Genomic DNA, 72089 nt, shown 5'->3' with positions numbered 1-72089 from the left:
AAGGGGAGTTGATAAACAAAGGCCATATCAATTTTGATGAGGTGATTAATTCCTTCCATCAAGGGAATGAGAGAAAACTTTTTTACAAGTGCACAAGGGCAGTACGAAAGGTATAAATAGAAGCAGCCTGGACGAACCATGGAAAATTGCAGTCCTCTGGCTCATTAATTTTTTCAATTGTGAAGGGTAGTATGGTATAGTATTGGACCCGGGTATGCGACTGTTGATTCACCTGAGGTATGAAAATACCAGACCTTAAGCTCAGGTAAATCTTCCATCTTTTATATTTTTGCAAATTTTTGTTATGGTAGCTAGGGTAAAAGGGAAAGATGGACATATCAAATACCTTGGTTTAATTCATATTATTGTTAAACATCACTTTCTAAAGAAGGGAGCAGGAAAAGAAAAATGGCTTGAATTTCTATCCCCACCTGTAATAGAGCCAAGAAAGGGTCAATGTTAAAAAGTATAAATATAGAAAAAGGGGAGCCCTCCAAGAAAGGGGCAAAAAGGGCATTCAGGAATGTTGAAATTATGGAAGAGGGCCCATCACACAAAAAGGGAAAATTTCAAAGTGAAGAGCCTAAAGTAACTAGAGTTAGTCATAGCTATTCCCAGAAGGTTTCTCAGCCAACAAAAGATAGTGAGCATAGTCCTCCTTTTGACACCTGTAAGTCTCCTAATGACCCCTCTTTAGCAAACCCCGAGGAAGAACAAAGTCCTGTTGCTGTGCATAATGACCCTTCTCTATCAAACCCTCCTACCCAAGATAATGTTGCTAATACAAACCCTGCTATCTCCACTGAACTTGTTCAACCAAGTGTTGATGATTTGCTATTAAAAGAACCAGAAATTGATAAAATTCTTGAACAATTGCCTCCTCAAGTAATTTATCTTGATGATGACTCCTCCGATGATGAACAAGCACAACAGTCTCCTCGTTCTTCTACACCTTCTAGAGTAGATACATAACTTTTAGAAGATCCCAAAGAATTAGAGGTTGCTCAAATTTACTCTTCTCCTCCTCATAATTTTGAACCTCAAATGCCTCTGTCCCCTTCACAATTTGTCAAAAGAGAAGGAAAATAAATTCTGGTAGAGGAAGAAAGTGCATAGACTGTAGATAAAGGGAGGAAGAGGATGCTGAATTGATAAAAGCCATGATGATTTCTTGTCTAGAAATAGAACTCTTTGATGCACAAAAGAAAATAAATTTTATGGAAGAAATTTTGAGACAAAAAAATAAGAAATTAGAAAAGCTATTTTGAACAATGAAACATCACAAAAAGTTGCTCAAGAAAAAGAAGAAAATTGGAAAAAGGCTATGGAACAAACTGAGGAAGCTTTGAACCAAACAACTACACAATTATTACAAAACAATGAGGAAATTAGAAAATTGAAGGAAGAATTGGCAATAAAAGAACTTCAGATAAGGAATAAAAAACTGACAACATCCACCCAAGGGATATTAACTTCCTTTACTCTTCCATGGGAACTTTCTTTCATTATTGATAAATTAAAGCAAGAAAATTATGAACTAACAAAACAATTGGAAGAAGAAAAAGAACAGAAAGGTAAAGCAGTTCAACGAATAGAACAGATTGCAGAACTTTCCTCTGCTCTATTATCTATGAGAAAACCATCTAGTTTCTACTCCTTGTTTCTGTGTGAAAAATTCCTTAAATGGAAAATAAATCAGTTAGTTCTGGATAGAAAAATAGACTATGTTGATGATTATGGGTTCCTTGAAGAATTTTACAAAAGTCATCCCATATACCAGAATCAAATGTGTGAATTTTTCTTGCATGGATTTTTGATGGGCCATTATTATCAATCCTTCCTGAAAATATATGTTGGTGATGTTCAAGTCGGAGCTTTTGTGTCCTTGTTGCAAAATCAAGTAGATTGAGAAAACTAGTTGGATTAGCATAGGGAAGCACAAAATAGACTGGGCCTTCCTATTAGGGATGAAACCCCTAATTCCTTAGCTTTCCAATCCAAATTTGTTTCAATTTCATAGTTACAACTGTTGGCATTTGCATGAAGATTGCATTGATGAAATGTTATGTTGTCATTAATGTCAATTAACCGGTAATGATGTTGTTATAATATTGTTTTGTAACCGGTAGGAAGAGCTAGTGAAGGGAACAGTAACCGGTAGGTGAGTTTGTGGAGTGAACCGGTATTGCTAAGTAATGGAGAGTTGAACCGGTAAACCTTACCTGTTGAGTTGATAAACCCTAACTGATTAAGTTTGGTGAGTTGGTTGTATTGGTTTATGATCTGATGATGAGCGGTAATGATTATGACACATATGCATGTTGTATGAGAAGAGTTTCAAAGCATTTTTGGCGCGTTGAGATAATGGTTGTTATCTTGGGAATGAGCCAGTATATTGCATGTAATGCAAACCCCGTGATGAGTTACCGAGTTTGATGAAGCGGTGATCAAGAAGCGATCGAGGCTATCTTGATTGATGTGCAGAGATTGTTATGTAATCCAACGGTCATACTTGAACCGACTTGTTTGTAATCTCTATGAAAGAATTAAGTTTTTGTTGTGTTACTGACCTATTGATTTGTTTATAAGGTCAATGAGTTGTTTTGTTTCAGAGTTGGCAAAGTTTTAATTTGAGTGTGTGGTTGTCGAACCAGATGATGTAAAGGAAGATAGGAGCATGGAAAAGATCTTAACAAGCAAGTGTAGTGCTATTCAAACAGATCAGGCAACCCCTGTTGTCTTCTAAAAATTAGAACAATAAAATCCCCTAACTGGGTAAGCTCTAACAAGCTTAGTGTTATTCAAATCCCCTAACCAGGTGGTCTATTAGCTTGGATTTCAAATCCTCTACTGAGGTTACTCCTCACAGGGTATTGCTTATAATAGGGAATTATAGTCAATCCCTTAACTGGGTGGTCCCTAACAGGATCTGTTCTTAACATGACTTTTTGTAAAAGCTTTAACAGGCTTGGCTCCTAACACGGTGAACTTCAGAAGAGTTCAGATAGTTAACCTTGATATTGCATTTATAGTTCAGTGGTTTAACTTGTCAGTTTATAATTTTCTTTGAGAGGTTGATTATGAGATTTGTGAAAGTTTATATCAGTTTTTCTATCTACTGATTCACCCTCCCTCTCTTAGTGGTAGACCGGATCCTTATTCTTTCATCATACCATCAACAACAAGTGCAACCCACATATTCCATAAATATACAATGCAGTATCAGGGCATTTAGGAATGTTCAAAACCAACTACCTTATAAAGCATTGCAAGCATCAAGAACCAGGTATAACACTATTCCACTTTAATTGAGGAGAAGAGAACCTATTTCTCCCACAAACATAGCCTGGAGTCTGAACAGGGTAAGGTATGTTATAAGAATAATGGAAGAATAAGAAATAGAATCAACTACCATTTATGCCAGTACCATAGCCTAATGCACCAGACAACTTTGCAAGAATAGCCTTAAGAGAATGGACAAACGAGGTTGAACGATGAAAAGGTTATATGCCTCCCAAAAAATATGATAAATATAATTTAAATGTGTTAGATTTGACCTTGTGGATTGAGAGGCAAAATAGGGACTTACCAGATCAACCATGAGGACATGGTTGGAATTAAGAAGGGGAGAAATGATGAGGGGCTCATGTTTGCACTATTAAATCATATTTTATGGTTTAAACCTTTTAATTATCTGTGAACAATATGCCTGGTGACATCCTTATAACTTGCATGTTTATTCATTTTTGCTACTATATTCTGCTTATTGGAAGTAATATTAGGAATGATATCTTATGTTTAAATGTTTTACTTTTTGATTAATTTGCAAGTATGAATGTTGTTATAACTAGAAATATGTTGCTTTGTTCTGTTTGATTTTCATAAATGTATTTTTTAATATATTTTAATGAGAACAAACGAATTTAGATAGTCAACTCTAGTTCAGTGGCCACCTGTATGATGAAAGATCCTAAAGTATTCTAGATTGAATATCCTCTTGATCTTCTCTGTGTCTATTTCATCGACTATCTTGGAACTTTAACTTGCCTTCCAAAGCTTATTAGTTTGATATTAAGTTTTCTCCAGTTCGGTTGTAGTCGTTACTCTGCTTTAAGAGGGTAGATATAGTTTGAATTTGAATAAAGATGGAAACAAACTCTTAAAGCGAGATGTTTCATGTCTAAAACCAGACACAACATTGTATATGTATAAGTGGGGTTATACATCACTGAAACTAGAGAAAACAAACTCTTACATAGGATGTCCTAAAAAATAGGCATGTATGTGTCTCGATTGGGGTTACACATTCTCAAAACCAGAGCAAACAAACTCTTAAAGGGAGATGTTCCTAAAGCTAGACATTCATCCCTTGGAATTTACATTTAGATTAGATGTCTTAAACAGGTTGATTCACACTCGAAACCAATGGAAAAAAACTCTTATACAAGGTGTTATATACTTGAACCAAACATCACACATGCATGAGGATGAGTGGAACTAGTGGAACATGGCTAGACTATTCATATTCTCCTCCCCAATGTGGATCACCTAGAAAAACACATCTAGGAGAAAGTATCCATGTCCTTTCTCATCATTCTTCTCATGGATCATCTAGAAAAACACATCTAGTGTGTATCCATTCTCTCTCTTTCCTCCTTCTCATGAGCTCATATCCTAGCTATTTGTAGTTCATGGATGATGCCTGATTTTCTCTTTTATGTGATCACTTGTTTTCTTGAGATGAAATTTTTCAAGAATTATATTAGTGGTAGACATTTTGATATCGAGGTCTCTTCGGCTAGTTGACTTGAGGTCTTATTTTTTGGTTTTTATCTTTTGTGTCTTGTGTGTCTTTTGTCATTGTTTATCTTTTTTTTTGCCTTTTTGTTTTTGTTCCCTTGCATATTTTTGAGTAAGTCAAGATCCTAAGATTGGGGGCTTGGTTCCTTGAAATTAGTGATCTCTTATACTCCTTGTGATTTTTCTCTTTATTGTTCCTCTTCTTTATCTCTCTTTCGTCTACTTTATCATGAGTATTTAATACATAGGCTCATACTCTCGCTAAAGTGGGGGTTAAATGTAGCGTCCTAAATTGTAATCCCTTAAAATGTGGTCCACTGGGGCCCTCACCTTAGTGTTTGTACCCCAATGCTTAATTAAGACCTAATTATGCTTGCATCATGCAAATATGGCCTTATTTTCACTTCATACACCACATGGCCCCTTAGTTCTGACCCTAAAATGGGGTAGGACAAGGGCATGACACCTTGGTCCTCATTGGGACCATGGCACAATGCCTTGGTCCTCCCTATTTGGGACCCTCTTTGAACCCCTTTGGCATTTCCAAATTTGAGCAAGAAACCTAGCCCTGTGTTGGGCTATGTTGGAAAATTAACATGTTTTTCGACAGGCAAGTATATAAGGAGGCTTTCCCCTCTCATTTTGAGATACAAGGATAACAAGAGGATAATAGGAGAATCATAAGGCGCTCATTCAAACAATGTTTCATTCAAGATTTGAAGCATTCATCATCAAGCATTTCTAGAGATCTTCAAGGTTTCATATTCTTCCTTCATCAATTGTGGAGCAACATTACATCATTCATATGCAAGCATGTGTGTGTGATTAGGGTTTTGTCATGTACATACCACTTCATACAACATATATGATTACATTCAAGAAGCAAATTATTGTTATCAATCATTGTGGATCTGAGGTATATCCTTCCATTATTTATTTCAGTATTTGCAATATTTCAATCAAGGTTAATTCCTAAAGTGGGGTTTGACTTAGGCAAACCCCTATTCCCAACCTATTTCCCCTTCTTTTTGTGTTTAGGAAATAGGTACGAAGTTGCAACCTTTAGGATAAGCATTATTAATAGTGACAAATCGATGCCCCTTTGGTGTGTGAAAAGTGTGGAGGACCAGGGTGACGTGCACCACAGTCTTAATATTTGAGGAGCTCCTTCGGGGATCATATTTGAGTTTGCTTATATTTCTCAAATCTAGGTGCGTGGCTCAATCCGATGACTGCAACTCACTGTTTTTGTGTTTTCATTCTCATTTTTAGCATTTTGCCCTAATTTTAGTAATTTAGTTTACAAAAGAGGTTAAAAAAATTCATACCTTGAATCCAATTAGTATTTTCAGTCCTTATCCTTGTTGTTTTGTGAAAGAATCAATTGGACTCTAGCCCTCTTTTGAATGTAATTTGTCCCTAAGCAAAAATTAGAGGTTTTCATCCTTCTTGTGGTGGAAACCCTAATTTTTCACCCCATTACACTAATCTCCCATGCAAATTAGTTGATCTAGTAATACACATATATCCACATATCTAATCACACAAACAAGCAAAGTAAAAAAATTAGAAATCTAAATATTTGATACCAATACAATATGTAATTGGCACAGTGATACCACTTTTAAATTCACAAAAATTATTCCACACTTCCTTAATGTAAATAAAATATTGCATAAATTTTTCTTCCATGTGGAAAAATATGGACAAAAGATTTGTACAAATGTATTCTAGATTTGTGGAAAGTAGAGAACAAAGTAATGGGCCATGATGTATCTACAAGAAAAGAGTTAAGAATGAAATATGATATCAACATGACATTCAAAAACCCAAAAAAGGGAGGGACTATGAAAGAACAAGGTGTTGTTCCTCCTCGAGTCACTATTCCTCAAGCTATTACAATGGTTTCTTAGCTACAATAAAGATTCAAATGAATTTTCTTTCCGACAACATAATAACTTGTACTATACAAGATCTCTAGTGATGACACCCTTCCCCAAACCTTTGCTACAATCATCCCTAAGATTTTCAAGTTGAAGCAACAAAATCCTTTACAAACAAATTTCTATAGGAACACCAAGCCATGAGTATATAATAACCCCTCTTAGAGGTTTTATTAAGAATGAGATATAAGAACAGTTGAAGGGAAAGACCAAGCAACCTTGTAAGTGAAATTAATTATCTTTGGCACATTTCAAAGTTGTCAAACCTTACAAGCCCTATATCTATCGCATTTAACAATATTTTTTGACTACTTTTAAAGCCACTTTGTATATCTAGTTTGGATAAATAGATGTAATTACAATTGAAATAGTGCTCAAGATTGTGCATATTGAAAATTGAAAAATATTGTAATATACCATAAAAGTAACCAAAAACCCAAATCTATTACGATATTCTCAAATGCAAATAATAGAGGAATCAATCAAATTCAAGAAAATCAATAAATCTAATAACCATATGCAAACCAAAATGTTGAACTCATGCAAGTGCCTTCATTGTTCTTCTCCTCCTTGTGTTGTAGATGATGATGGCTTTATGAATCGTAACATCTTTCTTATAGTGTGATGACAAAAGAATTTGAAGACTATGGTTTTTGAGGATAGGAGATTAAGGTTTCTTTTATAGATTCTTGGGATTTCGATTGACAATTCAGATTGAAATTTCAACATAAATATCAATGGTGGAGGATTGTTGAGACAAGTTGATTAAGAGATGATTACTCATATGATTGAAATTGATTGAATTTTCAACTGGATTGATTGATCTATTAGAAAACATGACTAGATTGTTAAGTGAATTATTTGAGAGTAATGTGGATCGATTGACTCAGTCAGAAAAGGTGATTGGGAGTGGAACTTAGAGGCAATGGTAGTTAGAAAGAGAGAAAAAATAGCCATTTTAAACATGTGGTTTAGGAGAATAAATAAAATAAACATTTTTTTTAGATTGCAGGAATCAGATATAGCACCCCCATCGGGTAAACTTTTTAACGTGACTAGTGATCCTGGCACGACACGTCCTCCGATACCACGTGGGTTGGGGGGAGACTAGACCTTGTGATGTCATGCTTCACCACTAGAAGCTCTCACCAATAAAGCTAGGCCCCCAACCCAAATAAAATGAACATTTTATTTATTTTAGAAGTTAATTTTTGAAAAGGGGATGAACAATTAAATAAATAAATAAATTTATTTAATTGTGAAGACATAGTTATATTAAATAATCTGGAATAATTATTTAATTAAAGTGGATAAGAGAAGATTAATTAAATAATGATGAAATCATCTAATTAAGATTAGGGGAAAATTGGCCTATTACTGGGTCAACTTGGGATAATCTAAGTTTTAGTTCGGTAAAGTACGTTGATTGTGTGAAACCTGAGGTTGGATGGGTCAAGGTTAATTTTGATGGAGCTTTGAATGGTAATCTTAGGCCATTAGGTGCAGGGTATGTTGTGAGGGATTCATATGGAAATATTCTTGCAATGGGGGCTAAAAAACTTGATGAAGGAACAAATAATGAGGCCAACTGTCAAGTGACCGTGTTTGGCAGTTAAGATGGCACAAAAACTAGCAGTTGAGCAACTACATTTAGAGGGTGATTGTCTAATCGCTGTGAATGTGATAATTACAGGTGAGGTTGTGGCATGGAGGCTTAATAAATTTATATTTTTAATTCGAAATCTTTTAAAATCTTTTAATTTTTTTTAAAGTTTCACACACCCCTGTTGGCATTTGACTGAACCAACAAAGATTGTTGGTGAAATGCAACTAGTAAATGATTGATTGGTGAATGTGATGAAGAGATTGAGATTCATGTTTGATGACTAAGTCTTGTGTTGTCATTGATGACAACAATGTTTTTGTAGTCATCTAAGTCTTGGAAGCCAATTGATAAGGTATAACCGGTATAGAAGACAGTTTAACAAAGAACCGGTAATTAGGACTTCAACCGGTAAACAAAGACAGAGTTGCATTCATGCAACCGGTACAAGCGATTGATGAAGAGTTGAATGATGCGGTTTTACAGGAGTGATGGAGATAGGTATTTGGAGCTATGTTCATGACCGCATTGGCATATTCAACTGAACAAGCGAGATTTGATGTACAGAGCAGGCATTTTGATGAACACTTAACTGGTAGTGATAACGTCACTTAAATCGGTAAATCGACACATGTTTTTTCTTGTTTTTGATTTGTTATGTTGGTGGCCGACATAAGTTCGACATGCAATGCTAGTTTGTGTAGATTCATTGAACCTAGGAAATTGTTCCAAGGTTGATAGCCGAATAAGAGATGTCTATTAAAAGTGTGCTGAGTTATGAATGCACGTATGAGATCAAAGGCAAATAATGAGATTCAGAATGTGCAACGATTAGTGAAGCTCTGTTTTGATGCGTTGTTGAAGTTTTGAGGATCTGAAGCGGATCTTATCAGACACTAAGGTGTTACATGAAGATCATTTGACAGTTGTTTTCCTAACAGTTTGCAGCAGTAAAATCCCTTAACCGGGTAGGTCCTAACAAGCCTTACATTGTAAATCCCTTAACCGGATAGCTCAACATATGAGTGTTAAATCCTCTTGCGAGGTTGATCCTAATAGGTCAAAGCTCCTAATAGGGATCATCATATTAAATCCCTTAACCAGGTGACTCCTAATCGAGTATTCTCCTAACAGGGCATATTTGTAAGACCTTAACAGGTTAAGATTTGTATTCTACAAATAGTGAATCTTGTGGGTATTAACTCCCACCGTGGTTTTTCCCTTTTGGGTTTCCACGTATAAATCTCTGGTGTTATGTGGAATTTGTTTTATTGGGCATTAGCTTATGTGGTGATATTCCTCTTATGCTTGTTAAGTTTTAAGTTGTTTAAGTTGGTGATCAGATTCATATTATTTTTGCTTGCACTGATTCAACCCCCCCCCCCCCCCCCCCCTCTCAGTGCCTTATAAGTTTATCAACCTGAAGGAGTGGAAAAAACATGGTAGATATGCTATCAAAGCATGCAACTCAAATTAATGATGGGCAAAGGGACAGATGGTGGGAGGATTATTGAGATCTCAATCTTTATCTTTAAGGTGTTCATACGCTGCCATTAGGGATCCATTTATGGCAAGTAAAGCACAATAATGACAGAGGAGTTGACAAGGCTTTAAATTAGTTTTTCTTTGCCATTTCATTTCCTATGCCATATTTTTTAGGTCAGGGGAGGCAAGAGTAGTGACAGGTGGTGCTAAATTCATGGGGATGGAGGCAAATTTCACTCTAATCACGACAAAGCAACAACTAGAATTTTTGGGCCAGGTTACAAAGAAAAGGTTGCTCAATATTTTTAAGTTTGAAGAGCCCTTATTTGTGTAGATTTTGGATATTTTGTTGGGTGAAGAGTTTGTGAGGGTTGAATATTGGTATTGTACCAATGTCGACATTACCTCTCTGGTAATGGCAAGGGGTTTGAAATTAGACAATAAGGAGGAAGTGAGTTGAGTGATGGAGAAATGTGTCAAAGGAGGATTGACACTACGGCATGAAATCTCTAATGGCTATGGCCAAACCCAAGGTCAGTTTTTTGGCTCGTGATGGGGAGTGGTTGAAGGTGGGGGAGCTCAAACCACTGATTTGGCTTTTCATTCGCTTGAGCGCCATATTGAATAAAGAAGTACAGAGAGAAAAAGCTCATATTGGGTGGAGTGCGCTGAAGGAATTTTTGGGTGAGAAAGAGGCGGAGTTGGGTCTTGGGCGGATGGCAACACAAAGTGATAGTAAGCGACATTTGGTCTTTGATCCCAATGACCACTAGGTTAATGACCCTTTGGGCTTGAAGAAAAAGAAGTAATTGTGTTTTAATGCTTCAAATTTTGTAAAGTTTAGTATATGCCCTACATTTTTGTTCTCTACTAAGGGGTAGGGCTTTTTAGGTTGGTTTAAATTTTGTTTTAAACAGTGTATACTTGGGCTTGTATGTCGGATGGGGTTTTTGTGGGGTTGCTTGGATGGGCTGAGAGATGGCTTTGTTTTGTTTAGTCTCTGAGGGTGGCTTAGACTGGCTGTAATATGGCCTTTTTTGTAATACTTTACGATGTTGCTTGGATGCTGGTTCTTGGGTGGTTTGGTGATCGTTTTGTGTAAGTTGCTTATAGTTGGTGGCACAGTTAAGTTTTTTGATATGTAAAGCTTTATTATTATTAATAAAATATGCAAATCTATTATCGATAAAAAAATATTAGAGGAAAATTAGATACTTAATGGGATTAGAGAGAAATTTTAATTTTAAATTGGAATTAGAAGAATGATGTTGAATTAATAAAATAATTAAAATTATTTAATTAATTAAGAAGAAAGTAAGTAAAGTTAGTTAAGTTTTGCATCGTAAGCGTTAGTTCAATTTTAGGTGTTAATAAAAATATGTTCAACTATAGTTGAATCTGCCACATCTACCTCTTTTCCTTGACACATTTAGTCACTTTGATCAATTGTATCCTTTAGTTCATCTCCCTATGTTTTCTTCAAATGTTAGTGTTTGAAACTACTAAGTTAATGTGTCCTTTTTCAAGAATAAAACTTCAAAGTCACTTAGATCAATTGTGTCCTTTAGCTCATCTCACTATATTTTTTTCAAATGTTAGTGTTCGAAACTACTAAGTTAATGTGTCCTTTTTCAAGAATAAAACTTCAAAGTCACTTATGCATAAGAAGTTGGTTTCAATGAAATATTAAGTGACCAAGTTATCCAATATGACCAACTTAATCGATTCAATTTCAAGTCATCTATTATTTATTATATTTTCTTAAAAATTGTAACATTTCTAATTATTTCTAAAAAAATAAAGGGGTTGTTTGATGAATACTACTTTTTTAGATACTTATTATAATTTTATTACGTCATATCTTGTTTATTGTCTCTAAATGAAATAACAAACAATCATGATATTGTTTCTTTTAGTTAAAATGATAACAAATTTGAATATAATGTATCATAATTATATATTTTTTACATTGGAAATAGAATAAAAGACTTTTAACTTTCAAAGGAAAAACATATGAATAAAAAAATATTCTACATCTTATAACTTTTTTTTTTAACAAATTTTTTTTTATTAAAAGTTTAGATATTTATATATTATAAATATAGAAGAATAATAGTCAATTTCACGTTTTTTAATTTTATTATTATTATATGATGTGATAAATTTTCTATAGATTTTTTAAAAATTGAATTTTAGTTTTCTTAATTATATCTTAAATCTATTATGTAATAGAGATTTTTTTTTTAGTTTTAATATTTATTTTAAATTTTGTGTGGGCAAACATTCATGAAAGTGAGGTCTTAGAGTCTCACATTGAAAGGAACTTGAAAATGTGTTAGGATCTTGTTATTAAAAGAAATTCATTATTACATCATATTTTGTTTAATGTCTCTAAATGATTTAACAAATAATTATGATATTGTTTTTTTAGTTAAAATAATAACAAATCTGAATATAATATATCATAATTATGTCCTCATTTAGATTGGAAAGTGAATAAAAGACTTTAACTTTCAAAGAAAAACATATGAATAAAAAAATATTCTGCATCTATAACTTTTATTTTGAACAAATTTACTTTTATTAAAAGTTTAGATATTTATATATTATAATAATAACAGTGTATACATTTGTTAAAACAATATTTTTTTTCTATTCTTCTTCTAGATTTGACTATGTGTTCTTTTAGGTTTGACTCTATGATCTATTATTAGTTAATGAAAGCATGAGAAGAGAGAAGATAAATAGTTAATTTCATGTTTTAAATTTTTTTGTTACGTGATAGTTTTCTATAAATTAAAAAAAAAAAGAATTTTAATTTTTCTAAATTATATTTTAAATCTATTATGTAATGGAAAAAAAAAAACAAATTTTTGAAGGTTTTAATATAGATTTTAAAAAAAAAAGAATTTTAATTTTTCTAAATTATATTTTAAATCTATTATGTAATGGAAAAAAAAAAACAAATTTTTGAAGGTTTTAATATAGATTTTAAATTTTGGTTGTGCAAATATTCATAAAAGTGAGGTCTTAAGAGTCTCACATTGAAAGGAACTTGAAAATGGGTTAAGACCTTGTTATTAAAATAATTTCATTCATTATTAAATGCTCTTTGCACAGGTAATAAGTTTGATATCTAAATAAAGATGTTAAGGCATGGTCTCATGGGGGTTTAAGCTCTATTTTTAAGGAAGAGGCCGTCCCATGGAGAATTTTTTGGGAGACTTCCATTTTTAGAGGGTGAAAATGGGGTGGGACCACCAGCTTAAAAAAATTCTTAAAAAATCTCTACAACACCCCCTCTATTTTTAGGAAGCCCTTCAGACCCGACCTAAACTATAGGGCCACCTTAAGAATTTGGAAGTACCTATTCTATGGTTAATTGTGCTTAATTTTAAGTAGTCCTCTTAAATGAGGCTTTTAAATGAGATTTTTAATAATATTAAAATTTAAAACTAAAATTTAAGGCAAATAAAAAGGAAAGAAAAAAAATTGGTGAAGTTGAAAGCAAAATTTAAGACAAATAAAAAGGAAAGAAATTTTTTTTGGTGAAGCATGTGTCATTTTTTTTAATTAGCAGCTGCTCTTATTTCTAGCCCCTCCAAATTTTCCTTTCCCTCTCATTAAAAAATTGCATGAGAACACTCCTTAAAAATAAGGAGAAAATAGACTTAAATAGTTGATGTGACTTCCACGTACACGAAATTACATGCAATACTTGCTTAGTTCTCTTTGTACAGCTGTCGGTTTTCCTAAAACGCTTTGAATTTGCTGGTCAACCCTGCCTGTCGAGAAATATTAGTATCTGAACATTCCGGCCATTATTAAAGTTGTCCTACCCGTATAAATATCACAAGGCACGCGTACGGCAAGGTTTTAAACGATCCAAAATGGATAAGACGGACGGCCGTGATGCTCTGCCATGCTCAGCTTCCCCGTTTAGACATGTTGGTGTGAATAATCCGTTTTATCTTTCCTTTTTGAAACTGTGATTTATTTATACTTTGCTTTGCCGCGGGGAAGCCCTCTTTGTTTTGAGCAGATGGAATATTGCTAATTGTTGATTTGGAACAAAGGAGGAGCAGTCCTTGCGCTTTGTGTTGCGTGGATGGAGCATGCGAGTGAATGGCATTGCCTTTTCCAACTGCGGGAATTGCAACGGTTCGAGTCCCACGAAGAGCCACACCCGCAATCCATACCCTTCTGAAGAAGAAATCTAGTTATAACAGGAATATTAGCATCAGGAAGTGTTCCACGAGGCGTGGCGGATGGAGAGGCGTGGGCAGATGCGGGACTAGTGAGTGGAGCGAGGGAAATGCCATGCTGGAGGAGGAGGTGTTTCAGTTTATGGAGGTGTCGGAGAAGCCAAATCATTTTCCCACGAAGCAGGAGCTTCTCGACGCCGGCCGTTCCGATTTGGTTTCCAAGATTTTGACGCAAGGCGGCTGGCTGGCCGCTGGCTGGGACCATCATGATGCCGAAACCCTCCATGCCAGCAGCGATTACGGCGCTGCCGATGAACAGGACGACTATAATGGAGATGCCCTTCCGGCGCTAGATAGCGCTTCTATCATGTAAATATCATTTGAGCTTTCATTTTTTATTTATTTCTTAGTAATGAAGTATTATTATCCCTGAATATCATTTCAGTTTCCATTTCTTAGTAATTAAATGCTATTCTTTTATCTGTTTGGTGACATTCCATTGCGTGAGGTTTACGTTTTGAGGCATTGCATTATTGTGACTTTTCAGGTGTAATCTTATTGCACCTTAAAAAAAAAAATCACGATTGAAGATGTTTTTATATGTAAAAATTGAATATAGAATGGGACGTTTCAATCCAACATAAATTGCTGAAAGGTAATGTTCTATGTAAAATTTTAATAAAAATAGCACATTTCTGTTAAAGAGTAAATCTCTGCCTGCAGAAAATCCACCCTTAAGAAAGAAGCTGCAATGGCTGACATTTAGCTGGCCTTCTTGTACAACTGTAAGAAATAAGTAACCCTATGTTAGGTTTTTAAAATTATTTTACCCCCGTTTTGAAGAATCTTTTGCATATTTTGATAAAGTTTAGCAAAACCACGAACTTTTTGGCCACAAGGGTTTGTATTTAGCTTGGCTGATGTAAAACAGCTATTTTTTAACTCCCTCACCCTTGGAAACATGTATCACAAGATTCACAACTATAAATCAAGTTCCAGTAGAGAAACTGCGAATAAATGTTCTGAATCTAGATTTAGGCACTCTCTTACTCTTGGAACATGTATCACAACTAGAAATTGAGGTTCGGTAGAGACACTAGGATAGAAGGTTCTGAATCGAGAGTTAGGCACCCTCTCACTCTTAGAACATGGATGATGACTTTAAGTTGAGCCCCAGTAGAGAAACTGGGAACTAAGGTTTTGAAATGAGATTACGCATCCTTTCACTCTTGGAGCATGTATGACAACTATAAATTGAGCTCCGGTAGAGAAACTAGGATCAAAGGTTCTGAATTGAGATTCAGGCACCCTCTCACTCTTGGAATATGTATCACGACTATAAATCGAGATCTAGCAGAGAAACTGGGAACAAAGGTTTGAAATGAGATTACACACCCTCTCACTCTTGGAATATGTATCACATTGCCATAACTATGAATTGAGCTCCAGTAGAAAAACTGGACAAAGGTTTTAAATTAAAACTTGTGCACATTCTCACTCTTGCAAACATTTATCACAACTATAAAATGAGCTCCAGTAGAGAAACTGAGAGGAAAGGTTTTGAATTGAGATTGATGCACCCTCTTACTCCTGGAAACATGCATCCCAACTATAAATTTAGCTCCACAAGAGAAACTAGGAACACACATTTTGAGTTTTATGCACCTTCTCACTCTTGGAAACATGTATTCACAACAACAAAAATGAGTTTCAGCAGTTAAATTGTAAACGAAGTTTTTGAATTGAGATTTATGCACCTTCTCACCCTTGAAAACATGTATCCCAACTATAAATTTAGGTCAACTAGAGAAATCAGGAACACCCGTTTTGAATTGAGTTTTAAGCACCTTCTCACTCTTGGAAACATGTAATCACAACAATAAAAATGAGTTTCAGTAGTGAAATTGCAAACAAAGGTTCTGAATTGAGATTTACTCCCCTCTTGCTCTTGTAAGCATGTATCACAAATGTAAATCGAGCTTAACTAGAAAGCTTACATACAAAGGTTTTGATCAAGGTTTGTGGCAAGTTTATGTGGCCCACCATCAGCGGGTCACAAAGAGCTTCCAAAAACATCCATTCAAACTTTTATTGCTCAAATTTCATCTTGAAGCTCAATTAATGGTTAATATGTTGTCGTAGCTTGAAGGCTCTAATATCACAGAAGTAGACATTTGAAATTAATTTTATTGTTTTCATTTTTGAAACATGTAACTGGACATTTCATGTTCAATCTACTTATTTTACCTATTTTTGTATCATAGTGTATCAATATCTTGATACTCTTTTGTGGCCCCACATGCTATTTTAGTTGCTTAGACTCATATGCAGTTCTTCTTCTTCTTTAGGGACCCAATTTTCATATTGAAATCTCACATCTTTTCAATTTGTTTATGTTTACCTGTTATATTTTACTTTCCTGATTGTCTTGCAATATATTTTCAGAGATGTGAGTGCAGAGGATGTGTCTAATAAGCCTGAGAAAAATACAAGTGAGGGAAGTGGCATTGCTGCGATCCTCAATGGGCTGGAGAGGGAAAGAACACTTTTTTACAGCGAAGCATCAGAAGCAAAAAAGGGGAACAGACACCAGCAATTCAGTGAGGACAAAGAATATGGGAATGCTCTCCAGTCGAGGCAGCCTTTGGTGAGTTATGCTTGAAATTTCACCACTTGCTGCAGCTAAAATTCTGTCATGATTGGTACTAATATTGAGTTTGTGTTTAGTCTTCTTCCTATTTACTTTGGACAAACAAACAACTGTAATGAGGTTGTTCTACACCAAGTAATCATTTTGAAACCTATGTTTTAGTTCAAGTCAGAATGGGTACTTTGCAACTTTGGAAATGTGAGTATTGGAAGCAGGGAAGAGCAGGTTAAGAAAGGGCATTGAAAATTGGGAATAGTATATATATAAAGAGCATGGAAGTTCAAGTTTATATATATATTAACATAAACTTGAACTTACATTTGCCCCCAAAAAAAATCCTAAAGAATTTCACGTTATTATTGCAAATTTCTATATCCCATTGTTTGCATTCTCTGAAAATTCATTTGTAAACAACAGATGATTCAGATTTGAGGAGAAGATATTATTTGGTGCTTTTTTGTAATTTTGAAGTTGAACATTCTACATAGAAAGTTTGATAGGGATGAATAGAAGGTAAAATTAATCATTCTGTTCAATGTTTTGGATGAGGTTCATCTTCACATCAAAACAACAATGATAGCTAAAGAGGCTTGGGATTGCTTCAAAACTCTCTATGAATCAAAAAATAAGAATCAGATCATGCATTTGCAGAGTCAACTACGCTCCTTGAAAATTCAAAATGGTGAAAAACCAGGGAGTTTCTTAAAAATAGTTGCAGATTTGAGGGCATTACCACAAATGTTATGAAAAACTGTCAGGTGACTCTCTTGTACCCATTGTCTTGAGAGCAATGGTCTCCACCTTTTGTTTGTTTGTCATATGTCTCAAAGTAGCTAGCAGAAAGCCATATTTTCAAGATTTGGTGAGTTTGCTTCAACAAGAAGAGGTAATTCATGATGAGATATCATTTTCTCTAGACAATCAGGCCCTTACATCTTAGTAGAAGGGAAAGAAACTTGAAAGTTAGAGTGGTTCATTAGGTTCCTCAAAATCCGAATTGGACAATGCATTTGCACAAAAAAAGAGTGTTTGGGGAAGAAGGGACACAATCTCCAAAAATGCTGGTATAATTCCTTTGGGAATAGTGAATCAAGCTAGCGAAAGCCACAACAGTGTTCTTAGGGGGAACAAAAAGAAGAATCCCCATTGGTAGAAAAGCACAAGAAACAGCAAAGGAATGCTATTTCAATAGGTGATTGTAATGAAAAAGATTTTTTGTATGCACAGAGACTTAGGCATTCACTTTTGGAAGTCTTTGGTATGTTGATTCTAGTGCATCTAGACATGTGATAGAAGAACAAGAGTAGTTCCATAACCTCACCCCATCAACTTCATATGGGCAAGTTTCACTTGGTGATGATACATCCTATGAAGTGGAGGCTATTGGATATATTCTTTACCACTCAGAAGTCACAAGTGTTGACTTATGAAGGTTTTGTATGTTCCATGGCTCACATTGAATCTCTTACCAGCATATCAATTTTAGAGCATTTTGTTAAGGTTGTTCGACCTTGATTGTTTCCACTAGAGTAGTGATAAGAGCCTTTGGGGTAGTTTGGTTAGGTTGTTTTGCATTGTTAACATCAACACTTTGAGGGTGGCTTATGTAATCTTTTTGGGGTTGGTCACCTTGGGAAGGATGGATTGCCTTCATTACTAGTCTAGGAGGTTCCTTTGGTTGTAGTCATTGTAAAGAGATTTTGGTAATTTTGATAATTTATGTCAAGAGCACCATGGGCCCTAGCCAAGTCTCATTCCATTCAGTTCACCTTGGGAAGGATGGATTGCCTTCATCACTAGTCTAGGAGGTTCTTTTGGTTGTAGTCATTGTAAAGAGATTTGGTAATTTTGATAATTTATGTCAAGAGCACCATGGGCCCTAGCCAAGTCTCATTCCATTCAGTTTACCCCATCTTTGAGGTGTTAAATTTGGATCAGAATTAAAAATCACAGAGTTACAGAACAATATTTCTGATATTATTGTTCTAATTCAGAATCCTGAATATATAGATTGTGCTGAAGATATCGATTATGATAATCGATATATTTCTTCAAAGTGTTTAAACTGTTTGATTAAGTTTTAATATTGAATATATGTACAGCATATCACATGGATAACATGTGAGTCCACAGCATGTATTACACGAACCACACAGCAGAAGTATCAATCACAGCATATCATTCATTGACCATCGTATGGATATGAACAGAATATATCTCCTCATGGATAATGTGAATGTGCACCGGAATCTCTTCACAGACAATACACGTGTATGTACACAGAATCCTCGACGGATATTACACGCAAATATGCAGTATGATCTTCGACGAACATTCTCCAAGACTCCCGACCAAGGGAACTAAATACCCGAACAAGATGGATGAAGGAACATGACCCTAGATGGGAAATATGACTCATGCAAAGGGTGCGATTAGAACTGACACCATTCTTTAATTATCTGTTAACTAACCATAAGGAATCACTTGTATAAACATTAACAAACAATAGAAAATCGCAGATATAATATAGCAATAAGAGAAATGAATGAAGTAATATTAAAAGGTAAGATAGCAGTCAAGATAACTCCTGCTGCTATAACATCAACATGAGGTTGGTGACTCTTTTCCTATATGGTGTAAGGTCAATGCCTTGGGGGTGGGTTTTTGATTAGACCTTCATATGGAATATTGTGGAGGGGAATGGTTGTGTGCAATAGTAGTTGTTTGCTTCTCTTGATTTTGAGTGTATCCGTACATGGGGTTTTAAAATGTTGTCATATCTCAATTTGTTTTAAAGTCAGCCTGGTTGGATCAGTTGCATTTTGAATCCATGTATTTGTTGTCTTATTTGTTGGAAATAGGGGCAAAGGGATTCATATGAGGGTCTGCCCCTGGCATCTCTCAAATCTAGACATATTCGGGGATCCATAGAGGCAACGGTGAAGAGAAATGAGATGAATGAGTGGATGGTGAAAGACTTATTGCAAGGATTTGTCCTTTATGTTGGGTTCACCAAAATATGTATGATCTGAAATTGGCTCATATAGAATTTTTCCCTTTGATTGCATGATTGGGCAATTCATTATTGCTTACAAAGTTAACTGAGTTGGTTGCTTGGTTAATTGTTTAGATGATTGACCTAATAGATTGACATGTGTTAATGTTTGAATGTTCTCATTGGTTGCTTTGATTTGATTTTATCAACATGAAAAAGCAAAGCATTAATCATTAGCTTTGTTTGATTTTTGATTGAATTGATTAAGTTGAATATTCTTTGTTTCTGATTTGCAAAGTGTCGATCACTTGCAAGTGTTGTGATTTTGTATATGTTGAGTGTATTGAGGTAGTTTTCAAATGCAATAAATGAATCTAAAGGAATTTTTTATTTTAGTGTTTTTATTTTTTTAATGAATTATGCTAATTAATCTAATTAGCCAATAATAATCAAATAGGTAATAAACTAAGTCAAAAGATTGCTTTCTTAATTGGAATAAATCAACTAATCGATTAAGATTAAATTTTGAATGCAATGCTGATTTAATCCAGGTAAATTAAGGCTTTTTGTATTTTGTCGTTTGAATGCAACTTCCTATCAATTGATTTCAATCTAATGTATGAACCTGAAAATATTTTGGAAATCTGAATCTATGCAAGCAATGAACAATTTCCCTTTCAAAACAATGATGCAAGAGCAAAGGTGAAGCTTTTCTTTTTGCAGAGATAACAGAGAAGTAATTGCTAAAATCCCTTTTCAAGCATTCAACAAAGAAGGCAAGAGGATAAAGAGTGATTTAAATAATCTCCATGTTTTTATAATCAGCAATGCCAGAAAGTGCAGAATAATCCTTTTATTTGAATTTCTGTTTGTTTGATTTATATGTTGAATCTTCACAATTTGCATACGTAGATCTGAAATAAGTAAAGTTGAACCTTTTAGTTCAATGTTTTCAAAGAGTTTTGAAGTGAAAAGAGAGAAGCTTCTAACCAGTATTTTGAATAAATGTGCTTTGAAGTAAGAAGAATATAAATCTTTTTTCTAATCTAAAAAACAATAAAATTAGAAAACCCTACAACTAGATTTCCTAAAATCTAAAATTTACTCTAACCTTTCACAAACAGGAAACAATTTGATTAAACCTACTTTAAAATATAACAAATCTAACCTAAAACATTCACATCTAGTATTGGATTTATCCAAGGCACAAAGCAAAGTAAATTGTGGTTAGTAGTCTTTGGGAACCCATCCAAAACTTTATTGTCTCTTCCTCAATTTGTGGAACTCTCCAACGGTGAGAAGGATCAACTTGCTGATCTAAATGCTTGGAGGGACTGTATTGAGGGTGCAAGAAGTAAAAGTAGAGGCTTTGATGTTGTTTGGTCACAAACTTTGGTTGCATGAACAAGGGAATTCCTAAAGGTAACTGAGATAAAATGTTTAAATTTATGGAAAAGCTTGTTCATGCAAGGACTTGTGTGCCAAAGGCAAAAATAGATGTTTTCCCCATTTGGTAGTATTTCATTCCTTAGGGTGAACCAACAACTTAATGGTGAACTTGTTGTGTCTCATACACACACACACTGTCATGTCCCCTCCTTGATCGTTATATATATATATATAAATGAAGCAATTATTATTATTATTTAATATAATAACTATCAACAATTGATTATTTGAAATTTATTTATTTATTAAATATTATTATTTAATTAATATTTATTACTGATAGTGAATGGAATGGTGCGATTTGTATATGGCTTATTATTTCGGTATGTTTCCAATATGCACCTGGTCCGGGTCCTGGTTCATGCCGGGTCCTGGTTCAGCCACCTAGGAAGGACTCGGGTGGAACTCAGGAGGACCCAGGTGAACCTAGGAGGACCTGCATGAACTCAGGCCCGTGGGTTCCCAAAAATGGGGCCCACGGGTCAAAAAAACAATAAAAAAAGATTTTTTAAAATAGTTTTTTAATAATAAAACCCTAATTCACCCCTTTATGACTTTTTAAAAAAGACTTGAAACTTGAATACTATCTTTTTTGCAAATTATAAATATGATATTAGACTTTAGTTATTAGTTTACTGATTACATTTGCGATATATGAATATTTATTGGCATTGGCAATTATGGATTTATCATTTATCATTTATCATTTATCATTTATGTATGGAAAGTCACATTGTATATTTTATTTTTGTATGGATTGTATATATTGAACATATATATATATATATATAATTAAAATATATATATATTTGTACGGACAAACCCGTACCCAAGATTTTTTTTTTTTTTGGCCGAATCCACGAACCCGTACTCGAACCCGAACCCAAACCCAAACTCGAACCCGAACCGGTAACTTAGTTTGAGAGGTTATCTTTCAAAAGGGACATTACATGATCCTTCAGTTCTGAGAAGTCTCTTAAAAAGACAAAGTTGTAAAAGTGAAGTTTGATGAAAACTATCGATACATCTCAATTAACTTAACCATTGTCAGTCATCTTCAATACTCACAAGACAAATTATAGGACCAGCAAATATGGTATTTATACCATTGATCATATTGACACACAATCTTCATCCCTAGCAATACAATTAGCTACGTGGAGATCATATATAAAGAAAGAGTCTATCAAGTGAACGGTGGTTAAACAACGATTCTATATTTGATGGCAATTAAGCGACTACATACAAGAAGGCATAGATAAGCATTTGTCAAGCATCGGTAAAAGCATCGGTAAAATAAGATGATAGCAATTACTTGTAAAGAATAAAATATTGCCGGCTTCGATGAATGTTGACAATCAGGGTAGTGATCCAAAGAGAACACTGATACACAACATTAAGTGGCAATGATTTGAATGAGCAATCATTCATAAACCGTAATTGTTTGATAAAGACCATTATGGATGGTGACAATCATCAATTATAGAAATGCATGAAGATGATCATCGCTAAAGAGGAACAACCACCAAGTATGGCAACTAGACATATTGATTTATAATTGATAAATGGAGAATCAAAAGAATGATACGTTAATGACTAAGTCCTAAAGCAAAGTAATAGCGACTAAGTATAAAAGAAGTTTTATAGATCTACAATAGATCGGCTAAGGCATGAACAGTTAACAATCATATTGATGAGGATTAATTGATATCCTATGAAGAAACACGATGTGTAGATAAGCAAATAGATCAACTAAAGAGAAGACATCAACTAAACATCATAGCAAGTACCGTTCAATGACTTGGGGAAGTATAATAACGTTTATCGAATTGGCTAATCCGATGGTTAGTAGTCACTATTAGATAGTTAGCAATGGATACATAAATTACTGTGCATCGTTGGGTAATATCTATTTATTTAATGAGGAATCGGTATCTATTATTTTGAAAGGATGCATTTTGAAGATGTAAGTGGTGAGATTAGTAGGAAACTATGAAGGGACAAGAGTCATGTCCTTACAACCTGACTTATTATTTCAAATGCAAGATATAAGAAGTTATTCCCAATCATTCACTCAGAAGGAAAGAAAGAGGGTTTTTTTAATCTTATTTCTTATTTCAGTTGGAAGAGCTCGAAGTCAGCAAGGCCGAAGGCCCGTAATCGGGTTCAAATAGGCAACCCTATTGTCATTGCAAGTATTCATTGCCAAGATAAAGGAACATCATATCATATAATTGTTGCAAATGATTAGATCCTAAGAGATTATTGCACTTAGTGCAAATCAAATCAATTCACTTCCAGCATATATAATATTGTATATTTTAGAAATAGCAAGTGATATTGTTCTTATTTTCTATTTCATAGTTTAATTAAAAACATTAGATAGTGTAAGTGTGAGGAATTGAAGTAATTGTCCCGATATTCCAAGATATCCTAAAAGGGGAGATTACACACACCCCATTTTTGCTTCAACAAAGTGGGAACAACCCCTTTTTTCCTCTGATTCTTATGCTTTGCCTGTTTGTTTTCATTTTAGCCCCTTTGTGTTTTGTCCTTAGTTTTTTGTGGAATTTTGCTTTTATCAGATTTGTGGAGTTGATCATTCTGGCATGACAATAGAAGAAACTCCAAAACTCCGACATCCTTCTTGTGGATTAGATTTATATGTGCGATACACTATGTTTTTGAACTTTCGGGGTTTTTCATCTTGACATGCTTGTGGAGGCATCTCCAAAACTTCAATGCAAAAGACATGACATCATCAACAACTACCTTCAGCATTGTAGCAATTGAATGATTCCCGCATGTCTTTCTTCCCCTTTTATCGTTTTGTTTTTGTTTATTTGCCTTTTGCATTGGTTGTTGCTCTTCATGCTTTGATACCTGTGCTATATACAACCTATTTGCCAAAATCAACCTAATTTCTGTCAAGATTTGCAGTGGATCCAATTCATTGTCGTTTAGTTGTGAGAAGTTTTTGGAATTCCTTAGTGGTCCCTTCGTCATCATTTTACTAGGTAGGGTTTCAAATCTGACTTGTTAATGGCAATTCTTGTTTTCTGTGTTTGTTTTTTTGCTTGTTTTCATCCTTGGTGCGTTCTTTTTTGGTTTTTTATTGTTTCTTTTGCATTTGTTGTTTTTGGTCTTTTCCTTGTGGAATGATGGTTTTGTTTTTCTCTATTCGATAGATCTGTTTGTCTTGTTGGAGTTGGCTGGTTGGTATGATTAAAATGACTTCCCTGAAACCTCGATGCCATTTCTATGTGGTGTATCTATTTTATCAGACTTCTTTGCTTTGTCTTCTGTTGTTGATGTCATGTTGATGTCATCCTTCTATCAGGACTCCATGTGGTTGTCTACTACTGACTTCATTCCCAAGAAAAGAATATATTTGCATGTGTGATTGTATTTTTCAGATTTGAAGTAATAGAAGAATAGATTGGACTACTCACATGAGTCATACATTGCATGAGCAATTATTAGAGGTGATGGAAACCGACAACTTTCATATGACATCTGAACCAATTAGGCATCCTTTAGCCTGGTGAGGCTAAATTCTATGAACATTACCCCCAGTTGGAATTAAAAGAAAGCTGGAAACATTATAATAAAGTCAATGACAACTTCACCTTTGCTGTAATTAGATGTGTAGAGATTCAGAGAATGATTATGCTAAGAGATTATCTTTTAAATGAATAGAGAACATAACAGCTTGGGGAATTGGTTTGTCCAATTTAAAACCCTCGTATATTATAATATAGGTGGCATTCGCAAAACTCTTTACAAGCTGCCCATATATCCAAGTGATAAGATTGTATTCTTAGAAATTTGACTGTAGGTAGTTGAGATCTAGAAGATGATTGCCAGCAAGCATAAGGCCGATATTTCCTTCCCCATCAAGGTGGGTGTGTATCCCTCTTCTAGCATTTAGGATGCTAAATCTTAAGAACACGATATGGCCCATTTAATTGTGCAAATGCCTTGAGATAGATTTGACCTTATTGGGAAAATTGGGCCTCTTATTGGAGCATTCTTTGTACATTGGCTACAATTGAGGATTTTTGAGTTGATTGCCTTGATGAGCATGAGGTAAGAATAGGAAATTATTGTAGGATGTCTTTTTTGTTAATGAAAGGACGCAATCTAGAAAAAGTATCTAAGACATAACATGAAGATGGTAAGGTTCTAGATCCATCTTATAACAAGGATAAGATCTAGATGGACATAATAGATTGGTTAATATTTGAAGACCCCTTTGTTGCAAAATAGAACAAAAGAAGTGATTATTAGAACAAGGAAATGGTTACAATATCCGATTTGCATCCACCATAGAAAAAATCTATTCAACCTCTTGTAAACACTTGTAAGAGTAAAGTCCACGGAGAATCTTCTGTTGCTTCTGAGTAGCGATAGGTTAAGAAGAAGAAAATGGAGGCATCACGAGTGAGAGTTGTGGTGGATGAAGAGCCTTTGCAAAGAAGAGCACACACCATGTCTTTTGCTATTGCTCAAGAAGGAACTAGGGCAACTACTCAAGTGTTACTCACCCTTCTTGTTCTTTCTCCAATTTCTAATTCTTCTTTTTCTTTGCCATCAAACCCAATCTCTTGCTCTTTGCAAGTTGAGCAGATAGTTGAGGAAGAAGTTATAGTAATGGAAGAGCAACAGGTGGAAATTGGGATAATGTGTCAACTGTTGAGGGTTCCTACACCCCAACTCAGCCGTTTTCACCTTCACCTCCATCTCCAGGTCCAATCTCAGGAAGAATTCCCACTTCTCCTCGAGTTCCTTTGATTAGTTCTCCTCCAATGATACCATCACCAACATTTAGAGTTGAATTAGGTGAAACTCCTTGGGATGCTAGTATGCCAGTGTGGTTAAATATCACTATTCAAAAAATACAAAAGGAGTAAAAATTTGCAACTTAAGATTTTTCTAAGTTGATAAAGCGTTCCAAAGTCAACCAAAAAAAGAGAGATAGAACACTATCTAATAAAGTGTTCCAAAGTCAACCAAAAAAAGAGAGATAGAACACTATCTACAATGGTATTAGATGCCAGTGAGGTAGAGTTACACAAATTGCAACCTTTGGTAGATAAAGATGAAGAAGATATGCAGTGAGAAGATTATCAATTCTAAACAATTCAACTAAGGCATTAGATTAAGGAAGAGGAAAGAAGTTCTCTTGCTAATTTAGTTTCTTCCTTCCTTAGTAGAATGGAAAAGAGTGTCAAAACTAAAAGAGAACTCAGGACTCAAATTAGTGAGCGAAAGGCCTATGTGAACTATCTTATTAGCCCTAGTGATGCAAGCTCACATGTGCCTACAATTTTAAAATCATTGGGTAAGAGACATCAGGATGTTGTTGGTGTGATTAGTGCTACAAACAGTTGGAGGAATTCACTAAAAGGGCAAGGAAGTAGACTCATTAGGTAGGCGATTCAATTGTATCATAAAGTGAGCGATGACACTAGCATAGTGGGTGAGTTTTAAAAAATGATTGATCAAGAATTCATCCAATTGGAAGACCACTCGCTCTCATTGAAAATAAATGACTAGAGTATTAATGGAAGAGCTACAAGGAAAGAATGTCGTTACTAGGTGATAACATGGAGGTTCATAGAGAGTGGCGGAGGTTCATAGATAGTGGCTCCATGCTACTAAACATAGAATGAAGATATTGAAGGTGTGCAAGTACAAATCAGTTATTAGAAAAGATGTTGCTATTGGGATCATGGCTAAAATAGAAAGGTTCATTGAGGCTATCCCTTGTACTTTTTTGGTTCCCCTTGTTATTGTCAAGGAATTTGTTGGGATTGTGAGGGGGCAGTTCATCAAAGAATTAATTAATGAATTAATGAGAATGAAAGGAAATTTCAACATCTTCCAAGAGAGGATCCTAAAGATTAGGGAAGCTGTCGATTCAATTATAAAGACATAATGTAAGGGATCTCTCCCCTTAAACCTTATCTCACAAATAAATAAATACAATAATGTAAAAATGAAAAGTAATAACTCAATATTCATATCCAATGTCAAATGCATTACAAGAAGTTAATAACATAGTGCTTAATCTAGGTATTAGCAGTGAAAGTGATGGAACATTAGTACCAAAAATAGGCATCACATGTCGTTTGTCCACCACAATATCATATAAGCTACAATACAATATAAGAAATGATGGAGAAAATATAGACAATAAGTCTTTAAACACCATCAACCTCAACAGTCATCCGCTAGCTTGAGAGACGAGAGCTTGGCTTAGGAGGGAAACCCATAAATAATAGGTAGGAGGGAAACTTGGTGCAACCTGATATATCTACATGCATTTGTTTGTATGAAATGCAGTCTCCTATTATCAGGATATGACAGAGAAACATAATATATAATTTTTTAGGCCAATTCATCTATTTCAATGAATGCATGACTTTGATCAAAGTACTTTTAAAATAACAGAAGAACTTGAAAAGAGGACTGCCCTTCTCTGTTTACCCATATTTGGCACCTATTCCCAGGAATGCAAATTGAACAAACTCAAGGAAAAGAAAACTACTTATTTAAAGAAAATCACTCATGCAAACATGCATATACTTTAAAATGAAACCATTCTTTTTCTTATCATAGTTGTCACGAGTCTACATGCAATCATTCCTACTTCATGAAAAGATACCTTTCAATGTAATTCTATATTCTCTTTTAATGAAATTTGAACTCTAAATGAATCATTTTACATATGAATGTATAATCATACTTAGTCTATTATGTTCATGCTAACTGAAACCTACTTGATTAGTAACTAAATCATTCCTTTAAACAAGTAAGTAGGTTTCCATATAGAGAGAGATAGAACAAGTAATTTGTCTAAAAATGTTACATAAAAGAAGGTATGTATACACACACACACACGTGTGTATATATATATATATATACCTATGACCTAAGCCTGTTATCCTAGAAGCTAATTTGATACAATTTGCACCCATAAAACAAGTAGTTTGAAAAGCAAAATTAAAATTTATAAAATTCTCAAATAATGTTGAATCTTTACTACAGTCACAAGATAGAAAGAAAAAGGTTTGGAAGAAGATTTCCATAATTTTAGATACAAAAATATATGTAATATTTTCTGTATGTACACATATAGAAGTATAAGCATACATGTATGTGCATCCACACAGAGGTATCAACTAATGAATCAGATTTTAAAACAGGTCTACAAGTTTGATATCTATAAAATGCAAAAATCTATAATATCAACTAGTGAATAGTAGTACAATTTCGTGGTTTACCAAGCTTACATACCGATTTCTGGTAATATAATAAGTATATACACAGATAGATGCATATGCATGTGTATAGTGTATACACATATTATATTAGACTGCTATGAATTGTTTATAATTGAGACAATATGCTTATTGATTTAGAAACTAATTGCAAAAATAAAGAATCAGATCTACATACAGTAATATCCAGAACAAATTGCCTCAGAAACGCCATAATAACTGGCCAATCTTAGCTCTTTATCACTGCTTATTCCTTTTATTACCGCTACTTAGAAATCTGATATTTCTTTTATTGTTTCCTCTGAATGAATGCCTGAGAAAAGTTGTGTCTTTCCATAAGAGAAGTCTGATCTCTTTTATGGAGATATTGGCCCCCTTATTTATCTAATCACTCTGCTATTTTGAGCTCTTTTCAAACTTATTGACTCATCTTTTCATATTGCATGCCCTTGTATTATCTCATGCCTTTCATACGGCTGAAAGAAACACAACAATGTCTGAAATATGCGATTTTCCTTTGCATTTGGTGGAGCTAAAATTAGCTCCCTAAAAATTGTTGATTGTAACTAGGGTTATATGGGTTCGGATTGCCTTAAGGCAACATCCGAACCCCATTTAGGACCGGATTGTAACTAGGGTTATATGGGTTCGGATTGCCTTAAGGCAACATCCGAACCCCATTTAGGACCGGGTCCTATCCTAGGGTAACGTGACCCTATCTTATGCACAAACAAATACCACGCTATGCAAAAATACTCACCATTTAATATTGGCGCCAAAACCCAAGGAGGCCGACTTGCTTTTCAAGGAATAAAAGATGTATATAAATAAGTGACAAATTGCAAGTCAATACACATTCATTCATTCTTCACCTATGCGAATGAGAAAAACAGCTCTGCTTATCAAGTGCGAATTAATAAGGAAGAAGGCGAACTCATCCAGACTTATGCGAATTGGTGCAAGATAACCTAGGTGATGTTGTGCATCTTGAAGAACATGAAAGAGCAGATCTGCTACACAAATAGATCAGATCTGATAGAAAGAGCTAAGTATTGTAATTGTGCATTTTAAGAGGAGAATATATAACCAAGTATTGTAATTGTGCATTTTAAGATGAGAATATATAATCTGACCTGTGGGTCTTTCATGCTGGGTTTTTCTTCATTAGAGGTTTTCCCAGGGTATGCTTGTTGTCTAGTGTTTTATTTCTGATTTATGTTGACTTGTTAAATACTGCAAATCTGATTACAATCTAGGGCATATTTAATTTCTGCTGGTCTATTAAAATACTGTAAATCTGATTACAAACTAGGGCATAGTTAATTATCTAAGTCTGATTAACATACCTAAGGTCTAAAATCTACATGGTATCAGAGCTAAGGTGTCATTAACTTCTGATTTTAGCAAATCAATTGTTGCATATAGCTGTTGGTTGTTTTCAGATTAAAGATGTCAGGTTTGAAGGCTGAAGATAGGCTTGAGGGAGCCATTGACTTTGCTTCTTGGAAAGTTTGTATTCTGTTGATCCTTGAAGAAAATGACCTACTGAAATTTGTAGAAGAAGAAAGGCTGTCTCCTCCAGAAGATGCTGAAGAGCTGAAACTGTTCAAGAAAGATTCCCTCAAGGCTAGAAGGATCATAATTGAGTCCGTCAAGAATCATCTTGTCACTGTCATATCAAAGTTTACATCTGCCAGAGAAATGATCAAACACTTGGAAGGGATCTATGAAGTCAACAATCTCAGCAGGGCTCTTGCCCTAAGACAACAACTTCTACACATGAAAATGAAAGAAGAAGACTCAATCATAGCCTACTTCATGAAGATCAATGAACTAAAGGACAAGCTAAGCACTCTTGATTGCCAAATCTCAGATAAAGACCTTGTTATGATTGCATTAAATGGTCTACCTGATGAATGGGAACCATTCATTTGTAGCATTGGTGGAAGAGTCGATCGTCCCAACTTTGATCGTCTTCAATCTGATTGCATCGAAGAGGAATCTCAAATTGAGGTAAGAGGAAAACTCAAGAACTCTCTCAAAGATAACCATGTTCTCTTATCTAAATCTAGGAAAGGTGGTCATTGGAAGAAAGAAAAGAGATGCAAAGATTTTAGATCCTCCTCCTATGATCCAAGGAAAAAGTCAAGAGATTCCTCTCACATTCGTTGCTTCAGATGTGACAAGTATGGTCACTATGCCAGAGATTTTCAGAATGACCCAAAGGAAAGGGAAGCTAACTTAAATGAAGTTGCCGAACAAAGTGAAGACTACCTTCTTATCTCTGCTCTTTCCAGCAATGTTCTTACGGACAACAATACGTGGATACTTGACAGTGGTGCCTCCAGACACATCTCAGGATTTCGTGAGCATCTCTCAGATCTGATTGAAAAAGACACCAATCTTCATGTAGTAATCGGTGATGATGCTCGATACCTGGTAAAAGGTTCTGGCACTACCTCTTTAAAACTAGATTCTGATATTTCCTTACAACTCTGTGATATTCTATTTGTACCTAGTATTAAAAGAAATCTTATTTCCATTTCGGCTTTAGAAGATAAGGGTTTGCAAATAGCATTTTCTGAAGGGAAAGTACTCGCTTGGTCTAAGAAATCTAACTTCAAATCTGCTCGTATTATTGGAAATAGATGTGATAGTTTATATAAGCTTGCAGCTAATCCAATTCAAGCTCTCATTCATGAGACCCCTGGATCATGCGAGCTATGGCATAGAAGATTGGGTCATCTTCACTTTCAAGCTCTTCCCACTCTCGGTAAAATGGTCAAAGGTATGCCTAAACTCAGTTTATCTCATGATGATGCTTGTAAAGGTTGTGCAATGGGTAAGAATGTAAAGAATCCCTTTCATAAAAGCGATAGTAGGGCTAAAGAAAGGTTAGAGCTTATTCATTCAGATTTATGTGGTCCTATGTCAGTAGCATCTCCTAGCAGTTTCCTATATTATGTTATCTTCATAGATGATTTCTCTAGGAAAACATGGATCTATTTTCTTAAAACTAAAGAGTCTGAAGAAGTCTTAAACAGATTTAAAGAATTCAAAGCCTTAGTTGAAAATACTACAGGAAATCGAATTAAATGTTTGAGGTTTGACAATGGAGGTGAATACACCTCAGGTAGCTTCTATGACTTTTGTGTTAAAGCAGGAGTTAAGAGGGAGTTCTGTGTTCCCTACAACCCTCAGCAAAATGGAGTTGCTGAAAGAAAGAACACGACCATTGTTGAAGCTGCAAGAGCCATGATACATGATCAGGACTTGCAACCTTTTCTATGGGCAGAAGCATCCAAAACCGCAGTTTATATTCAGAATAGATGTCCTCATCGAGTCCTAAAGGATGTGACACCTGAAGAAGCCTTTTCAGGAATCAAACCAGACATCAGTCACCTAAGGATATTCAGAAGCCCTGTGTATGTTCATGTACCTAAAGAAAAACGAACCAAGCTGGATCCATCTGGAAAGAAAGGCATCCTAGTAGGATACAACGAATCTTCCAAAGCCTTCAGGATCTACATTTCAGGTCAAAGGTATGTTGAGGTAAGTAGAGATGTAACTTTTGAAGAAGATATTGCTTTCAAAAGATCTAAAGGTTCATTAATCAACAATGATGATATGGTGATGGAAAAACAAGATTCAATTGTTGATGCTAACCCTGAGTTTCAGGAGGAGTCTACTGATCTTCCAGATCAGGAAGTTCATAATGACTCATCAGAACCCATGCAATCTACCGATATACCTCAGGATATTGTGGTCTGCAAGAAGAGACCACTTTGGGTTAGAAATACGATTCAAGATGCTGAAGGGTTTGCTGCTCCCAGAGGAACCTTTAGAAATAGCAAGAGTTTCCAAAATCACGCCAACTACATTTCTGTGATGTGCAATATAATTGAGTCTGAACCCCACAATATCGGAGAAGCTATGTCCCATCATGCTTGGAAATTAGCCATGGATGAAGAGTATGGGTCTATCATCAAGAATGATGTCTGGGACATTGTACCCAAACCCAAAGGTAAGTCTGTCGTTTCCTCTAAATGGTTGTTTAAAATTAAACATAATGCTGATGGTAGTATTGAAAAATATAAAGCTAGGTTTGTAGCACGTGGTTTTTCTAAAAAGGAAGGAATAGATTATGAAGAAACCTTTGCCCCTGTTGCTAGATATACCTCTATTAGGTCTATAATAGCTATTGCTGCAGCCAAAGGTTGGGAGTTGCATCAAATGGACGTTAAGACAACCTTCCTTAATGGTGTCATTGAGGAGGAAGTCTATATTGAGCAACTAGAAGGCTATGTAATCCATAAAAGAGATTCTCATGTTTGCAGGTTGAAGAAAGCCTTATATGGGCTCAAACAGGCTCCTCGCGCTTGGTATGAAAGAATTGATAAGTACTTACTAAGTTTAGGGTTTTCCAAGAATGATGTCGATGCTAACATTTACTTGAAAGTTTATAATGATGAGATGCTTATTTTAGTTTTGTATGTAGATGATTTATTTCTCACGGGTGAAATAAATTAATCATAAGATGTAAAAAGGAATTAGCCTCAGAATTTGAAATGAAGGATTTAGGTCTAATGCACTACTTCCTAGGGTTAGAAGTATGGCAAAGAGCTAATGAAATCTTTCTAAGTCAGGGAAAATACACTATTGATATTTTGAAAAAATTTATAATGATAGATTGTAAACCTATGTGTACTCCTATGGAATCTAACTTAAAGAAGTTAAGTGTTTCTGTAGCTAACTCGGATTTTGCAGATCCCTCTGAGTATAGACAGTTGATTGTCTCCCTGATGTACCTAGTCAATACTAGGCCAGATATCTGTTATGCTGTGAATGCTCTCAATCAGTTTATGAGCTCACCTAAACATGTTCACCTGGTTGCTGCCAAGCACATTCTAAGATACCTACGTGGCACGATTGGTTATGGGTTGAAGTATTCACTTAATACCCCAATCCTCTTGAAAGGCTACTCAGATTCAGATTGGGTAGGAAGTGTCAAGGACAGGAAAAGCACTTCAGGCATCTGCTTCAACTTGGGCTCCGCAGTGATCTCTTGGGCATGCAGAAAGCAATCTTCGGTAGCATTAAGCACTGCAGAAGCTGAGTACATTGCCACATCTGTTGCATCCAGAGAAGCAGTGTGGCTTTGTAAGCTCCTTGTTGGATTATTTGGTCAAGTCAATGATCCTACCACCATTCATTGTGATAATCAAAGCTGTATAAAGATGTTAGCAAATCCTGTATTTCATGATCGGTCCAAACATGTGGAAACACACTATCATTACATTCGGGATACGGTGCAGAGAGGTGCCATTCATCTAAAGTACATTAGCACAGATGAACAGATTGCTGACATCCTCACCAAACCTTTATCCAGAGTGAAGTTCAAGTACTTCAGAGATAGACTTGGTGTCATGGAAAACGGAACCCTGATTGAGAGGGAGCTTCAATCTCAGTGACTATTGGTAGCACTTTGAGTCATTCTTTGCTTGTGTGCAAGAATGAATTACATCCAATCTATGCTTGTGTGCTAGATGGATAATTGTAATAATGTAAAGACCCACTGGTGTATTACACTTTCTATGCTTGTGTGCTAGAACCATCCTATGCTTGTGTGCTAGGTGGAAGATGTAATTCTATGCTTGTGTGCTAGATCCATTCTATGCTTGTGTGCTAGATGGAACTTAAAGGTTCAGATTATGTATTCTCCTCCTCCCTAGTTAAGAGGGATTGTTGATTGTAACTAGGGTTATATGGGTTCGGATTGCCTTAAGGCAACATCTGAACCCCATTTAAGACCGGGTCCTATCCTAGGGTAACGTGACCCTATCTTATGCACAAACAAATACCACGCTATGCAAAAATACTCACCATTTAATATTGGCGCCAAAACCCAAAGAGGCCGACTTGCATTTCAAGGAATAAAAGATGTATATAAATAAGTGACAAATTGCAAGTCAATACACATTCATTCATTCTTCACCTATGCGAATGAGAAAAATAGCTTTGCTTATCAAGTGCGAATTAATAAGGAAGAAGGCGAACTCATCCAGACTTATGCGAATTGGTGCAAGATAACCTAGGTGATGTTGTGCATCTTGAAGAACATGAAAGAGCAGATCTGCTACACAAATAGATCAGATCTGATAGAAAGAGCTAAGTATTGTAATTGTGCATTTTAAGAGGAGAATATATAACCAAGTATTGTAATTGTGCATTTTAAGATGAGAATATATAATCTGACTTGTGGGTCTTTCATGCTGGGTTTTTCCTCATTAGAGGTTTTCCCAGGGTATGCTTGTTGTCTACTGTTTTATTTCTGATTTATGTTGACTTGTTAAATACTGCAAATCTGATTACAATCTAGGGCATATTTAATTTCTACTGGTCTATTAAAATACTGTAAATCTGATTACAAACTAGGGCATAGTTAATTATCTAAGTCTGATTAACATACCTAAGGTCTAAAATCTTCAAAAATAAGGAGTCGAACTTAACTTTGCTGCAGTCCATAACGCTCATAAACATATCGATTTTATTAGCTTTTGCTATGTTTAGTTTTTTTTGGTTTACACCTTTCATTTGATATATTTTTAGTTTTACTTTAGTTGTTATTTATTTATTTTTTTAAATAAAACGTAGCAGTGAGAATATAAAAAGCACAATAAATGAGTGAAACTACATTTACACTCTTTTACTTTTGCATGTGATATAAAGGCTTTTACTTTAGTTTTGTTTTATTTGGTTTTTATAACTAACTTTTTCTTTCCTAAACTCACGTGAATAAAAATTTCTATAATTACTTTACTTTTCACCTAAAACATAAACTTTTTATTTTTATTTTTTTATAACATCCATTCACTTTTATTTATTTATTGAGTTTAACTTTATTTTATTTAAAACATGCAATTTGTAGTGACGAGTGTTAATAAAAATATTTGTTGCAATTCTTAATTATTATAATTTCGAATTATTATTATTTTAAAATTATATTATTTTAATTATAATTATGTAATATTAACTATAACTCTTTGACAAAATATAAATAATTATAATATAATATAAATATTATAGTGGGGGTTGACCCCGTGGTGTGATGGTTAAGTTGTGGCATTTTTTTATATTGCCACCAAGGTTCAAACCATCACAGAGGATGGATAAAAGAGGAGGATGACGTAAAGGAGGAGGAAGGATAGAGAGGAGAAAGAGGAAGGACATAGAGGAGAAGGAGGACGACGTGAAGGAGGATGACACAGAGGAGGAAGAGGAAGGACGTAGAGGAGGAGGAGGAGGAGGACATGAAGAAGGATGTAGAGGAGAAAGAGGAAGGATGTAGAGGAGGACATGAAGGAGGACGTAGAGGAGAAAGAGGAAGGATGTAGAGGAGGAGGACATGAAGGAGAACACAAAGGAGAAAGAGGAAGGACGTAGAGGAGAAAGAGGAAGGATGTAGAGGAGGACATGAAGGAGGACGTAGAGGAGAAAGAGGAAGGACGTAGAGGAGGAGGAGGACATGAAGGAGGACATAGAGGATAAAGAGGAAGGACGTAGAGGAGGAGGAGCATGTAGAGGAAAAAGAGGAAGGACTTAGAGGAGGAAGACATAGATGAGAAAGAGGAAGGACATAGAGGAGAAGGATGGGGACTTAGAGGACATGAAGAGGAGGACATAGAAGAGAAAGAGGAAGGACACAGAGGAGGAGGATGTAGAGGAGAAACGAAGGGCATGAAGGAGAAAGAGGGAGGACATAAAGGAGGAGGACACATAGGAGAAAGATTGTGGCAGGACATAAAATTAATCTTAAACTTAATTGTTAATTATTAGTTTAAGATTGTATTATTTTAATTATATATATGTAATAATAGTAATAACTAATCTTAATAAAATAACTATTAATAATTATAAAAGTGAAAATAGGTATTTTTTGAATGACTAAATGAAAAATATTTAAATTTGTGATTAAAAGTTATTAAATTATTTTCTATATTTTAAAATGATTAAAAAATTATGTTTTTCAAAAAATTTAAAAAAATATATACAAAATTATAATTATAAAGAATACATATGATAATTAGGTTTATTTTTTAATATTAATATTTGTATTTAATTTAATTTAAATATTGTCAATCAAATTCCTATAATTGATTTTACTACCTATATTTTGAGAAATGAAAATTATTAAAATGTATATATCTATATAAAAATCATTTTTTTTTGATAGGTAATAGGCCGTAGCCGCAATATTATTATTATTATTATTATTATTATTATTATTATTATGTTTGATTAGATTGACCCAAGACCTTCCCCATCCTATGGAAGGCCAAGAGTCACAACTTAGAATTCCACTTTAGTGTTTTAACCAGTTAGGCTCAACCCCTTGGACATATAAAAAATCAATTTATTTATAGTATTAAAAATAATAAAAATAGAAAAAAAAACAATTTAAAATAGACATTTGTTTTTTTATATATAAATAAATCCAAAAAAACCTTAAAAACTTATCATTCCTAAAAATTTGCTCCTATAACACCAAATTTTTAAAACCAATCGAGTGTAGATAAATAATTTCTACAATATATTAAGTTAAATATTTAAATCTCAATTTTATATAAATCAAGTTTATTTTGAAAAGTAGAAATAATAATCAGTTTCAATTATTGCAAAATAATTGATTAATTGATTAATAGGTATTTTTTGAATGACTAAATGAAAAATATTTAAATTTGTGATGAAAAGTTATTAAATTATTTTATATAATTCAAAATGATTAAAAAAATTATGATTTTCAAAATATGTTAAAAAATAATATGATTTCAAAAAATATATACAAAATAATAATAATAATAATAAAGAATACATACGGTAATTAGGATTATTTTTTTAATAGAAATATTTATATTTAATTTAATTTAAATAGTGTGAATCAAAATCCTATAATCGATTTTACTACTTATATTTTGAGAAATAAAAAAATTATTATATGTATATATCTATATAAAATATCACTTTATTTACAATCTTACAAATAATAAAAAATAGATTTTTTTTTTGTGCTTGGTAATGGGCCGAAGCCGAATCACTTTTGACCGAAGCTATGAACCAATGAGACCACATTTTTGAGGGGCCACATCCTCATATTTGCTCGGCAATAACACCCTTATATCTCCTTGTGCCGTCCTGTCTTCCATGCTCAGGCATCACCTTATCTCTCCATTGCCTTTGTGTGGGACACATGGGCCTTGAGCGGACTCAAACCCAAAACCTCCCATGTAGGAGTCTCGTAGCTAACCACTGCGTTGTGGGGTCATCCCAAAAATAGAATTTTTTTAATTTAAAATAGAGATTTATTTTTTAAATTTAAAGAAATCCAAAAAAAACCTAAAAATTCTATCATTCCTAAAAATTTGCTCCTATAGCACCAAATTTTTTAAACCAATCATAGTGTAGATAAATAATTTCTATAATATATTAAGTTAAATATATAAATCTCAAGTTTATTTTGAAAACGAAAATAATAATCTATTTTGATTGGTGCAAAATAATTGATTAATTAGTGAATGTAGTAGTATTGCCTATGGGAAATACTAATAAGGATATTAATATATATGCTATAATTTATAAAATTCAATTTAAAACTAAAAATATATGTTTTGTAATTAAAATGTTTATATTTTAATTACAAAACATATATTATAATATTTATTAATAACAAATATATATATATATATATATAAAATTTTCAATATGTATATATACTTATATATAAATATTTTTGAAGAAAATAATTAAATTGAAAATAAATATAAACAAATCTTTTTGTTTTTGTTTTGAAATAAGTTATTTATGTAAACATGAGAAAACAATAAAGGTGGCAATTTTTGTTTTTCTTAACATCTTATTTCAAACAAGCACAATATAAGCAAGTGCGTGATCATAACACCATTCACACATCATGTTTAATTAAACAATGTAAGCATGAAAATGAAAAATACATAAACATCATGAATGTAGTATGAATCCTATGTGAGTGTGTGCATATACACCGGGTACCATCATTTATATTATTGCCAAATGGCTAGGACACTTCTACCTCAGACAAGTTCTCACCTTCGACAAGTACCTGCACTCACTTGCACTTAGGTCCACATCAATAGGTTTGTCCCATAAATCATAGCTGAAGTAAGAATAAAATTCATAATCATAATGTAACACTTAACATCATTTTAATGCATTTGAGTTGATCCATCTACATAACCAATTAATCTAACATAATAACGTGATGTTGAATAGTTTCATCAAATATAATGAATAATAAATGTAGCAAAGATTGAGATGACACATGCCAACAAAATAAAAGTCCAATATACAAATGCCCCTGATTCTAATAAGATTTTGGAGGTTTTGAATCAATTCCAAATTTCTCAAGGCAATAAATGAGAATCAAATTCTAACCACCAAATTAGATGCTACCTCAATTGTCCTTGACGTTTTGTGCTTTTTGTTGGACAATTCCTTCTTTTGGGTTGAGTTGGTTAGCTATGATTTTATTGTAAGAATTCAGGTGTTGGAAGGTTAGAAGATTTGATCCTAAAGATTGAACTCGTTTTTGGCTGGCTTATTTTGTAAAGAATAATCTAGGCGCTTGAAAAGAGGCTGTGTTATAAACTCTTAGAGGCTATTTTAAGGGTTAAGATTTCCTGAGAAACTAGCAAAATATAAATTTCAATGTGGGAACCTGTTGACGTGTATTTTGTACACTATCAAACACATAATAAAATACCCAAGGGTACCTTATCCTCTCTTGAATAAAGCCTCCGAATGCTGAAGATGTCGCGAAAAGGTTCAATCAGGATGACTTCAAGGTTCTTGTATGTAGGGTCTCTACGTGTGGATAAGCTCTCTGTGGTATGATGTGATTTTGCTGGAATCACAAGGGGGACTTACATTTGATGATTGAATGTCTGATCTGCTTTGAATATTGATGGAACACAGGCTCTTACTAGCTTTGATTTTAAGAAAAGGAAAAAAGATGAGGGCGAGGAAAGGATCTAATCCTAATACTAAGGAATGTAGGAGCAATGATTGATCTTTGATGAAATTCTAACTAAGTCTTGTTTTGACATTCCAAGACCATCTCCACAAGGTTAGTGCGATCTTCGAAGGAAAGCTTTATGATGTTTAAATCATCACTGCAGGCATAGACACCATCAGGTTGATGCATATCAATGAAGAAGCGACAATTGAAGTTAAGCTTAAGCTGAATGATTCCAATTGACTACACAAGGCAAGTTTGCAATCAACAAACTGCTAGTAGTATGGATATACGAATTCCACCATCAATCAAGCACATTTCTTCCACTCATCTAATAACATGAAATCAAATACGAGAAGTATAGAGACCATGCAAATTGTCGAATCAACCCATAAATTTCACCATTTCTTCAATGAAGTTGCAAGTCTTTTACAACAACATCTTGGCAACAATCTTTGCCTTCTCTCTCTACTCTACTCTAATTGCTATTCTAATCACCTTCTAACTACTCTCTATTCACTAACTCCTTTCTATTGCTTTCTATCTATTGCCCTTTACAAATGAAATGCCAGGGCTTATATAGTGCCCTCAATACAATTCGATGGCTAAGATCAATTCGAGATCAATGGCCAAGATTTTACAATGAAAACCCTAATTAGGGTTTGTTACAACCATTACATAACATTTAATGCTCGACCAATGAAATAATTGTATTGCTTGGACACATGTCCTCTCTGGAAAATTCCACCAATGGATAGCCGGGGTAGGTACATCGAATTTTGTGCCACCTTCCATGAGTTAGGTACATTGAATCTGGACATTGTTGAGGTGGACCACACTGACTGGAGAAGTGATGACTAGGATGCCACCTTGTCTGACACTTGTAACTTGGTAGATATTCAACTTGATGTTGTTGAGAAGCTAGCTTTAATTAATTCATCTGGAACTATCTGCTTCTTCAACGAACCCTTGCTCTAACTCCTTGTGTACTTGATTGGCAGGATGATTGATGTACCTCGCCTTGGAATGCTGGATTGGAAGAGGTCGCCCTTATCCTGATGATGCTGGATCGAAGAAGGTCATCCTTGTCGATGTTAGGCTGGAGGAGGTCGCCCTTGTCCTTGCTTGATCTTCTTGGAGGAGACCGTCCTTGATCTGGCTTGATTTTCCAACTCCGGGATCCCCATTTGATGCCTACACAAAATATTAAAGTTAGTCTTTTGAGCATCAAACCTCAAAGCATGAAATTTAAGACCTTTCAAAGGTAAAACTTAAGATATTAATTTGAAAAAGTCATGATAAATCAAGAACTATACATTTTCAAATTAATAATGAATGGAAATTGGATTTTCAAGACTTAGATTCAATAGGATCACAATAAGTCTTGAATAAGAACTTCAAAAAAGTAATTCTTCATACCTTCTCTTGAGTATTAAACTCTAAGAAATGATGCAAAAAAATAGATGAATTTCGCTAGGCAAAGTGTAGATCATAGCCTCCTCTTGGATGAATCACGCCTCCTCTAGCTTCAAAAGAATTTTACCTTCCACTAGCTTCTCCACATTTAATAGAAATTCGCTCTACTCCTCTGGATTTCGCTCCTCAAATTGCTCTCCAATTTCGCACTTGAAAGAATGATTGAATGATTTGAATTGTGAAACAACACCTCCAATATATAGAGCACTCACCTTCCACTTACCCATGAGGCCGACCTAGCAAATAAAAAGTGAAATAATAAATAAAAACTCAAAAGGAGTAGGCCGACTTGTCAAATAAAGGCAAATAATGCCTTGTGCGCTCAACTTTTAATTTTTAATTTCACAAAAATTAATTTTAAATGCCTTTATAATAGAAATTCGATTTTTTGAGGCCCAAAATTAATTTATTAAATGCCAATTTAATTAATTTTTTCAAATATTCCAAAGTCAGCAATTTGGCATCTAATGCGATTTGGAGAATATTAACGCCCAAATATGGTAAAAAATAATGAATGCCATTAATTTCGCTCTGGTCCCTTGGAGAGGGACAGGAGCACTTTTTGCATTCTAGGCCTTGCATTCCTCATTTTCACGTTCAAAACTTCATCTAGGCATTTTAAAATGGCATTTTTGATTGGAGTCTTGAGTTTAATTCACTTGATTTTTAGGAGGACGGTGCCTTTAGGACATTTTCGCCCTGGACCCTGGGTGAGGGACAGGTGCACTTTTTCACTTTTGGGTTAGGATTCTCAATTTTTTGAAGTCAAACCTTTGTTCACCATGCTTTAGATGATCCTTCCCATCTCACACAACTTTGCCTTAGCATAATCTCGGAGGGAATTTGTTGTTTTCATAAAAAGCGCTCTGGTCCTTCAGTGAGGGACGGGAGCACTTTTGAGTCCATTGCATGAATTCTTGATCATATCAACTTCAAATTATCCTCCAGGCGTAGAATATCACATTTCACTCCATCTTGAGCCTTGGTAATAAAAATATCATTTCAAAATGCAAGGTAAATGGTCATATTTGGAAATTGCGCCCTGGTCCCTTGGTGAGGGACGGGAGCACTTTTGCCAATTGTTGTCAAAATTTGCAACTCTCGCATCTTAATTCCACTTCAAGGCATTTTAAACACTTTTTCAAACTTACGCCTTGGCCTCAATTTGTCCAAAATTGGTGAAAAAGGCTAGATAACATGTTAAGTGCTTTGGTCCTTCAGTGAGGGACAGGAGCACTTTTTCAACTTCAAGCTTATCCGTCCTTTGCTAGCTTCCCAAATTATATTCAGTGGGCTAATCATGTCCTCTTACATTCATTTCAATCACAAACTTGCCTTGGCCTTGCAGGGAATTCACACTTTTTGGAAAATCGCTCTGGTCCCTTGGAGAGGGACGAGAGCACTTTTGGAAAATCGCTCAGGTCCCTTGGAGAGGGACAGGAGCACTTTTTACATCTTGGCATACTTCTTTGTTCTTTAAACCTCTCAATTGCGTCCAAGGCATAAAACATCATTCGTCCTTCCCATCCAAGTCAAGTTTTGCCATAAAATATCAAACAAAGAGGAGAAACTTGAAAAAGTACCATGGTCCTTCAGTGAGGGACGGAGCACTTTTTGTCATTTGAGTTGATTTACTCCTTTGTAGACCACTTAAATTATATTCAATGGACAAAACATGCCTCCCTTGACCTCTTCAAATCATAAAATCACTTTAACCTTGCAAAGATAGTGCGAATTTGAAATTCAGTGCTCCGGTCCTCCAGTGAGGGACAAGAGCACTTTTTGCCTTCTAAGCCAAATTGTCTCACTTTTCATCTCGAAATTCCTTTGCTAGGGAAGATTTCATCTTACTTCATGCTATGAATAAAAGTTAATGTCCAATAAAGGTCTAAAATTGTGCATATAAAGAAAAGTGCTTTGGTCCTTCAGTGAGGGACGGGAGCTCTTTTTACCTTATAGGCAAAAACTTCATCATTTCATTGTTTTTAATCAAGTCTGGATGCTTTATCATGTTCATTTCGTCCTTCACCATGCCTTTGATGTCTCAATTTAACCAAACAAGGCTAGGAATGACTCAAATAAGTCTTTTCGCCCTGTTCCTTCAGTGAAGGACGGGAGCACTTTGCCTTGGTCCCTTGGAGAGGGACGGGAGCACTTTTGCTGTTTCAAGCATCATCTTACCTCCGAAATTTGATCAAAATTTACCTAGGCAAGAATATACAATTTCATCTTCAAAATGCTAACACTTAGACAAAATTTGAATTTTACCCCCAAAAAAAACCTGACTAGACCTAACCTGGGACATATCTGACTTCCTGACAGACTTATCTTATTGAGTCAATCTCAATCCTCGGGAGGACGCTTAATAACTTTCAAAATTTGACTGGACTCAGCTTGAAAAATATCTAAAAGAAACCCCTAAGGTTTAGCCTTAGCCCAAACAACTCACTCACTCACTCAAAACCCTAAAAGCAGGAGAAGAACAGGCAAAACAAAAGCGAAAAAAGGGGGTCCCCATTTTAATGGGGCGATGTGTGAAAACGTCACAACAAAACCCTACTAAAATTTGTAATCTGTTTATTTCAAATTTACAAAGGATCATGCCTGCAATTCTTAAATGTTCTTTTCCTTGGTAGTGATGTGCCATGTTGTATCGCCTTTAAACTATGTTACCCCAAGTTTCTAGGACTGTGTTAAAATATGAACCAGAATGCAAATAAAAAGTAATGAACAGAAACTTAAACACAAGAACAACAGGAGCACAAAATTTATCTTGGGAAAACCCTCCACTTGAGGGTGAAAAACCTAGCCCACAAAAGAAAATATTTTTATTGAGATTTCTAAAACAGATACAAAAATTATTGATGACTTCAATCATCGATTAAAGAAACCTAAGACACTTCCTTTATGGATACAATTCCTTGACTGTAGAATCAGGATAATGACAGCCTCTCGAGACTCACAATACAAAAGATATGATACTCATGACAAACACACATATGAATTGATATTCACGCTAATTGAACTAAATGAATTTCGGCACACATATATAATACGATCAACACTAAGGCAGCTCACACGGGAGATGAAGATCCATAGTTACAAAGACCCATTGTATTCCAAAGAAACGGTCATTGCTCTTCATGCCGTTACAAAGCTTAACGACCTCATACAAGAATAAACCATTGTCAAAACTTGACGGCACCATAAAGGATAAAACCGATGAACCATAATCACATATGCGGTGGAAAGAATCGACAACCACGATCCTAATTCATGCCGACTCAATAGAGAGAATGGAAGAAATACAAAGGAAGTAGCTCAGCAATTCAATACAGATATATAAATTTTCTCGCAGCTACAAAAAATTTCAACAGACAAGACAACAGGGGACGCGTTTTAGGGATGGAGACAACATGGAGGCCATTTTCTAGCGGACGATAGGGGATGGCTATTAAAGAAATAGGGAAAATTTTAAAACTATAGAAAATTTCAAATATTCATGTAATTGCATTGATAAGGCGGTCATCATATACATCATAGAACCTTAACACTTTTTTTGTGTTGAATGTGCATGCATCATTTTTTTGTTTGTCTTCATGGGTGAAGTATTGTGATTTGCTCTAATATGATATCCATCTATGGTCACATGTTGTATATTCTCAATTTTTTCTTTTGTTGAGAGCCCCATTGGAACCTTCAATTACCTATTCATGAAAAAGGAACATAGTAAAAAGTCTTTAGATTTTATTAGTCATAAACTAAGTTACCGGTTCTTCCCTTTTGGCTTGGGTCTGGGTCTTGGTTCATGCCTGGTCCTAGTTCAGCCCGGGTTCGACCTGGGTTCCACCCGGGTCCTTCCTAGGTGGCCGGGTTACCTGTGGGTCCAGGGAACCCGACCACCTGGGAAGGACCCGGGTGGAACCCAAGAGGTTCCGGGTGAACCCAGGAGGACCCGTGTGAACCCAAGCCCGTGGGTTCCCAAAAACGGGGCCCACAGGTCAAAAAAACAATAAAAAAGAATAAAAAAAGACTTTTTAAATTAGTTTTTAATAATAAAACCCTAATTCGCCCTTTTATGATGCATTTCATGCATCAAAACATTCATTCAACTAATTCTATTTGCATTTTTAAAGATTTTTTCTCTACAGCTAGGTTTTTTAGTTTTTGCATTTTTCTTCGAAGGTGGAGACTATGAAGATGTGAGACATGCATAAAAGGCGTAGGAATCACTGGAGAAGGAAGGTTTAGCCATCAAAGGTGAGTGAATCTGAATTTTTTTAAAGTTTTTTTTAAATTTTAAATTTTTTAAAAAGTTTTTCTATTTAAAAAAAAAAAAAGTCTTGTGTATATTTTTACACTTTGTATGCATAGTATAGGGTTATAATGCTGAAATTTTATCAATTTTTTTCAATAATGTTGTGTTTTCTCTTTTTTATTTTAGGTGCTTTATTCATATAATCATACATAATGGCTGAAACTGGAATTGCAAGTGCAAGCTCTAGTTCAATTGCCCATGCCCGAACTGAAAATAACCCCTTTAAAATTGATCAAGATTCACCACTTTGGCATTATACAACAATGATCAAGCAAGTGTTTGGTGGTGGGGGTTTTGTTTGGAAGTGTAACCATTGTGGCATTGAGTATACCAGCTCATACTATCGAGTGAAAGGCCACCTTTGTTTCATCACCGAGCGTGGAATAAAATTTTGTAAGGGATCAGATGGCAAGGGGTTGTCAAAAGCTCTAGTTTTGGAATATATTAGAGAACGAGAGGAAGCTGATAGGAGAAGTGGCAAAACAAAGATTGATCATCCTCTTGTCCAGTCAAGCTCGAAGACTACGAGGCCTTCTAGTAGTATTGGCTCCACAAGACCAGCCGGTTCACATCCTTTCATGCCAAAACCACCAATTGCTCCACTAGAGAATTAAAATGTTGTGGCTTCACGGAAAAGAGGCCCATTGGATACTGCCTTCAAAAATGAAATGAGAGAGATTGCAGATCAAAGCATTGGGCGTTGCCTTTATGGCAATGGGCTTCCTTTCAACCTTGTTAGATCACCTTATTTTCGGGACATGGTACATAACCTTTGCAACACACCTTCTGATTATGTTTGTCCAGGGTATGAAAAGGTGAGAACCACCTTATTGGCAAAGGAGAAAGCATCCGTAGAGTCACAGTTGAAAGTCATCAAAGATACATGGCTGGAAACAGGTTTGACCATCGTTTTTGATGGATGGAAAGATTGTAAAAATAGGCCATTGATCAATGTTATAGCAGTGTGCCCTAAAGGGGCAATGTTTTTGAAAGCGGTGTATTGTGAGGGGCAAGTGAAAGATGCAAGTTTCATTGCCAATATCCTCATAGAATGCATTGACATGGTGGGGCCTTGAAATGTTGTCCAAGTCATAACGGACAATGCTAAAAATTGTAGGGCAGAAGGGACTTTAGTGGAGGCTACATACGGTCACATCTTTTGGACACCATGTGCAATCTACTCAATTTAATCATGCAAAAGATTGGCACACAAATTGATTGGGTGAAAAAACTGTTTGTGACTAATCATCATATGTTACAATCCATTTTTGGGACCTTCTCCAAGTTGGAGTTGTTGAAGGTAATTACTAATTTAAATTTTATTTTTTAATTTTTAATTTTAATTTTTTATAATTGATATATGCTGTGTATTTTTTTATGTCATGTTAGGTAGCCGAAACACGATTTGCATCTCACACGCTTGTCTTAAGACGACTTGTGAAGGTGCGAGAGGCCTTGAGTTCTATGGTCATCAACGAATTGTGGAGTGTATGGAAGCAGGCCCAGACAGAAAGAGCTCTAAAAGTAAGAGCATTGATCCTTAATGAGAAATGGTGGGATACTGTGGAATATGTTTTGAATTTCACTGAGCCCATCATGAGCATGATTAGGCATGTTGATATTGATCGCCCATGTTTGGGTGAGATTTATGATGGCATGGATTGCATGGTGGAAAAAATAAGAGAAGTAATAAAAAGAAAAGTAAATGACCCAACAAAAACATTTTTCAAAGTTGTGCAGAATATTATTGTTGACCGTTGGAACAAGATGACCAATCCCTTACATCTCTTAGCATTTGCTTTGACACCTAAATTTTATAGTGCAGAGATGCTTGCAACACCAAGGAGGGTACCACCATATAGAGATGCAGAGGTTGCTTCTGGCTATAGAGCTGCCTTTAAAAAGATATATCAAGATGAGGAGACAAGAAATGTTGTCATGGAGGAGTTTGGCCAATTTGTATCCACAAAAAATCATGATGTTGTAGCTCTCAATTCTAGATATGGGATGGATGCTGATGAGTGGTGGTATGTACATGGTCAAGGCTCCGTTTACTGGCAGCCTCTTGCAATTAAACTTCTCTCCCAAGTATGTATCTTTTTATTTTTATAGTTTTCCAATTTCATTTGATGCTATCATATTTTTATTTTATAATTTATAAATTTCTAAATATGTTTTAACTTTTAACAGGTTGCAAGTTCTTTTTCAGCTGAGCGGAATTGGAGTACATACTCCTTCATCCACTTAGTCAAACGTAATCGTTTGGGTGCAAAGAGAGCTGAGGATTTGGTCCACGTACACTCCAACCTTCATTTGTTGTCACATAAGGACCCTGAATATAATGTGGGTGCAACAAGGAATTGGGATCTAACCCCTAAGTGTGCTGATTTAGATGCTATAGTTGCACAACTTGCCCAAGTCTCTATAGACGAGGCAACTATGGAACTTGAGAGAGACATGGCTAGTGGGAGTGGCATTCCATTCGATAGTGGTTCAATTGATGCTGGATTTGAACCACTTGATGACCTTGGGCTTGGGTTGGATGGTTCAGATGAAGATGAATATGGAATTTAAATCCCATAGATGGCTTGTAATTTGAATTTTTATTGTGTCATGACATATTCACATTTTGAAACTTGAAACTTGAATATTATCTTTTTTGCAAATTATGAATATGATATTAGACTTTAGTTATTAGTTTACTGATTACATTTGCGATAGATGAATATTTATTGGCATTGGCAATTATGGATTTATGATTTATCATTTATGTATGGAAAGTCACATTGTATATTTTATTTTTGTATGGATTGTATATATTGAACATATATATATATATATATGTAGGGACGAACCCGTACCCGTACCCAAGATTTTTTGTTGTTGTTGCCGAATCTGCGAATCTGTACCCGAATCCGAACCCAAACCTGTAACTTAGGTCATAAACATACACAATTTCTGTATAATGAGACTGCAAGCACTTATTGCCCTTATATTGAGTATGAAAGACATAAGGATCCTTACTTTAGGCACTTTCAACTCAAATGACAAGCTATCCACAATGCAGTGCTACTTTAGACATAAATGGCCTCTCCCAAAGAACAATACAAAGCTGTAAGTTTCATTAGGAAAACTAAAGAAGTTTAAGCTAAAATTATCAGCATCATGTTTACCAATATGCAATTACCTAACTTAATCTATTCACATCAGAAAGTGATAGTTGGTAGAGGAATAAGGCAATTTCAATTTTGAGATCTCAAAAAAAAGTCAAAATATTGAACTTGTAACCTTTAATATTAGTGCATATGATCTGTCTGCTATTGTTCATGAATCAAGTCAATGGCAATTCACATAGATTTCTGGGAAAACTCTTGCTACAATCCCCGTTTTTGATCCAGGTCAATAATCTTGCTTCCCTATACACTTCTTTAGTGTAGTTGTCATCTAACTGAACTGACAAAAGCTGCTACCAATGAGAAGAAGAGCTACATCTTTAACCATTATTGTAAATCAAATCTCCCTCGTCATTTCAGCTGCTTTAGGTCTGAAAGAGATTACCAGATACATCCTTATTTTGTAACTCAAAGAGCTACTCAGACTGCTTCAATCTCTCAAACAAATGATATTTTTTATGACCAGTTTGATGTGGCATAGTAAACCACCAGTGCCTTACATAATTCTTGATATCTCCATGCTATGACTTTGTCTTAAAATGAAAGAAGTACTAGCAGGTGGATCATAAACAGCCATTCACACTAATTAGCCAACGCTGAGAAAATGACACCATCTTAACATGCCAGAGGAAAAAAGACACCCATTCTTCATCCACATCTTTTAGAAAGACATACGTTCTTCATCATCATCCTATATAAATATATCAAGACAGCCAGCAACAAACATCCAACTATTTGTGGAAATATTTCTCATCTATTACCATATATGATATAAACAGAATAAGCTGCTTGAAGAGATTAATATTTGAGGTTTAACCCTTGCGACCATGGAAACTGTAACCAAGCAGACAAGATCTGGAGTCTGGACAGCCATGTGTTTTCTAAGATCATAACTTTGAGCTTATTGTCAGTAAATATTGACATCCCTTTATTTATTTTCAACTTTTGTGTATTTTTTTGTTAAATGAGAAGGAAAATTCCTGGGCTGTTTTTATAAATGTCCCTGGGATGTTTCCAATTTAAAAAAAATTGGGGATGGCGGACGTTTCCGACCTGTCCCTATGTCCACGAAATGTCCCCTGCTGCGGACACCCCTATTTTGGTCTGGGATGCATCCCTTGGTTACGTAGGGCTTTAAGTTAAACAACTTGGTGAGATCTGTTATTATGCTTATTATAGGGTTTTGTGTGAAATCTGTTCATGGAATGTGGTGGATCTATGAATTTAACCTGAATATCTATATAATTTCAGTTCTTTATAGTTTATACTGATCACTGCAGTAAGGTTATTTGGATTTCATCAAACCAATTAGAATTGAGGATATAGAACAACATATTTTTGTCTTGATTTAATTATAATTCATATTTTTTTCATTTTTTATTCTTATCTGAAACCCTAACTTCTTCTGATATGTTTTCATAATATGTTAGATTTAGATTAAAGGTAGTTTATAAGTAGAACAAGATTAGAATTGAGTTAGAGTAGATGAATTTAGTGAACATCTTAGAGATTTATTTATTGTTTAAGTAGAATTGAAATATTGACTGTAAGAAGTCGTTTAGTTTGAGGTTTATCCCGTATGCCCCTATGTTAAACAAATGACATAGGCCACTTAGCTTTTTCAACACTGTTAAGATTTGACATAATTATAAAGGAACCTGGTAGTTGATTTATCCCTAGGGTCTTTCAACTTTTCAAGAGAAGTAGAGTGCCTGTTGTTCTGCATGCGTTGGTTTTTCCAAAACCACCATCAATAGAACTCACAAGTCTTTGCTAGAAGACAAAGATTTTTGCACAAAAAGAGTTTACAAATTCATGGCACTTGACTGAGATTGATTTCCAAGTGACACATGGGAGATTCTAGGAGGTTGAAAAGACATTTTCACCATGGAGGACGAAGTTGAAGTTTGACTTTTATTAATTTCATGTCATGACCTAGATTAACGGATCATCATTGGACTGCCATTTATGTTTGTTCATTTTTAAACACTTACAGTCCTACATTGGCTGGTTTAATTATGTAATGTCCCCACTTTGAAATACAATTTAATGGTAAATGATTGGGAGTTGATTTATCCTAGGGTATTTCAACTTTTCAAGAGAAGTAGAGTGCCTGTTGTTCTGCGTGTGTTGGCATTTCCAAAACCACCATCAATAGAATTCACTAGTCTTTGCTAGAAGACAGATTTTTGCTCAGAAAGAGTTTACAAATTCATGGCATTTGACTTAGATTGATTTCCAAGTGACACATGGGAGATTCTAGAAGGTTGAAAAGACATTTTCACCATGGAGGACGAAGTTGAAGTTTGACTTTTATTAATTTCATGTCATGAGCTAGATTAACGGATCATCATTGGACTGCCATTTATGTTTGTTCATTTTAAAACACTTACAGTCCTACATTGGCTGGTTTAATTATGTAATGTCCCCACTTCAAAAACCAATTTAATGGTAAATGATTGGGAGTTGATTTATCCTAGGGTCTTTCAACTTTTCAAGAGAAGTAGAGTGCCTGTTGTTCTGCGTGTGTTGGTTCTTCCAAAACCACCATCAATAGAACTCACAAGTCTTTGCTAGAAGACAAAGATCTTTGCACAGAAAGAGTTTACAAATTCATGGCATTTGACTTCGATTGATTTCCAAGTGACACATGGGAGATTCTAGGAGGTTGAAAAGACATTTTCACCATGGAGGACGAAGTTGAAGTTTGACTTTTATTAATTTCATGTCATGAGCTAGATTAATAGATCATCATTGGACTGCCATTTATGTTTGTTCATTTTTAAACACTTACAGTCCTACATTCGCTGGTTTAATTATTTAATGTCCCCACTTTGAAATACAATTTAATGGTAAATGATAATAATAAAATTCAAATTAAAATATAAAAGAATATAATAAAATTTTAATTAAGTTAATGAATGGTCAAAGACATGAAATGAAAGTTGTGACTCCCTCAAACATGAGATATAAAAGGGAGAAGAGAACCTCATTTGAGGGGGATAATTTGGGAATCAGTGGTACAGATCTAATTTAAATAAAAGTGCAGATCTGATTGTGAAAGGTTGTGTCCCTTTCAAAGGGGCAGAAATAATTAAGATTTGCACTCTTTCAAAGGGTGCTGATGGTGAAAGGGTTTGCCTCTTGCCAAAGGGCATACATGATGAAGAGGTGTGGCCCCTCCCTCACATTGAGAGATATAAAGAAAAGGAATCCAAGCATCCAGTGAGATCACCATCAATCAGATCAGATCAGAACTGTTATTAAGTTACAGGCAGCAATATCTTTGTTCTTGGTTGGAGATGTGCTTAATATGTATGCTTAATACATGAAGCCTGATATTGTTCTTATGCAGAACTCATTAGTAATATTAATATAGACTGCAATATGTATGACAGTTATACTTAATTTCATATATATCCATAACACATGAATCAGTTGGAGAGAAATAGACTGCACTCAGAATTACATCAATGTCACAGGCGGATCAGACCTAAAGACATAGACCTTCAGAAAGCCACACCGAAACTGACTAATTGCTTATAACAGCATCTGGGTATGATTACCAGTGAATTCCTTATGCAGATAGAAAACACATACAAATAGATTAATATGCGGTTATATACAGAAGTTCGATCTACACTCTGAAAAAAAGAATTAAAAGGGAGAATACTTTAGCAGAACAGAAAACAATAAAGGGACTGGCAAACTGTTTTCCCTTTAAGAAGATAAAGGCACCCTCTCTCTAACCCTCCCTTATCAATTGAGAATAGTAATCTAGGGCAAGATTTAGGGCAATCCCAAAAGGGGACATTACAAATTAAGGGTTTATATGTTTCTCTAAACTATTTATGATTATTAAGAGGAATTAGACTTATGTAGCAAGGGATAATTTTGAATTTTTTACTAGTATTGTATGTGGAGGTATCTCGCATAATTGACTTTGCTATCTGAATCTTCAGCTATCCGTATTATCTTTGGATCCAATTCCTTATTTCATTGTCTTCATAATTATGAATTATCGGGTCATATTATCTAATGTTATGCATTGTTTACTGCCCTTTAATCTTGGGCCTCCTCTTTTCCTGCCACAGTTGATATAAATGCATCGTATGTATATCATGTACAACATGCTGTCTAGGCTAGGACCTAAATATTTTTTTTTCCTTTGCATTTTGATGGTAAACATTGGACATATTACTATCTGAATTAACAGTGCCATTTTTATCTCACATAAACACTTGCAATGAAGCTGCTTGGGTTCAATGTTGCACATTAAATAATTTTTAAGCAATTTTTTGTGTATTTCATGAACTCATGTATTCCTTCAATAATGAAACTAGATCTTGACAGTTTCAGGACAATCATTGTATATATACAAAATGCATAACTTATTTGTGTAAATTAGATAGCTAGAATGATTTCTATTTCAGGCATCAGACAGTGTGATATTATTCAAACTAAAGCAAACTCAAAGATTAGCACATCTTGATATCAAGAAGTTTGCTCTCATGTTTTTTCTGACGACTTTTCTTGGTGGTACGGGCAGTTGCAAATTTTTCTTCACACGTATTTAATTTTTACTAGGCCTTACGAATTCAAAAGAGTTCTCTCCTTGTTCAGGGTATATCATATATGTGATTGACTTCTAGCACCACCCTCCTTCAAAGTTTTAGCATATTTAGATGGAGGGTTGTTTGAGTTGTATATGTGTGTGCCTCTGCGTGTGTGTGTGTGTGTATTATGTATATGTATTATCTAGGTTTGTAGATACTATATGTACATGCGTGTGTGTGTGTGTGTGTATTATGTATATGTATTATCTAGGTTTGTAGATACTATATTTACATGCGTGTGTGTGTATTTTATATATCTTTAAGTGCATTAGGTGAAAACTAATGTTCGGTTTCAATTCACTTTTCTGATATATTTGTTATTCTTGTATGTAAAAGTCAGTAAATGGCAAAAGGAGAGCTGATGATAGAAATCTTAATATAAAAGAAGGTCAAGACATTTTCCACGATCATGGTAGAGAAACTGCTGAGGCAGGCTACAAGAATAAAGAAATTGACTCAGGAAAAAAAATTGTTGAGCCGGAAAGATGGGATATTCCAAGTATGCGACAGATGGAAGAATTAGAAAGTGAAACTAAAGGTAGTTTTTTACAGTGTACTGTTTATAGTTTACTACAGCATTGTATATATATATAGTAGCTTTCTTATTTGAAATTTAGAAGCATAATGTGCAGGTATGCCAGGTGTCTCAGGGACATTCTGGCAAAGGCAAAGAAGAGTGGGCAAACATATCTCATCTCAGACAATGCATGTAGATGAGAGTAGGAGGGTGGTTGTAGATAAAATTGATGAAATCATTGAAAAGGGACAGGAATGGATGTGGAATGTTAAAAGAAGTTCTAGTGGCCAGTCTCAGCGAATATATCCTAGTGGTGTTCCAAACACTATAATGTCACGTATTCAGAAGCTTGAATCTCAGCTTGTTTCTACACTTGGATCTCTGAAATCCGGAAAAGATGTTATGGAGTTAAAGAAGGTGAAAGCTTATGTTTTCTTATGATCCTGTATTAAAGTTGTCATTATGAATAAACAGTTTGGTGCATTTGTATTTTATTTGTTACTGCAAAAAAAGTCTAAATTTGTTGTTTGATATAGCAAAAAGTGTACCATTTTCATCTTACCTCTGGAAGGCTGAAAGCCTTCTTTGACACAACTTGAAGTTCTCTCTTGCCTCTTATAAGATTCCGATAGTTTTGGATCTTGTGCCTTATTTTTATAATTATATCTAGACTTAGTTCATCACTCACAAGATAAACATAAATGATGATTAAAATGATTGGGGATTTATTAAACTTTTAGACAAATTGACATCTATGATTGTGGACTTAAACAGAACCTAGGGCCTGTTATCAATGTCCAGAAGCTCTTGTTTTGTAAAACTTATCATCCAAGTTTATACCTTCCCCTTGCCATGGCCATGTTTTTGTCGAGGTTTTCTTATGAAATCAACTTATATGTTGAGTTGCTTCTCTCATTTGGAATTTTTTGCTTTCCAAGCTGACTTATGATTATAGTGGATTTGGGGTTTCATTAGAGATTATTCTAATTTTGCAGGGTTTTTGTGGGTAAATAACAATCACATTAATTGATGACTAAAAGGCTAAAATGTAGATATGGATCAATTTTTACATAGTTCTGCCACTGTTTTGCTGGACTGATTTTCCAATGGCTAAAAGTTGTAGACATAAATTTGCTCAATAATCTTCAGTAACCAGAATTTCCAGAGTGAAATTTTCCCAATTTTCTTAGTGGTTTCCCTGAGCACATACAAAATTTGGGATGCATATAGAATCTAGGGCCTGTCATCAATGTCCAGAAGCTCTTGCTTTGTAAAACTTTTTAACCAAGTTGTACCTTCCTCTTGCCATGTCTATGTTTCTGTTAAGGTTTTCTTATGAAATCAACTTATATGTTGAGTTGCTTCTTTCATTTGGAAATTTTTGCCTTCCAAGTGACTTCTGATTACAGTGGATTTGGGGTTTTATTAGAGATTACTTCTGATTTTGCAGGGTTTTTGTGGGTAAATAACAATCGCATTAATTGATGACTTAAAGGCTAAAAGCCTAAGATGAAGTGTAGGTTAGTGTGATTAAACTGTAGATATGGATCAATTTGTACATAGTTCTGCCAGTGTTTTGCTGGACTGATTTTCCAATGGCTAAAAGTGGTCGACATAATCGATAATTTTCTTAGTGGTTTCCCTGAGCACATACAAAATGTTGGATGCATATAAGAACTGCATAGACCATGTAGATTCTTTGACTTGAACAATTAATTTTATCTAAACCTTTCATAGGATGACAGTTTTAGCTTGATAATGAATTATATTCATTGATATTGAATATGTTATGAATTCCAATTTTTGAGCATATGGATAAGTTTTCATGCTTCAGTAGCCTATAATTCATTTAACTGTTTTCAATTCCCATAATCACCATATACATTGATTCTGAAATTCGTTCAAGGGACATAAAGAAATGTGTGTGAGGAGTTCATAATGTATATGAAGCCTTTTAGTTCACTATTTACAATCACGTCTTGTAAAAAGGAGAATTTTTGACATGGTATGCAGCTTAGACCTTCAACTTGGGAGGTGTCATATGGTATGTTGCCATGTGGGTCCTGGTTTATTGGTTTCTTTGGCTGACTTGATGTTTCTTTTATCTTAGTAGCCTTGTGTAGCCAATCAAACCTGTCAAAGTATGCATTTGTCTTCTAGTGCTTCAGTAGCCTATAATTCATTTAACTGTTTTCAATTCCCATAATCACCATATACATTGATTCTGAAATTCGTTCAAGGGACATAAAGAAATGTGTGTCCTGGTTTATTGGTTTCTTTGGCTGACTTGATGTTTCTTTTATCTTAGTAGCCTTGTGTAGCCAATCAAACCTGTCAAAGTATGCATTTGTCTTCTAGTGCTTCTAACACTAGTTCTCTATACGACTGACTGTCATCCTTTCAGCCAACTATCCTAAATGTGACAAGTCAAGGAGACTTTTCTTGGCTAACATGCTTATTGAAGTCATCATTGAGGAATTTCAACATACTACTTTATCAAGAAATTTGTGGTTATGACTTTTCTTGGTTACGATTTCTGTGATACCAGAATGATGATAAGAGTGCTTTAGAAGAGCTTGAGAAAGCTTCAGATGCTTTAGAATTCCGGGAAACAGAAATCATGAAGATGAGAGCTAAGCTTCGTACCACCCGTGCCAAGTTAACTGCCTTGGAAGGAACAATGGCCATGGAAATTATGTGGGTTTACCTTTTTTCACTTATCAACTTCTAGGTTATTATGTTTTGTTGTTTCTCATTAACAATTCATAGAATGCAGTTACCTGTGTTTTCTCTAGGGAGGTTCGCAAGTTGATTGAAGAAAAACAAAAAAAAGTGGATGCAGCCCAGAAGGTGCTAAGCCTTCTGCGAACTGCTTATATCGTCTGGCCGAATTCGGCTTCTGAGGTGTTCTTGGCAGGTTCATTTGATGGGTGGACAAGTCAGGTGTGTGCTTTCTTTGGTTATGGACTGTTGGAGCTTCAAATCTGATAGTCTACTTACACCATCCTTCATCTATTACCCATTTAAGGAATCATAAATATTTATTTTAAGAAGAAAAGAAAATTCAGTTTGCTTTGTGTATGTTCTATTAAATGGCTCAATTTGAGCTTCCTATGAAGCAAATAAAAATTCTCCAATCCTTTTTCCTGTATGATTTAAACTGATTTTTAAGACTAACTAATTTGCCTTTATTTCCAGAGAAGAATGGGGAAGTCAAATGCAGGTGTTTTTGTCCTATCCATGCACCTATACCCTGGTCGATATGAGGTATAGAATAGTGTTGTCTAAATTTTTAATTGACCTTTATTCATATTTTTTAAACCAATGAGGATTTATCAGTCCAGTTTCATGTTCTGAACCATATTATTCTAATATGAAACAGATTAAGTTCATTGTAGATGGTATCTGGAGGGTGGATCCACAGCGACCTGTTGTTTATAACAATGGGTTTGAAAACAATTTACTAGTTATCTATTGAGCTTATTGATGTACAGTAGAATATTTTTATAAATGCAGTTCTGAAATAACTTGTCATTTTTTCAGCAAGCTTGGAAGTTGGCAGTGGCACCATTGTAGAGTATATGGTGACATTATACCTGCAAATTCCTTGTATTGTGAATGTCGGCTATTGTTGTTTTGCATATCAGCAAAATGTTCCAATATCAATTAAGGAATTCTTTATGATTTTTGACAAGAAGGCATGGGCATTTAACTTATTTCTCGTGTGATCTGATTTGAAGTTTGATCATCTGAAGATGAAAAGTGTCATCCAGTTCGAGATTTTATCTTCTGAAGGTTAGTATGATGATTAATCTTGACTCCAATTATAGCAAGATATCCTTTCCCTTGCTCTCTATTGTTTTTATTATAAAGCCATTTCTAGTAACATTAAGTTAAAAAGGGCCAGTAATAATGCTTCGCTCTGAATTAAAAGGTTCAAGGATGTCATATAAATCGAGTAAGAAACATGAGAAATGATTAGTTCATTTCTACACAGTCAAATGTATCTTTTATCTCTCTAGATGTCACAGAGAGCATACATGAATAAAACTGATCTTCTGTTTTTTGAACAATATCCTCACGAAGAATCAATAATCAAAACTTTGCAGCCCTTTATAATTAGATTTTTGGGAATATTATTACTAATAATAATCATAAATGATGAGTTTACTAATATTAATCTTTAATCACTTAGGTCCCTTATTATTTTATTACACTTAAACTAAATTTAAGAGTGTTTTTCTATATTTAGATTATCTGGGTACATAGGATGCAGTAACTAGTCACTTGTCTTGACTTAATTTAATCTTCACCTAAACTATTGATCTATGGTTTATCTATTGATCTATGATTTATCTTTTTGCTTTTATAAGCATTCATTATAACTATTATAATTTATCCAAGGTAATCTAGGTTTATCCAGGTTTATTCATTCTCTATCATGTTTTCTTGGATCAATTTCTTTCTTATGCTTGGATAATACAATTAAGTTTTTCTTGTTTAGATGTGATAGGCACTTTGGTTGCAAGTGATTTATGGAAGTTGTTGTACCAGAGCTAGCTATCAATTCTTACCTATCAATTCTTACATGGTATCAGGGCATTAAACCTATAACTTACAGAAATTCTAATGGATTAAAAAGAAAATCGGTTAATAACTTTTGTTTGGTGTATTTTGAAGAAACTGATTTCTAAGTTTACTTTTGTTTGGTGTATTTTGAAGAAACTGATTTCTAAGTTTATTTATAGCCATGAAAAACCTTCTAGGCATCTATTAGATTTTTCAAATAGTAAACAGATCTTGTAAAAATGTTGTTAAAATAGCATAACATGACCATTTTTCCTCTAGGTTGAAGTTTTTTTTTTTTACCAAATCACATGTTTTGCTTGTTAGAATTAAAAATGTTTTTGAATTTTGTTGGCAATATGATGATATTTTTGTTGTTGGTATTTGTTAGTTTTTGCATGCAATGATGAAATTTTGTAGAAATCAAATTAAAGGGTCATGTTTGTTGGCTATTGGCTAAATTTAACCAATTTTGTTTCTAAAAAAAATATAGCTTGGAAATAAACCGTCAAAATTAGACAAAAGATATCATTCAAAAGATGGTTTTGAGAAGTTTCAATTGTATAGGTCTCATCATTAGATTTTGTTGTTGATACATGTTATTCTTGATTAAAATCAGATCATTAATTTTTGCTTTGAGTACACAAATTTTCATCAATATAAACAATTTTCGTGATTTTTGTGGTGTTGGAAAGGTGTTTTGGAGCTCTTTAGTCTCATTCATGCATGCTTTTATTAGAAAACGGTGTTTCAACTTTGTATTTACGTAAGGTTACTATTTATGGTAAATTTTACAATTGAGCATAGATTGGTCCAAAAAAGTTCTCAAAGCTATAAATTAGTTAAACAAGCATGCCAATAAATTTTTGATGCAAGATCATATTTAGATTTGAAGATTTTAAAATTTTTGTTTTTAAAAGTTACGTTTGAACATTTTAAAGTTAATTTTGAAGGTCTTAGAGGCATTTTTGGGCTCGGAAGTTGTCATAACCGATTTAGCGGGTTATAGGCACTTCATGATGAACTTTTTGGTGTTTCAAATGATTTGTTAATTGGACACGCAGATCAAAAGTTATGGTCTTTGAAAGTTGGGCCTAAATGAGAAATATATAGGGAGTTACATGTGTTGTGTTTTGACATATAATAAGACATTTGTATTGGAAATAAGTTAGGTGCCACTTTTTGGATGGTTATAGCCCATGTTTTGTAATATTGTTTAATGGTTTCATGTACTGTATTTCTTATTATTTAAGTGTATGAGATAGAGGTTGTGTAAGAGTTTTATTGCCATTGAGTTACCTCTAGATCTCTAGATGGTGATACTCATGTGAGAAACTTGCTCTGCAAGTATATTGTATTCTATTGTTGATATTTTGAATAATATATTGGGTGACTTTTGGAGAGATTTTTCTTTTGAAAGGGTTTTACCCACGTAAATCACTGTCTTGTGGTATGCAATTTATGTTTATTTTTCAAGTTTATGTAACTATTGTAAAGACTTGAAAAGTTTTGTATAATGTTCCTTTCAAGGTTAGTGTAAGAAGTTTCTTTATCTTATTTTTTTTAAAAGTGGTATCAAAGTTTGATCACCTTTGATTTTAGTTGTGGGTGGTTGGATGTTTTGAACGAATTCATATTTGAATAGGAGGTTTTGTAGAAGATAGTTAATGATCTTGTTGTGAGGATTGTTAGACAACAAGTTCATCAAGGAGAATTGAGGTGGAGAATTTTTTTGGAATTAATTTTGAGATGTAGAAGTTGAAGATGGATGGAAGATCGAGATCTATGGGATGCTATTGATGAGAATGTCTTCAGACCTATAGATCCTATTGTGGGTGTTCAGTATGATGTTATGGACCATAAAGCCAAGGGTCTAATTAGATTGTGCTTAACAAATTTTGTTTTAATCAATGTCCATGAAGGATCCTCCAAAAACAACCATGGAAGAAACTTGGTGAGATGTATCTAGGCAAATCATTAATGGACGAATAGAAGAGGGTGGAAGAATTACAAACCACCAAGAAGTATTTCATATGTTGGTGGGTCAATTGGCGTATGTTGTTGTCAAGATGGATGAGGAGAAACATCAGATCTTGCTTTGTTCTTTGTATGATTCGTGGGATTCTTTTATTATAGCTATCGGTAGTACTTTTGTTATTTTGAGCGAAAGTGTGATAGGTTATTTTCTTTTTGAAGATGTAAAAAGGAAGGCATCCATCAATGCCAAGGAGGCACTAGGTGTTCGTGGAATACCCAAGGAAAAAGGTAAAAATAATAAGAAGCATAATAAATCCTAGGGGAGATCCAAATCTCTTGGAAAGTCTAAAGTTATTTGTTGGAATCATGATAAGTCTAAACACTTCCATAAGGAGTGGAAAGAAGAAAATAATAAGAAATAAAGGAAATTTGATTATGGTTCTGAAGGAAGATTGGCAACCATAACCAGTAAAACTCTCAAAGAGAATCAACCAGCTTATGGAGCAAGAGCAACACAACGAAAGCAACAAGAAATATAACAAGATTACATAAACAAATCATATTATTGCTTTAGAACTTTCGGCAACCATAAGACTATTATCATATAGGGTAAAAGTACAAACTTGTGTCACACTTATATAAAGAAAAAAGGTCAACAACAACAAAACAATTCAACTTCAATGTTACAAAAGTGATATTTCTATTGGGTATTTGAAAATGATGTAAATTGATGAAATGTGTAAAACTTGATGAAGCTTTTATGCCTATTATTTAAAAAAAAAATTGGAACAAGAATTGACATGTTTTTTTAATTATTAAAGTTAAATTTTCAATTATTGAAAAATATTGCAAATCAGGGGTTTCACCTCCCACCACAAAACTATATGTAAATAATCTTGTTTTCCTCTGATTTTGAAATATGTTTTAGATGACATCCATAGTCAGTGCAGAAAAAAAATAAAATTTGATTTCGATGTATATTATCACCGTTATAACAATTCAAAGTCGAAGTTTCCCGAAATCGACAGTTTTCGTCTCCCATCAAATTTCCCTTATCAAAACTATAGCAATCCCCCCAAAAATTATATATTCTTGAAGATGACTCTCTCCTCTAGTGTTATATATAATTTAAAAATTTTCTGATATGATTTACTAATTTTTTTTTTTTGAATTAGTCTTCTCGAATGTTAATATACCTACCTGTAGTATTTTGTAATTTTTATTGAAACATGGTCCAACTAGGACTCGAACCTAGGACTTTCCATATGTTGCTGGAGTGCTCTACCATTGAGCTACTGGCCCCTCTTGAACCAGTCCATCGTCGGTCCGGGTGTGGCTTATTTCCAACACCAACACTCCCCCTTAAGCCACACCTCTCGTGTGCTTGGGGCTCCTAGCCTGGACTTGGCTCTTATACCATGTTGAGACATGGACCAACTAGGACCCGAACCTAGGACCTTCCATACGCTGCTAGAGTGCTCTATCATTGAGCTACTGGCCCCTCTTGGACTAGTCCATCGTCGGTCCGGGTGTGGTTTATTTCCAACACCAATAATTTTAATATAATAATTCTAATTGAAATTCTATAAAAATTATATGTCAACGTTCCTCACTCTGAGCTCTCAAAAAGGGTATTTTTAGTTTAAATATAAAAATAAAAATTGATGGTCTAATTCTTAGCAGAACTTGAAAGTTCTGTAAATTGGGGGGTTTTGCTAAGTAGGCTACCATGTGGGATGCCACATAGGCAATCTTGGCCGAAGTCCCCCAAGCAGCGAGACCCTCCGTGAGCGATCGTGTGGGGAAGCGACAATTCATGAAATCTTCAATTTTTTTTCTAGGAAGTTTATTTTTTTCAAGGAAGGAGGCAATTTTTTCTCGAGGAGGTGATTTTTTCCAAAGGAGATGATTTTTTTCTTAAGGAGTATTCACTTGCGATTTTAGGAAAACAAATTTCAATACTTTGTATTATGGGGAATAAAAGAAATAGAGCAAAAAAATATGATCATATAAGGGATGATTCAATGAAAGGTCATACAAAACATAATCAAGAGCAACCCGTTGATGTTGAAGATGATGCAACTGAAGTAGCGGAAGAAATTGGTACGAGTTAAGGTACAAATTTTTCTTTTGTCATGAGAAATTTGATGGAGATGAATGAGCATTCTCTTTTCAGTCAAATTTTATTTGAACACTTTTTACCTGAGAGCACAATAAATTGCATTGTAAAAACATGTGGGAGGAATATTTTGAAAAAAAATCTATGGTCGGGAGAGCACAATTCTTTGTAAAGTTATTCAGGAAAAGAGAAATGACTTATGTTTTGGAGTTGTTGGGTGTCGATAATAGGAAAAGCTAAGGAGGTCATGTAAAAGAAACAATAGTTGAAAATTTGCAAGATGCATTGAACCTTATTAATACCACAAGTGAGGAGTTGATTCAAGTGTTGCACGTAGAGCGTTGATGACTACGATTTCTAGTAAGAGGTTGTCACATAAAAGACAAGTTACTGCAATTTTTGAATTACCGCATATATCTAGAAAAACCGTTCAAAGATATATTAGGAGGAGAAATATGTTAGATTAAAACATTGAAATGAATGAGGTAAATATTTATAGACTTCCTCGAAGAGACACAATTTCTGAAGATGTAAGAAGATTGGTCATTGAATATTGGACCAGCTACTCCCTCGTTTCTTCCAATAGAAGAGACACTAAACATATGAAAGATGAAGAGACTGGTATGAAGATTTCACATCCTAAACATATTGTAGATACAACGCAAAGTGAATTATTTGAAGCATTCAAGGAAGAATTTTCAGATGTGAAAATATGTAAGAGAATGTTTGAGAGGTTGCACCCTTGCTTTGTATGCATAAATAAGGTACATGAAACTTGATGTTGTCGAAATCATGTTGAGTTTCATCTATACTTAAAGTCATATAAAAAAGCTATGGCACTACTTAATCTAGATATGGTCATCCCTGGAAGTACGACACAATTTGTGAAATCAATTTTATGTGATAAATCAGAAGATTTAGATGACTTAAATGTACAATGTATAAAAAGTACATGCATTGATTGTGGAGATTTGCAAAAATTTCCATTACAAATTGAGAATATTGATGTTTTAATGCCAGTTTTGTGGAAGAGATTTCAATATGAGACATATCGAACTAAGATAGGAGATGAATCCCAAAAAAATGCATTGAAGGAGAGTGAATTGCCCTACCTTGAATTTATGAGCAGATTTTGTACTACGATTTTCCACATATCCAACATTGTCATGGTGCACGATGGCAAGCTAAACAATTTCGTGATTCCAAAAATTGTTTTCCACTTGGTTGTATTATTTCAATTGTAGATTTCTCCAAGAACTATACATTTGCCTCTCAATCTTAGATTCAAGCTCAATATTATCATTCTGATCAAGTTGCAATATTTGTGCAAGTGACCTATAGACACACACAATTTGATGTGGATGGGGTAGAAAGCCGCACTGATCCAAATGAATGCATTATCATCAAAGAGGTTCATTTCTATATCACCGATGATAAGGTTCATGATAGGAGCTATGTAGCTCATTGTTTTGTAATGTTTTTTGAAGATCTTGCAAATCGTGGGATAAATATTTCACAACACTGGTTTTGGTCGGATGGTTGTGCAGGTGAGCACATAAGTTTCAATTCATTTTTATTTATATGTAAATTTGTATTTGATAAATTTTATTTTAAATGTTCAATTATACATGTACATGACATACAACTTTACATGGAGTAGGACAATTTAAATCTGCAAAAGCCTTTAATTGGCTATCCATGCAACATGCTAGACACAATGTTAAGTTTCTGAGGAACTTCTTTGAAAGTGGACATGGGAAAGGAGAGCACGATGGAGCAGGAGCATGTGTGTAGCGTGCACTTCGCCAACATGAACTTGCATGTACTGTTAATTTTGTTTTCAATTTGTTTGTATCTATTTCTTAATATAATTTCATTTAAAAAGAAATGCACATAACATCTCTAAGTTCTTTTATGTAGGTAATAGCATAGAGAATTCAAACAAAATTGTTGAATGGTGTCAAAGTTATTTTGCTAGTTGGGACACGCCATACAACAAACGTTATTTTTGGGAAGTGAAAGGTAAAATATTTTTGTTCTCAAGAATTCTTAAAAAATTTCATCAGCTTTGCATTTCACTTTTATCCTAAAGTTGTTGATCTAAAAATGTGCAAATTTTATTTCATATTTGTAACAGGTATTGATCGATCTAATCTTTACAATTGTCAAACAATTGTTGGTATTAGAAGTTTACATCAAGTGATGACTACAGGACACCACAAGCCTCCATTGATTCAAGTAAGAGAAAAATCATGCTTTTGTGCTGACTGTGTTGAGGACAATCCAATGAATCAATGCGAGAATATTGCAAATGGATATGTCTCACAATGTGATATGAAAGAGTTAATCAGAATGTCTCCTTATGAAGATGATAAAAATGGCATAAACATTCATGATCCTAAATATTCAACTGATTATGAACGTGTTTCTGATTTAGTCATTACAGGTGCGTGTGAGCATACATGTTCTTTTATTTAGTTTTAATTTAGATCATGTAGTGATGTTCAAATTTTATCTACATCTTACTTTTGTTTTGAATTTATATGGTGTATCTGGATGTACATACATGGGTGATACTTTTGCTATGGTTGTGGATCCTGACAATGTGGAAGGTGTAGATTATTATCTACTAAGATGCACGAAAACAAAATTCAAATTGCCATAAGTAACTGTAGATGGTGATGGACAACCATATCCAACTAGTCCAGTTGTTATAGAAGACACCTATTATCAACAAACTAAGATAGATAAAAATGGTGTTCAATTTATTGAATACATGCCTGGAAAAACAGTTCTACATTACAGTCACTTGGTTATAGCGACAAAGCTGCAATTTGAGACATTGCCAAAAAAAGGACATGGCAACCAAAAAAGTGAAGGTTACCTTTTGAAGAACATGAATATTTTTTGGAGATAATAAAAGATAGAGAGGATCCAGACTATATGTATCAGGAGCTAACTTAGGCTATCTAACTTGTTTTTGTAGCTCATACTTTTATATTTGAACTCATGTTTAATTTGAAGTAGGATTGGATATATAAAAACTTAGAGATGATTTTTTAATATTGGATCATATCTAGTTTTTTTTTTTTGACATGGTGAACAATGGTTTTATAAACATGTAACACAACTAAGTAGACAAACTCAATAATAATGAGTTCGAAGAAATTGAATACTAATTTAGCATGTATTATGATCCCCTTAAGACATCCTTTTTTGACTAAATTATGCACTAAATAATAAATTATAAATATTAAGGAAAGGTGTTGATGAATTAGGAGAGTGAGAGTGCACCTAATTCAGAGTGAGAGCACATTGTAACACATAAAACAAACATGTACAACACATGAAATGTCTATAAACGTGTAACACATGCAATGTCTAGATAAACATGTAACATGCATGAAATATCCAAGTATAATGTCTAAAATAAGGCTACAAATGCAATGTTCACAGTTCATGTATAATATCTAAATGTCCACAACATGTATAATAGAAATCTAGTGCATAATAGAAATATAATGTTCACAACATGTATAATAGAAATGTCCACAACATGTATAAATGTCAGATATATCTAGATAATAGAAATGTCCACAACATATACATAATAGAAATGCCAGATATATCCAAAATAAAAGAAGCAAGCATGTATATAACAATAATGAGCTATGTCGCACCCTGTCCCGATCCCGGATCTGGCCCGTCGCCTACTCCAGGGGCCTACATTGTGTACACAATTTCCATGTTAAAATATATATATATATATATATATATATATATATATATATATATATATATATATATATATATAGTGGATCCTGATGAATAGGAAAAAAATAAGACACATCAATTTAAATTTAAATTTAAATTTACTTGTGTATCCTGATAAATAGGATCACCAGGTGCCTGCAAATCTCCATATCTCGCGGCCATCATAATCTCTTGTAATATATATTTAATATTAAAAAATATGTCAGTGGTAGTGAATACAATGAAACTTTATATATACAACTAAGTTAAAATCAAAATTTGGTTTCTTACCTTATTCCTCTTCTCGAATGCATGCTCGATGCCAGATATCTCCGAAGAGTGTAATGACACTGCATTTGGATCAATAAAGTCATGCATAAGAAGAGATGAAAAACCTCATCGCCGAATTCCTGGAATCTGTGGTGTAGGATGCACTGTAGTCTCGGGAGTTGTAGGAGGTATCGAAATATCCTCATGCTTGAAACTACTAGGCTCTGAATCTCCTCCACCATGGCTGGTACTAGTTGAGGATCTCTGAAGTACTCATCCAATGAACTCAGGTAGCTGCTGAGGAGTGATCCCATGTAATGTAGAGAGAGACTGATAAGCTTCCACAAGATCACTCACTAAATAGGAGCTCATCTGGCATAGACGATACTCTGGTAATTGTGCGATCTCTGCAGATAACATTAGCTCATAACAAATATATGGGTCATAAAATGGATCCGCCTGATCAACAATAGGGGCAGTACGAGAACGCAACATATAGCTCCCCACATGATCATAAGTCATCTCATCAACTTGAGTAGCAATGTTGGCAATGCTAGAATACATGCCAATGCGTGCCTCCTCAGCTGCCATATCACCAACACCACCTATGACCAAATCCAAACCTTTTGGAAAAACTGAAAGGTTATGAGCCACCATTGCCCTCTTACTAGGGGGTTATGTATCATGATGTATAAATCTGTCTGCAAATCTGCCCCTACCCTGCCCAACATGTCGTGGAAAGTCCATGTAATAAACATCATATCCTACGTGAGGTCTGCTGAGGATCAGGATGCACACTCTACTAAGAAGAAAAATGTTGTAAACCACTAGAAGCCATATCTAGATGTGATGTGAAATGTATGGATATATATCTGTGTGTGTGTGTGTGTGTGTGTGTGTGTGTGTGAATTTGCATGTATACATTAAATTGAATTAAAAACAAGTTCATATACAATGTATGCCACAAACAAGATGAAACATTGTACAAATATACTTAAACATTTTAAAGAAAATGAATCAAATGAACCGCGACCTATAGACATTAAAACTTAAAGATTACATTGAAAAAAAAATTACATGAACATACACATGAACTTATTTAACATAAAAAATTATAATATTCATTAGTGTACAATGTAATCTAGTTAATCTAGTTTAATTTATATTCATTTCAATACCAAATGTTTTTCTAGATCAAATCTCAAAGTTGGATAGCCTGCAATCATAGCTTTTTCTCTCTAGATGTGATTGGTGTTTTTATTGTAAGTGATTCTTGGGAGTTGTGAGGCTCAATAGCAACTCCAACATTCAAATAGGGGGTTGTCATGACAACCTCCCACATAGAGGTTGTGTCCTCATGATGCTTGGTAACCAATTAAGGAAACATTACCAAAGTATTGACTACATCTAATCATGTTGCACTTCACTCAACATAATAGTCCTATTATACCTTATACTAGGAGATCTCACTATTGCACAATGGAATTAATGCATCTCAAGCATGCTCAATATTTTTACAACTAAAACAATTTTTGGATCTTAAAACTGAAAAGCATGTTATTCAAGAACATGGAACTCATGAACATCATGTTTCTTGAAGAGAAATACATGAAATATATTATAAATTCAAATTAGGGTTAGTGACGATGTTAACCTATAGGTGACAAGCAAAGTAACTTCTAGATATGATGCTTTCATATCTAACTATATAGTAGTTATTGCACCAAAGGGTTCTAGGATCTCAAAAGGTTCCACAATGTGAGATGCAAGTTTGGAAGACAAAAATTAATCAAGATTGTCAATGGCTAATTTATTAGAAACACTCTCTCCGATACATGACTATTTTGACATATTTTTTTGTCATTTATAAATTTTCTAAAAATCCACTACATTTCCCATTTGCTAATCAATCTAAGTTTGGTCTTTCATCTTTTCTAGTTCATTTGGATCCACAACTACCATGTGCTCCTATTTGTTAAGCATACAATACTTGCTTACGAACCTCCAATGAAGAAATGAGAAGTGTGTTTATGGTTAGTGCTATCATATGCAAACTCAATTAATGGTAAGTAAGTTCCCATCTTTATTATTGAATCCTATATTCTACATCAATAACAAGTCCTCAAGAATTTGGTTCACTCTCTTTTTGTTGATCAATCTTAAGGTGATGGGTTGATCTATAGTCCAATTTACTTCTTAATTCTGTGTAAGGTTTTCCAAAACCTTGACATTATCCAGGTGTCTCAAATACGATCTTATCAAACTTACCTTTATTAAATATGATATTATTTGGTACTCCACGAAACTAAAAGATCTCCTAAACAAACCACCATTTCAAGCCAACAAAGCACTTAAGGTTCTTGAAATAATTTTGTTAGGATTAATGCACCATTGACTATACAAATCTTTATGTATATGTTATGTATCTCCAACACTCTTGGAAGGTATACATGGATGCTTGAATGTAATTAGAGAGATTGGTTTTAAATTATATTCTCTTATATAAGTGGTAATTGCATTCATAAGGGAGATGGATCTCACTGTAGTAGTGTTTATATTTAACTTTGGACCCACAAAAGATATATTTTATATTTTGGCAAGTAGAAAAGAAAATGGAGAATGTTGTCATAAAGGATGAAGCTTACATGATTTAGTTGACTCCAAAACACAGCATTGTACTTGAGGATCTGTGAGCTGTTAGGGAGATATAGATCAAATATGCTTTTTTGGTTGTATTATCATTTGAGGATACATTGATTGATCCATTTAAAATCATTGATTGTATTTTTCTATTGTTGAAAGATGCTTTTTAAATCCCTCCAACCTTAATTTTAAAAAATTAAAACAATATATATACATATATTATTATTAAAACAACTAAAAATGTATACATATATTATTAAAACAATTAAAAAAGAAAAAAAGCCTTTCGACCCTACCTTGCTTGGCTGAAGGACTTCTTAGCCCCCCTCCCGCTCCAGCTATTTCAGACTGTGGAAATGGGGGGCTAAGTGCAGTTGGTGGGTATATGTAGGGCCGAGCCCTACTCGATCGAGTATAACTCGCCACCCATCCTCCACGTAGGCGCCATGTGGAGCCACACAAACTCGATCGAGTAGGATTTTTTTTCCCTTGCACTTAGCCTAAAGTGTGACACAATACTATACTTTCACCCTATACTCATCAAAGAACATTCGGTAGTTAACCAATTACATGCAGGCTATCAGCCAGATACAATCCAACCGGGACTCTAAGAATCAACTAGATCACAAAATGCGAATCTCAATCCCTATTCTCAATTATACTTCCTCTGCCCCTACAAAAGATTACATAACATCATATTTATACCCACCAGAACATATCCGGGCTGGCCTCATAAGATTACATTTACCAATGCAGGAAAATGAAACGTGTAAGTAGGTCGGTCCTAAGAATTAAATAAATCTTTCTGGAAAATAACAACCACGAAGTGTGGTTCAACAGGAAGGTCGACCACACGCCAAAGAACATCAGACAAGACCCAAAATAGATCCACATGCCAAGAATTATGTCGGTAATGAAGGAAAACCAATCGATAAGCACAAGAACTGTCCCCGAACCCAGAAACAATCAACTGGAAGCGATAACTAATTGGAAAAGAAACCAAATGAAATGAAAACATGGAATTAAGTAGATGAACCAGCTTGGAAACCGGAAATAAGATCTGCCACAAAAAGAAAGCTACTGTCGATACCAACCGGTAAGAACACATAAAACTGTACAATGAACTAGACAAGAACAAAATCGAAAGAAAATATTTTTGGTTGATGTAAGATTGCACATCGACCGGGGATGCTCCTGCATCAGACAACCCAAATAGAAAAAAGATGTTCCATGAGAGGCAACTCATGAACATCTACAAGGATTTAGAATGACCCATGCTCATTTATGATCCAAACATCTTCTTTATCTGCCAACCTCTGCTTTAGGTCCTTGGGCGCCTCAACCGACTTCTCTAACCTATGACTCTATTTGTTTCTCTTCCTTTGCTTCAGATTTTTACATTGTCTCTGTTTACTACCTTCTTTCTTTTGCAACTCTGATTTGTTTCTGCCACAAGACTTCATCAGGTTTGTCATCATAAGATCTCTATCAGATTCTTATGCAAACTCATGTCACCCTCCGGTATAACCTCTGCAATCGGTTCTATCAGATATTTCTGCAAACCTTTCGGTATGACCTCTACCAACGATTTCTCAGTACTACAACTTTTTCGTAGGACTCAGATTCTTCACCTCCTTCTCTTTTTCCTTCAAAGAAATCAATGTGAACTTCTTCCCATCCTTCTCAATAGTGACTAGGTTTCTTCTACAGTCATAAATAGCTCCTCTATCAACCTATCAAGGTTTTCCTAGCAAGACATGATAAGCACTCATAGATACAATATCATAGAAAACCTCATCTCTAAAAGACCCAATATTAAAATTCACCAAACACTGCTCCTTTACTTCTATCTTTTGATCATCTTGCAACCAACTTACCTTATAAGGACAAGGATGCTCAAGCCTCTTCAATTCAAGCTTCACAACCATCTCCTCAGATACCAAATTTTTAGTACTTCCACTATCTATAATAACCTTGCAACACTTACCACCTGATTTACACATAGTCCAGAAAAGACTCTTCCTTTGAGTAGATTCGGTATTCTTTCTTCTGAACATAACAGATTCTCCTTGCTTTGGTGCACAGTCAGATCCAACACCTTCACCTTCTAGTTCTTCATTTTCCACACATCTTCTTGCCATTCCCTGCTTACATTCATAGAAACTATGTTCGGTTTCTCCACACTTGAAACATTTGCTAGGAAATTCTCTATCGGTACTGCTACTACCTTTCCTCTGAGTTTTTTGTTCCAATTTTTTACTCCACTTAGGTTTTGACTCATCTTCCTCAACTGGTTTCTTCATACTGTCACTCATCTGACCTTTGAATTTCTCCTTCCCCCTATTTGGTTGTCTTTTTCTCATATTCTCCTTAGCCTTCAAAGCATATTGGTAAGCTTCTCCAACTGTGGAAACCCTCAACATACTCATCTCATCTTGAATGTTAAAAGCAAGTCTATTTATGTACCTCACCACCTTTTCTCTATCCATCTCTCTATTTCCAGATCTAATCACCACCTTGTATAATTCCTCAGTATATTCCTTCACAGTCATGTTTCTTTGTTTCAAGTTTTGCAACTTCTTGAACAAATCCAATTCATAGTCTCTCGGTATGAACTTGGCATTCAATCTTGCAACCATTTGTCTCCACCAGGTGATCTTCAATTCACCATTCTCCACTCCATCTTTTTGAAATTCTTTCCACCATAAGGAATCATGCCCTTTCAACTTAGTCTGTGCCAACTAGATTCTCTGCGGGTCCTTGAAATCCTCAAACTCAAAGCAATCCTCCAACTCTCTGATCCAATCGATCAGATCCTCCAGGTTCAGCATTCTGGAAAAGTTGGAAACTTAAACTTTATGAACTTTACTCTCTTTCATCTTCCGGTCCTTCAGCTTCTTCAAGCTCTTCATTGGATTCGTCATATTCATCCTCCGATTCAGGGTTTCTCCGCAAACCAGCCAAAGCATTTCGGATTTCGTTCCTCACTTCATTCTTGAAGTCTTCCATCATCTGCTCTACCCTCCGGGGGTTTGTCCTTCTAGGAGGCATCTCTTCTTCCACTTTGGTGAACTGCCTCAACTCGACGATTGACTACCGGTCTCAATTGCCTCTCCTCGGTGATCTATTGAACACACATGCAACCTGCCTCTAATTGATGATTTGTCCACCCAAAGGAATGCCTCAATGTTCACAAGC

The 72089-nt window shown here is 34.6% G+C and overlaps 2 protein-coding genes and 1 long non-coding RNA gene across 4 annotated transcripts; all 3 read left to right on the top strand.

Moving 5' to 3' along the window:
* Window positions 1-13717: 13717 nt before the first annotated feature.
* LOC131063213 (protein PTST homolog 2, chloroplastic) lies at window positions 13718-57279 on the top strand. 2 transcript variants are annotated; one of them, XM_057997002.2, is made up of 8 exons: window positions 13719-14405; window positions 16482-16683; window positions 53383-53584; window positions 53679-53980; window positions 56112-56260; window positions 56359-56506; window positions 56762-56830; window positions 56946-57279. In XM_057997002.2, exons 1-8 carry the CDS (start codon window positions 13957-13959, stop codon window positions 57039-57041), a joined length of 1617 nt encoding a protein of 538 aa, XP_057852985.2. In that variant the 5' UTR covers window positions 13719-13956; the 3' UTR covers window positions 57042-57279. The 2 variants fall into 2 exon arrangements, with proteins under 2 accessions (XP_057852986.2, XP_057852985.2); XM_057997003.2 differs by lacking the exons at window positions 56762-56830; window positions 56946-57279 and having other exon boundaries at window positions 13718-14405; window positions 56340-56474.
* On the top strand, window positions 46561-47894 carry LOC131063215 (uncharacterized). Its single transcript, XM_057997004.2, has 2 exons — window positions 46561-47345; window positions 47448-47894. The coding sequence occupies exons 1-2, from the start codon at window positions 46722-46724 to the stop codon at window positions 47829-47831; spliced, it is 1008 nt and encodes a 335-aa protein (XP_057852987.2). The 5' UTR covers window positions 46561-46721; the 3' UTR covers window positions 47832-47894.
* A 6507-nt stretch (window positions 57280-63786) lies between the features above and the next one.
* On the top strand, window positions 63787-64670 carry LOC131063216 (uncharacterized). Its single transcript, XR_009111026.1, has 3 exons — window positions 63787-64047; window positions 64146-64247; window positions 64363-64670. It is a non-coding gene; the product is annotated as an uncharacterized LOC131063216 (long non-coding RNA).
* Window positions 64671-72089: the final 7419 nt, after the last annotated feature.

This window comes from Cryptomeria japonica, chromosome 1 (assembly GCF_030272615.1).
Source record: "Cryptomeria japonica chromosome 1, Sugi_1.0, whole genome shotgun sequence".
NCBI lineage: Eukaryota > Viridiplantae > Streptophyta > Pinopsida > Cupressales > Cupressaceae > Cryptomeria > Cryptomeria japonica.
Note: the sequence above shows the minus strand (reverse complement) of the source record. Positions and strands in the feature narration are given on the sequence as shown.

Excerpts from the sequence above, each read along its gene's own strand:
- LOC131063213 (XM_057997002.2), top strand. The coding sequence starts at position 13,957 with ATGGCATTGCCTTTTCCAACTGCGGGAATTGCAACGGTTCGAGTCCCA. Across the intron at positions 14,406-16,481 it reads CTAGATAGCGCTTCTATCAT|AGATGTGAGTGCAGAGGATG; the intron begins GTAAATATCATT and ends ATATATTTTCAG. Across the intron at positions 56,507-56,761 it reads TTGATGGGTGGACAAGTCAG|AGAAGAATGGGGAAGTCAAA; the intron begins GTGTGTGCTTTC and ends CTTTATTTCCAG.
- LOC131063215 (XM_057997004.2), top strand. The coding sequence starts at position 46,722 with ATGGTCATCAACGAATTGTGGAGTGTATGGAAGCAGGCCCAGACAGAA. Across the intron at positions 47,346-47,447 it reads CAATTAAACTTCTCTCCCAA|GTTGCAAGTTCTTTTTCAGC; the intron begins GTATGTATCTTT and ends AACTTTTAACAG.